Source organism: Oryctolagus cuniculus, chromosome 18, assembly GCF_964237555.1.
Source record: "Oryctolagus cuniculus chromosome 18, mOryCun1.1, whole genome shotgun sequence".
In the NCBI taxonomy this organism is placed as follows: Eukaryota; Metazoa; Chordata; class Mammalia; order Lagomorpha; family Leporidae; genus Oryctolagus; species Oryctolagus cuniculus.
The window spans coordinates 26,476,432-26,544,680 of NC_091449.1; the positions used below are offsets into that span (position 1 = coordinate 26,476,432).

General features: G+C 56.6%; 2 protein-coding genes and 3 long non-coding RNA genes across 13 annotated transcripts in view; 1 reads left to right on the plus strand and 4 right to left on the minus strand.

The window, feature by feature from the left end:
* Positions 1–2,235: 2,235 nt before the first annotated feature.
* LOC138846415 (uncharacterized) lies at positions 2,236–31,908 on the minus strand. Of its 2 annotated transcripts, none has more exons than XR_011383890.1 (3): positions 30,709–31,908; positions 27,373–28,018; positions 2,236–2,512 (listed from the first exon to the last, which is right to left on the minus strand). It is a non-coding gene; the product is annotated as an uncharacterized lncRNA (long non-coding RNA). The 2 variants fall into 2 exon arrangements; XR_011383889.1 differs by having other exon boundaries at positions 2,236–2,802.
* On the plus strand, positions 31,754–43,134 carry C18H19orf12 (chromosome 18 C19orf12 homolog). 6 transcript variants are annotated; one of them, XM_070062023.1, is made up of 4 exons: positions 31,754–32,266; positions 36,217–36,387; positions 42,183–42,435; positions 43,023–43,134. In XM_070062023.1, exons 2-4 carry the CDS (start codon positions 36,228–36,230, stop codon positions 43,039–43,041), a joined length of 432 nt encoding a protein of 143 aa, XP_069918124.1. In that variant the 5' UTR covers positions 31,754–32,266; positions 36,217–36,227; the 3' UTR covers positions 43,042–43,134. The 6 variants fall into 6 exon arrangements, with proteins under 6 accessions (XP_069918124.1, XP_069918127.1, XP_069918128.1 ...); XM_070062026.1 differs by lacking the exon at positions 31,754–32,266 and adding an exon at positions 32,504–32,716; XM_070062022.1 differs by lacking the exon at positions 31,754–32,266 and adding an exon at positions 32,572–32,710.
* Positions 33,551–36,217, minus strand: LOC138846417 (uncharacterized). The gene is made up of 2 exons (XR_011383893.1): positions 35,205–36,217; positions 33,551–34,888 (listed from the first exon to the last, which is right to left on the minus strand). It is a non-coding gene; the product is annotated as an uncharacterized lncRNA (long non-coding RNA).
* Positions 42,515–46,617, minus strand: LOC138846416 (uncharacterized). 2 transcript variants are annotated; one of them, XR_011383892.1, is made up of 3 exons: positions 45,983–46,617; positions 45,663–45,729; positions 42,515–45,558 (listed from the first exon to the last, which is right to left on the minus strand). It is a non-coding gene; the product is annotated as an uncharacterized lncRNA (long non-coding RNA). The 2 variants fall into 2 exon arrangements; XR_011383891.1 differs by having other exon boundaries at positions 42,515–45,729.
* A 15,108-nt stretch (positions 46,618–61,725) lies between these two features.
* The window catches only part of PLEKHF1 (pleckstrin homology and FYVE domain containing 1), a 10,046-nt gene continuing 3,522 nt past the window's right edge, over positions 61,726–68,249 (minus strand). For both annotated transcript variants that reach the window (XM_008274567.4, XM_051833400.2), the window contains exon 2: positions 61,726–63,273. In XM_008274567.4, the coding sequence (XP_008272789.1) occupies positions 62,427–63,266 (840 nt within the window). In that variant the 5' untranslated portion in view covers positions 63,267–63,273 and the 3' untranslated portion in view covers positions 61,726–62,426. The remainder of the gene's footprint in view (positions 63,274–68,249) is intronic.

A 68,249-nucleotide genomic window follows, 5' to 3' on the forward strand; every position in this document is an offset into this window, starting at 1 on the left:
CCGCACAGAGGGGCCAGCTAGCCCCTCGCTTGGGGCCGGGGGGCTTTGGATGTTGTGCAGGAGGCACAGACTGCACGTGCAGCTTTGCGGGGGGGGGGGGGTCCTGGTGTCCCCTCTCCCCCAAATACACACCCTCTCCCCCAGGCTGCAGCTCCCAGCTCAGTGCTCACTCTCTGATGTGACCCAAACCCAAAAGGGACCGATGAGAAGCCCAGGCATAGGGCAGATCAGGGCCAACATGCATAGTGACAGTGTGCAAGATGGAGTGCTGGTGTCCACGCCCGGCAGCCAGCGTGGGGCTACAGTGTAAGCGCCAATGTGATGCCCAGTGCTTAATTCGGTTGCATTAACAGAAGCATAGGACCCGAGACAAGGGAGGTGAAACTTTCTCACAGCCAGGCTCCCCGAGCATGGCGGATGCCCTGATGGTATCTACAGAAGGCCATGTGGCGGGCCTCCGGGGTCTGATGGTGTGACAATGACACAGAGGACGCTGCCTATGGCCCTGCCCCCTGCCCCTTGGGGACAGAGCAGGAGAATGAACTCCTTTACTGCAAGCTGAAACAGAGGCCAGGCGGCTCTCACAGAGCTCCCGCCTTGCTGCCAGGGGGAGGCAGGGGCTGTGCCAGGGACTGCATGCCCAGGGCCTCCTGCGCGGGGCCTCGGAACCCAGGCCGCCGGCTCTGGGTGCAGGACAGATGGGGACAGAAAGGGCTTTGCAGTCGCTTAGAGAAGGAGCCTGCCCTGGGGACTACCCTGCCTTCTGCCCAAGGCTCCTGTAAACCTCAGCCCACCCCACCCAGGTTGGGGTCTCTACCCGTGGGCCGGCTCCTCCACGTCCCCACCAAGACAAGGGATGGCACCTGTCCCCGGGGCAGCATCCCGTCCCCACTCAGCCCCACGGCCCGTCAGTCCCTGCCTTCTGGGTCCCACCAGCGTCCACCCAGGGTGGGGATAGCAGCCTGGCGCCTCCACCTCTCACTCGGAGTGAACTCCAGGACATGCTGCTCCCCGGAACCCTGCGCCCCCTGGGAACCCTAAGCCCGCTGGATGCGGGGGGCAGGGCGATGTCAGGCCCCACCGCTGGAATCCTGGAGCCCTCACGCTGCAGGCCCTGTGGGGTCGGGGCCTGGCTTTGGCGCCCCATTTGCGGGCTTGTTTTGCTCTGCTTCGAGCTGTCAGAGGAGCATGCGTGTGATCTGCTGTTCTTTTGAAGACACCGACGGCAAGTGGAGAGGCCTGTTCTGTGCAGCCGGCGGCGGGCAGCGCGCGGGGGGCGGCGCCAGCTTCCAGGGACGGCTGCCCTGGAGGTGTTCCGGGGGCAAACGCCCCTGGGCTTGGGGACGTCCGTGCCCAGGGCATACCCTCCCTCCACCTGCCCCGGAACCTGCCTTCCCGCTGGCCCTCCCCACCAGGAGGAGGGGCAGGGTGGGGCCGGCCCTGTTCCTTACCAGGATCCGCCAAACCTGCAGGCAAAGCCCGGCGGAGGGACACTGCTGCACTGCCGCCGCTGCTTCTTCCAGGCCGGGCTGCTCGCACCAACCCCCTGCAGAATGTGGCAACGGGGCTTACGAGACACTTTGTGAAGCAGACACCTGCCCATGCCAGGTCTGATAGAATAAAAGAACAAAAACCAGATGCACACTGGTGCAAGGTACGCCTGACTTGGGAATGGTTTCTTTGCACAAGGTCCAGGCAGTAGCCGGGCTGAGAAGGACCCACTGCATCCTGCCCATCCGCCCCACCAACGCCTCTGCACGTGGCCGCGGCACCCTGGCCTCAGGAATGCGTAGGGAGAGAGCAGCCACTGCTGTTAGAAGAGCTGGAGCTGAGGTGGGTATACCGTCACCTCCCCGCTGACCCCAGGAGGGTCCCGGACCCCCGGATCACATCACTTATGTCCCAGTCCCTACATGGGCAGGTTGGTGTACTTCCGGGAAGCCAGCAGCCCCTTGGGGTGGCGACTCCATCCTGGGCTTCCTCCAGGACATTTGCGTGCTGTGGGCACCCCCCGGGGGCCATCAGACTCCTAGCGAGGTCCTCACTGCCCCCTCCACGCTAGGCCGGGTCTGCGCAGGAGGTCATGTGACCAGAGCTCACCAGTGACAGCAGCAGTGGAATGGAAGGCGGGGCCCCTGCAGCTCCTCACCAATGGGGGGCGAGCTTGCGTGTGGGAGGAGTGGGGGGGCTCCTGCCCGAGCGCCCCCATGCACTCTGTTTACATGAGCTAATGCATTGTTATTCCTTCAATACTTTAATTTACATCCCACAAGGATTTTTATTCACATGTAACAGTTGCGACGGCCTATCGATATTTAGGACGCGACTGCCTCGTGCACTGATCCAATGCTGGTGATTAGTATTTTCACCTCTCTTTACCATTTCTTGGGGTTCAGAGGCTGGCTCCCTTCCAGGTACATGTCAGAGGAGATGAAACCAGCACATCCGCGAGACGCCTGCACCCCCGTGTTCAACGCCGCACAATTCACAGCAGGCCAGGTACGGGATTCAGCTAGGTGGACGACAATGCGGAATACTATGCAGCCATAAAGAAGAATGCAGTCCTAACAGTTGGGACTGGGGGGACATTGAGTGAAATAAGCCAGGCACAGGAAGACTCGCATTTTCTCTGACGCGTGGGAGTTGAGCGTTTCTCTTATGTTTGCATCGATGTCCATAGCACTTGGGGTTTCTAACTGGCGTCAGAAAGCATTCTGACAAACCCTCCAATGGGATGCCTTTTTGTCATCCAGAAGTTTCTGCTGGCTCTTCCTGGCGGCCTCTGTGCCTCAGTTTTCTCATCTGGTAAGTGAGGATAACAGTAGTACTGGTACATGAGGTGGCTGGGTGATAAATGAGTGAATGAGGGCGAGTCTGCAAAGAGTGCCCTGGGCAGAGCCATTGCTGCCTCCGTGCCCACGGTAACTGCCATGGCCATGGTCATTCCACACCTAGAGCCCCAGCCCCTCCCGGGATTTCAGCCCCAGCCAAGCCTGAGTCCTCGTTGGGCCACACCTCTGGCTCCCAAAGCAGAGAAAGAACCCCTTGGGCTGCGACTGGTTTGAATTTCCAATAATTTATCAAGAATCGAGAGCCAGATTTCCTCAGGGAAATATTAGTTCTTAGGTTTACAAAGTGCCTCGGTTGTAAATACCCATAAAAACGACTATTTGTTGAGCCGTATTTATTCTTAAGCCGGTCAAAAGATATTAGCATGTCTGACTGTGTAAATCTGCCAGCTCCCAAGCTCCTGTGTGCTCTCGGCGCGCCGTCTGGCTGGGTGTGAGTGAGATGCTCCCGCCAGGGCTGGGGTGCGAGTGCCGACGACCCTGAGCCGTCACGGCGGGGTTTGTCCAGCAGCTGAGACCTGCAGGTGGAAGGCAGAGCAGGCTCTGGCCCCATCAGGGAAAACCTTTGGCCAGAGAGCAGTCCTGGGGCTGGGAGGCCTGACCGCTGGGAAGCAGAACCAGGTGCGCTAGTCAGGCTCTCAGCTTGACCTTCTGAGAGGCGGTCCTCGGACCCCTGACGGGCCCGACGGAGCAACTGACGCTGCCTCCCTTCCTTCAACTCCCGGGCACACTCTCCTGCCCCTCCCCCAGGCACTGTGTCCATGGACACTGCTGCTCCCTGGCTGCGGTCTGCACCCGCCCTCTGTCCCGTGTCCGTCTTGACGCTACCCACAATTAAGTCTCAACTTACAGCCGTCTCTCTGGGCTGCCCTAGCACTTCCAGTTAGGATGCCCCAGTGTGTGGGACACAGGCAATCTGCTTGGGGCCGGTGGAGCCTGTGGTTGGGGTCTCCCAGTGTTCTGAGCTCCGGGATGAGGCTGAGCCTAGAGCCCAGCCCCTATCGACACCCTTTGCTGTTCTCCATAATGACGAGAGGCAACGAAACAGCAATTGTCTGCCTTTTTTTGAAAAGATGTATTGCTTACTTACTTATCTGAAAGGCAGAGAGAGGAGGAGGGACAGAGGAAGGGTGGGGGGAGAGAGAGAGAGAGAGAGAGAGAGAGAGTGCTTCCATCCACTGGCTCACTCTCCAAATGGCTGCAACAGCCAGTTCTGGGCCAGACTGAAGCCAGAAGATAGGAACTCGATCCCAGTCTCCTATGTGAGTGTCAGAGACCCAAATACGTGGGGGCATAGTGTGCTACCTTCCCAGGCATGTTAGCAGGAGCTGGATCGGAAGCAAAGCAGTCGAGACTCAAATCAGCTCTTTTTTTTTTTTTTTTTTACAGGCAGAGTGGACAGTGAGAGAGAGAGACAGAGAGAAAGGTCTTCCTTTTGCCGTTGGTTCACCCTCCAATGGCCGCCGCGGCCGGCGCGCTGCGGCCGGTGCACCGCGTCGATCCGATGGCAGGAGCCAGGAGCCAGGTGCTTTTCCTGGTCTCCCATGGGGTGCAGGGCCCAAGCACCTGGGCCATCCTCCACTGCACTCCCCGGCCACAGCAGAGGGCTGGCCTGGAAGAGGGGCAACCGGGACAGAATCCGGCGCCCCGACCGGGACTAGAACCCGGTGTGCCGGCGCCGCAAGGTGGAGGATTAGCCTAGTGAGCCGCGGCGCCGGCAAAACCAGCTCTTTGATATGGGATGCTGACGACACAGCGGCAGCTTAACCCACTGTGCCACAACGCCTACTCCAACTGTCCCTCTTGACGGACAGCCCAACGTGGCTTGTTCCTCCCGTGGACCCTCGCTGGGGCTTAGAGATGACTACCCCGATTTGGAGATGTGGAGGCTCAGAGGGCAGTGACCCAGCTCTTTACTGGAAGGGCTGGGGTTAGGGGCTAGAATCTGGGCAGTGGTCCTCTCTGCCCGAAGCTGACTGCACTCTGAGGCTGTGTTGGAAAAGGGTAAACCAAACAGGAAACCACTGCTCAGGTGATCAGGCCATTGCGGGGTGTGGGGAGGCTGCTTGTTTCGGAGAACCGCAGCTCATTCCTCCGAGTGCATGCACAGCTCCCGAGCGCCGGGCCAATGTGTTCTGGAGGCCGATTTGTGCGGTGGGCGCTGTGAGTGGCAGGAAGGGAGGCAATGTGGAGGAGGCTCTGAGAGGCAGGTGGCGTTCTGTAGAGACCTGTGCCCAGTGCAGGCAGGTGAGTGAGGCCCAAAGCCTTGTATGGCCTGGGTGACAGCAGTGTCCCACTACCACCCCGGGGGCATCATGCTTTTTTTTTTTTTTTAAATAGATTTATTTAATTTATTTGAAAGTCAGTTATAGAGAAAGAGAGAGAGAGAGAGATCTTCCATCTGCTGATTTGCTCCCCAAATGGCAGCAATGATTAGGGATGGACAAGACAGAAGACAGGAGGCAGGAGCTTGTTCCGGGTCTCCCACCCTTGGGCTTCTTCCACTGCTTTCTCAGGCGCATTAGCAGGGAGGTGGATTGGAAGCAGAGCAGCGGGCACTTGAACCGGCACCCACATGGGATGCAGCACTGCAGGCAGTGGTTTTACCTGCTCTGCCACAGCACCGGCCCCGATCCACGGTTCCTTGTGATGGACGCTGGCTGGTTGTCTCGGTCAGCTTTTCACCAGCACAGCAAATAACGCGACAGGAGCCAGTTAAGAAGGTTTGTTTTGTCTCGCGGTTTTGGAGGTTCACAGTCCGAGAAGGGGTGGGCCCAGGATGGTGGTGGGGGAACAGGTTGTGGAGGAAGGAGACCACAGCGAGCCAGGAGGCAGAGCGAGAGCAGCTGGGCCCACGCGGGCTTACAGAACTACCTTGCGAGGGCTCAGCCCCTTGACCTAACCACCTCCTAGCGCCTGGGCGCCACGACCAGGACACGCCTCCACTCTCAGTCCATCAGCCGTTAGCGTGAGGCACTGGGGACACTAAACTGACTGCTGCAGGCAGAGTTTTCACAGGTGGGGAAGAAACCAGAACACGTGGCCAGTGGTGGGGGCATGGCCGGCTGGACAACAGATCCCACACCCAAGGGCATCAGGAATGGTGGGCGGGGCCTGGGGCCCTTCGTGTCTGCAAAGTCCTCACCTTCCCAGGTAAGCACGGCCGGCTTCCATTTGCCAAAGTGCTGATAAATCACAGCTTCTTCCTCCCACACAGACACTCGCCGCGTTTTTATCCCAAACATTCGCCTTGCAGAGTTGACAGAAAGGCTATAGATTTCCCCCCAAATATCCATTTGCCTTGCCATTTATCTACTTTGATCTGAAGTACAGAACATGGCGGGTGCCTGGGTAAATCAAGCGTTTCCTGTCTTCCGGAATGGGTTTGCAAACGCTGATTTCATGCCGTTACCATTTTTCTGTTTCGAGCAGTAAATCAAAAAAGTATCACCCATTCATGCACTTTTCCAAGTGATGCCTTTCTTAGGCGCAATTACACGTGCCCACGGAGAGCCGGCTGTGCACCGTAAATCCACGCCTTCCAAAGCTTCCCCTTAAGTACACTGGTGACATAAATTGGTGCGGGGCAAATTTATTTATTTAATAGGTTTATTCTCTTAACTGGTCTGATAACCATTACTGTTCACCGTTTGGTGTGGGGGAAGGAAGGAGTTCTTATTAATTTATCTGATTTATATCTGTGGCCGATATTTATGTAAAAGTGTTCCTCTGGAAATGAGGATGGATGTAATTTATTGATTAAGCAGGTTGAGTCGTAACTGGCCTTCAGGGATCCCCATGCCAGAGACACTGGGAGAGAGCCCTGCAGTAAAGGAACAGGAGGAGGGGCCAAGGCGAGAGGGAAGGCGGTGTGGGAACCTGCACTGGACGAAACTGGTCCTAAACCTGGAAGAGGGCCCAGGTCATGAACCTGGAGTGAGTGGGAAAGTGAAGGGGGGCAGGGCTGGGGGAGGGGAAGGGAGTAGGAAGGAGGAGGGAGGGAGGGAGGAGAGAGAGAAAGGGAGGAGAGAGAGGAAGGAAGGAAGGAGGAGAGAGAGAGAGAGAGAGGTTGGGGGAGGGAGGGAGGAGGAAGAAAAGAAAGACAACACTAACAGCCCTGATATGTTTTGGCAAAGTGAAGATAAAAGAGAACCTGCTAATCAGGCTCGTATAAACTTGCTCGCTTCTGTGAATCTTGTTGGTGGCTCCTGATGGCGTTGGAGTGAAAGCAGAAAGGCCCAGCTGGCGGAGGCGAGGGAGAGAAATGCAGAATTTTTAGCAGCTCAGGTTTATTTTTAGGCAGTTAAGGAGTATCTTTAGCTCCCCAGTAAATGAGTCCGTCAGAAGGCCATATATGAACTAATTAGAATGTGAAAATACAGAGCGCTCATGAGGACCCCCACGGCTGAGGGGAGCTGCTTGGGCCCCTGCCCCAGACGGCACCCTGCAGCCCAGGTCACGCAGCCGGGAAGGGCGCAGGGGCCAGCTGGGCACTGGGCGTGGAGCTCCCAGCGCTGCCAAGCAGGCGTGCCTGCTCCCTTCTCGCTTGGGGCAAACTGGCAGTGACCTTCAAGTGACCTTTGAGTGACCAGTGGGTGGGGGTGGGCTGAGAACTGGCAGCAGTGGACCTCCAGTCGGGCGGGGGAGATGAGTCCAGGAGAAGCTTTGCACTGAGAAACCTCCCAGGCTGGCCCACCCCATCCGTCCCCGGGTTATGCTGGCACCTCCTGGGCTCCCTAAGGAAGGCCGTACCATGCCGGGCGCTGGCTGTCACACAGCAGACCTGAGACTCACACGTCCAATGTGAGCGTGTGAGTTTTCTTAGGCCCTTGCCGATTTGGAGGGTGACACTTTTTTTTTTTTTTTAAGATTTATTTATTTACTTGAAAGGTGGAGAGTTTACAGAGAGAGAGACAGACAGACAGACAGAGCTATCTTCCATCTGTTGGCTCACTCCCAAAATGGCTGGAATGGCCAGAACTGGGCCAGTCCAAAGCCAGGAGCTTCATCCGGGTCTCCCATGTGGGTGTAGGGGCCCAAGGACTTGGGCCATTTTCTGCTGCTTTGCCAGGAGCATTAGCAGGGATTGGATCGAAAGTGGAGCAGCTGGGACTTGAACTGGCACCCACATGGGATGCTGGCACTGTAGGTGGCTGCTTTACCCGCTAGACCACAGCACCAGCCCCAGATGTGGGTCCTTAAACCATTTATCCATCCTCGTCTCTCATGACCTTGAGGCCTGGCACATAATAGGTGCTCTAAGCGCCCCCGTTGAATGGTGAGTGACAGCCAGAACCAGCAAGACAGGCAGGGTCAGAGTGGCAGCCCCACCTCCCCAAAGGCGAGGCGGCCTCCTGAGGACTGTGCAAGAACACCTGCCAGGCAGTCCACGCCCGCTGCCCACCCCGCTGTCTAGCCCTGTCCTGATGGCCACAGATGCTGCTGGCCGGGGTCAGGCTCCTGGGCAGGAAGCTGCCACTTCTGCTACAGGTGGTGGGGGACCGAGGACGGCTCACTCACCTGCTGCTGTGAGACTCCTCCCTGCACTGCAGCCGTCACTGCCAGGTGTCCAGAGCCTGGGAGCCCTGTGTCTGGTGACTCCTCAGCTGGTGGACAGGCTGGCCCCTAGGAGGGCCCTGAGGACTTGCCCCATGCCCCGATGGCTTAAGTGGGCGTGGCCTTTGGTGTTGTGGATGTCAGAAGTGGGGAAGGGTCCTTGGCTCGCAGGCCCTTCCCTGCCTGCTGATGTCTCAGACCCCACCCCCAGGGTTGCCCCATCATGGACCACCAGGGTGGAGGCCTCTTCCTATGCAGAAGACAGCTTCTAGTTTATACCCACATCTGGATCTATCTATAAGTACACCTAGCATATCTCTATCGCCTCTATCATGTCTTGCTCTAGTTATCTATGGATTTATCAATTGATTGATCCATTGATAGAAACATGAGTGTGTGTGGGGGGGGAAGTGATGTAGCACAGAGGGTTACACCAGCGCTTGCAACACCAACATCCCATATCAGAGCGCCAGTTCAATTCCTGGCTGCCCCACTTCCCATCTAGGTCCCTGCCAATACATCCGGGAAAGTATTAGAAGAGGACCCAAGTGCTCGGGCCCCTGCCACCCATGTGGGAGACCTGAATGAGGTTCCTGGCTCTCAGCTTTGGCCTGGCCCAGCCCTGGCCATTGAGGTCCTTTGGGACCAGTGGAAGGAAATGTCTTTCTCTCTGTGTGTCTCTCCCTATGTCTGTCACTCTGCCTTTCAAACAAGTAAATGTGAAAAACAGACAAAAGAGAGAAGCCGCGAGTAAATACGGCTGTGTTTGAAAGCTTCCCAACAGCGTCTGTTCCGTAAATGGGAGCCCCAAACCCTAGAGAAGGCACAGAGAGAAGACGCCATTACAGTTTCTGTTCCCACTCCAGGTCAGGTTAGGGTTCGGATGGCAGCGTATGAAACTGGGGGGTTGCAAACGCTCAGACCACAGCAGGGAGTTACAGCCCAGGTCTGCCTGCGGGCGTCCCTGTGGACTCTGTCCCTACCCGTGTTTGTCTGGTCAAGTCACCAGGTGGCCCTGGAGAGCCCACAGTCAGGCTGTGAGTCCCCTCTGAGAGTGGAAGCACACCTTTGCACTCTGCGGTGGTGGGAGGAGTGTGTTTGAAGCTGCAGACTCATAGTAGGTTGGCAAATGTTTTCAGACTGAGCTAAGTGCTATACCCTGGAATAATGACCAGGGACGCACCTGCTTCCCTGACCGTTGGTCTTGCCTGGCTATCCATTTGGGAGGGTCCTTCAGGGCTGGGTACTCCCAGCTGCCTCCTTATCTGTGTCCCCCACCATGGAACAATGTCCCCTGACTTTCCCGTTGGGTGTCCCCTAGGGATGGGCTTCTTACTACCTCCCAAGGCAGAACCCCTTCTAGGGCCGGCAGCCCATCTCAGGGGACGGCCATCCTGACTCGCTGGTGCTGACAGCAGGTGCCCGCGTGCTCATCCAGTCACCTGCTGGTGCCAGACCTTCACTGCAGAGGAGGAGGCCCCTCGGTCCCTGTCCGTGCGGACTCACCTTCTGGTTCAAGGCAGAAGAGGGGGACCGAGGAGGCTGGGGCAGCTGCGAGCAGACAGGAGTCAGGGGAGCTGAGGAGGGCCCTGAAGCACTGATCCAGCAGGGAAGTGCAAGCCAGGGGCCGGAGCCAGAGCCGGAGTGGAGCACAGGGTGTTTGAGTGGCGTGGTGGACGAGGGAAAGGCAGGTGGAACAAGCGTGGCAAACAAGCAGGCTCCCTGCCTCTTGGAGATTATCTCCACAGCACCCCTGGCTTCCCCCGGCCCCGAGGGCCCCAGTTTGGCCTGGGCTCTAAGGCCTGGAGTGCACTTTGCCTGCATCTAGACTCTCCATCGGCTGCAGCCTGGAGACCTGGGGTCAGCCCTGGAGGACCTTTCCTTCCATGCACAGCTCCAGGCCATCGTGAGGTGGGTCCGGCCCTGCAGCAAGGGTCTCCCATCCCGCAGCCACCGTGCTCCCATGCCCCTCATCTCTCACAGGCAGGACCCCCAGCCAGCCGCCTCCTGGACTGAGCGGCCCAATACCATAAGCTGGGGGCTGGATTGGCAGGCAGTTATTTCTCATGCTGCTGGAATGCAAGAAGTCTGAGACAATGACATCAGCATGGTCGGCTGCTGCACAGGCCGGATCACTGCTGTGCACTCACAAGGCAGCGAAACGGTGGGGGGAGGGGGGGGGCGCAAGGGAGACTGGGGAGGAGGGGGAGGGGGAAGATCTGCTTTCTTATAAGGGCACTTATTGCATCACGAGGGCTGCACCCTTATGACCTCCCTAACCCGAATCACCCCAATCCCATCGCACCGGGGGTCAGCACGTGAATGAGGGTGCTTAACCAGTGTCCACGGCACCCCCGCAGGCCTACTGCACTCACAGCACAGATGTACCTCCACCTCACCCTAACCCCTCCTCTCCAGTGGCTCCTCAGGGCAGAGTCCTCAGGGCAGAGTCCCCAGGCCTCATGGGCTCGGAAGGCCCCACAGGTGCAGGCCCAGCAACCCATCCCCGCTTCTCCAGCCACTGCAGCTGACCGCTGCCTGGGCTCTGCAGCCGTGGGAGGCCCTTCCCCATTTAGCTGCTTCCACTTGGCCTGGATAATTCCCCACCCCCCTCCACACCATCAAAAGCACCTGTCTCACTTCTGGCTCCCTTACACTCCCAGGAGACAGGCAGCCAATCAGATAAACCTTCTGCAGTACTGGCTGTTCTATGCCAGAGGGTCTGTGCTCTATACCTGGGTTGCAACCTTGCCTTCGGCCTGGGCCTGTGGGCAGCTGGAGTCTTAATGGACAAGGACCTGACAGGTGTGGAGGGGTGGTAGCAGTGGCCAAACAAAAAGGTATTTGCATGATAACTCCTAGTAACTAGAGTTGATCTTGATTATTTTAAACAGGCGTCCTGGTTGCAATGGAATAAGGGCCACTTGGGATGCCCACATCCCCTGTAGGGGTGCCTGACCCAGCTCCTGGGAGGCAGCAGATGATGGCCCAAGTCCTTGGTTCCCTATACCCACATGGGAGACCAAGATGGAGTTCCTGGCTCCTGGCTTCAGCCTGGGCCAGCCCTGGCTGTTGTGGGCATTGGTGGGGAATGAACTAGTGGATGGAAAATCTTTCTCCCTTTCTCTCTCTGTCACTCTGCATTTCAAATAAATAGATCAATGGTAGACAGACAGCTAGATATTTAAAACCAAACAACAAGAGACCTAAATGAAACTATGTGCTAGGCCACAGAGCCTCATGACAGGTGCTGGCCTGTGTCAACACACCTGGGAAGCAGGCCTGGGACCTTGGACCTCTGGGTCTTGGAACAGGTCAGCTGCTACATGGCTGGGCCCAGGCGCATACATCCCTCCCCCTCCTAGCTGGAAATCTTGACATCCGAGTCTGAGGGGTATCAATTGCGTGCAGACAGGCCCCTGTAGTGAAGGAGCCAGAGGGAAGCCAGGGAGCCGGGCAGGCAGCAGTCAGACTGGCTCTAGTTAAAGCCTCACACTGGCAACTTAACAGGCTGTGTGACCCTGCAGAAAGTTCTCACCCTCTCTGAGCCTCTGCACAACAGGAGTTGGGCAGGGGGCTGGGGATGGGGGTTGAGTTTTAGGACATTCCTGTCCGTTCCCAAGGACCACTGAAGAACAGTCTTCAAGGTCTTCTAAATGGGCCAACTAAGCCTGTCCTTGGGAGTGCCTCTGTACTGGGACCCAGTGGGAACAGGGACCGCGTGGTTCCTGGGAAACGAAGCTGCCCATACACCTGCTCGCTGCAGCCAGGAGGGGCCATGCCCAGCCTGGACCGCAGACAAGGCAGCCCCAGGGCAGCCCCAGGGCAGGTGCAGCTTGGTGCCTGCTGGAGTTGCTTTCTCTCCTGCACCAGGGCGGTGCCTGCTCTCCTGGGGGGCCAAGGAGGGGCTGCGAAGCAGCTCAGTAATCAGGAGGGTCCCTGGTCCTCCAGCCAAGGAGGAAGGCTTGCCTCTGAGGCCAGCCTGCGTCCAGGAGCAAGGGCGCCAGTCACATGGGCAAGCGGCCCCTTTCAGTGCTACGGACAATGGCTGGACTGAGCTCCAGGGAGCCGGGGCCTGAGGTGGATACAGCAACAGGGGCACAGTCTTTAGTCTGAAGGTGGGAGATGCTGGAGGCAGACGGGGTATGAGGTGGAGTAGCCTGGGAAGGAAGGCCCGGGCTTTACACCATCCAGGGCCCTGCAGGCTCTGAGAGCGAGCAGAGGACCCTCAGCCAGTGCTGAGCCTCCCGGGCTGCAGGCAGGGTAGGGGGCCCTGGGGTGGGGACCAGCAGATACCGGGAGATGAGGCTCTGACACTTGGAGGGCCCACGGGGATCCCAGGGTCCAGAGGGCCCACGTGTATGGACACACTACCCCCTGGCATGGGAACAGCGAGATTCAGCCCTGAATGACCAAGGACAGGGCTTCATTTCTGCTTCCATGAGATGAGAGCGGTCACGGACACGGGGTTCATGGCCCAGAATGAAGAGATCCACAGCAGCGTGGGGGCCGTGATCATTGGCTCCGGTGTCAAGACTGAGACCACTTCTTCAAAGGCCCCGAAAATTTCAGAGTGGAAGACCTCACCACCCAGGAGGGTTCTGACCACACAGTGAGAGCCATCAGATCAGAGGCGCTGCCGGCTTCTCACATGTTTCTCCCTCTCTCTCTCCTATCAGCCTCCAATCTCTAAACAGAGGCCAGCAGCCCACATGGGGGCCCCTGATCCTAACAAGCCCTCCTACACCAGGTGACTTCTAAGCTTCTGACCGATCCTCAGAGGTACAGCCTCTCCCCAGCCCGGGGCCAGTCCTCCCTCGGTCCCAGGGCTCAGCTCTGCTTAGAGGGAATGCAGCCCAACCCCCACCCCCACTTATTCAGGGAAGCAGAAGTCCTCACGGTGTGTGCAGGTACGCGTACACACACGCACGTCACTCTGAACTCCCCTTCTCAACAGCGCATCACCTCCCTCCCCATCACACACCCAAGTCTCTCCCTCCTCATCGCATCTGCATCTTGGCCAAATGCAAATGGAAAACAAACCACTCATGAAGCCAGGCCAGCAAGCCCTCCAAGGCTGGGGAATTTCATGAAGTCACTAAAAGTGGTGTGGAGCGCGGCTTGGCTCACATGGAGAGCTCCTGAGCCCCCGGCTGAGCTAACCCAGATAGATAACAATCAAAGGGAGATAACCAGCAAGAATGTTGGAGGATAGGCAGACCAGAATTACTTGAATGCAAGATAGCCCAAGCTTTAAAGGTTTTAGGAAAGTGAGCAGTTTGTGATCGACCTGGGGAGGTCATAAGTAAACCATGTCATGTGCTGTCACTGCGTGCTCTTGTCAGAAAAGGGCTGTCTCCCTGAAAATAAAATCCATGTTAACTCAGTCTTTTGAAGGTTTAGAACACAGGGGGCTGGCGCTGTGGCCCTGTGTGGGAAGCTGCCACCAGCAATGCTGGCATTGCATGTCAGAGTGCTGGTTCAAGTCCCCACTGCTCCGCTTCCCATCCAGCTTCCTGCTAACACATCTGGGAAGGCAGGAGAAGATGGCCTATGTACCTGGGTCCCTGCCATTCTTGTTGAAGACCTGGAAGGAGTTCCTGGCTCCTGGGACCAGCCTGGCCCAGACCTGGCTACTGCAACCATCTGGGGAGTGAACCAGATGAAAGATCTCTCCCTCTTTCCCTCTTCTAAGAATTAGAAGGGGCCAGTACTGTGGCACAGCAGATAAAGCCACCGCCTGTAGTGCCATCATCCCATATGGATGCCAATTTGAGTCCTGGCTGCTCCATTTCCGATCCAGCTCTCTGCTATGGCCTGGGAAAGCAGTGGAGAATGGCCCAAGTCCTGGGGCCCCTGTACAAGAGTGGGAGACCTGGAAGAAGCTTCTGGCTCCTGGCTTTGGATAGGATCAGCTCCGGACATTGCAGCCACCTGGGGAATGAACCAGTGGATGGGAGACTTCTCTCCCTCTGCCTCTGCCTCTCTGTAACTCTGCCTTTCAAATAAAAATAAATAAATCTTTAAAAAAAAAGAATTATAGCCAGTGCTGTGGCTCAATAGGCTAATCCTCCGCCTTGTGGCGCCGGCACACTGGGTTCTAGTCCCGGTCGGGGCGCTGGATTCTGTCCCGGTTGCCCCTCTTCCAGGCCAGCTCTCTGCTATGGCCCGGGAGTGCAGTGGAGGATGGCCCAAGTGCTTGGGTGCTACACCCACATGGGAGACCAGGAAAAGCACCTGGCTCCTGCCATCGGATCAGCGCGATGCACCGGCCACAGCACGCAGGCTGTGGTGGCCATTGGAGGGTGAACCGATGGCAAGAGGAAGACCTTTCTCTCTGTCTCTCTCTCTCTCTCACTGTCCACTCTGCCTGTCAAAAAAAAAAAAAAAAAGAATTAGAGGACAGTGCAAGTGTACCTTAAGTTCTAATTTAATTAAATAAAATTATTTTCAGTAGTTTATAGTTTAAATGGATTCCATCTGGGGTTTTTGGAACCATTCTAGCTCTCAGTAAACAAAGGCGCCCCCTATCGCCCTTCAAGGAGTTGACATTTTTCTTTGCTTTTGCTTTTATGAAGTTGATTAATTCATGAGTGATTACACTGTTACTTAAGTTATCAATGTATTTTTTCCTAACTCGTTTTGTAATTTTCTCAAAAAATCACTGAGAAGTTACAAAACACGGCAAGGAACTCGTCTCTTCCTTCACTCAGATTCCCCAAAGTCTCCGCGTCACTGCGTTTGTTTTATTATTCCTGAAACGTTTGAGATATTAGAGGCACAAGTCCCCTGTCCTCCTGGATAGTCCTGGACGTACTTCCTAAAAACAGAAACCCTGTCTTGAGCAATCACAGTGCATTAACAAAATCGGGAAATAACCCCTGCTACACTACTGCCGTAATCCTCGAATGCCACTCGACCACCACTCGACTGCCCCTGCGAGCCGCTGCCATGACACCGCGGGGACCTGCGTTGTCGGCAACGTGACTGACGTCTTGGGAAAAGTCTGCAGAGGGTGGGACTCCACTGGAGTGTCTGGCTATCTGGCCAGTGTGTTATATATTGACCCTTTGCCATGTGCCAGGGACCATGCCGGAGCTGGGACCCGGAAAGGAATCCTACCCACACCTTATCTTCAGAATGACTTAACCAAGATGAGCAGCGAGGTGTCAGGAAGAAAATCACACCTCGGTGACGTCTGATGTCCCGTTCCTTCCCCCATGGTCCTCAGACGGCAGGGTGCAGAGCGAAGTTCACTAGAACTTTCTTTCTTTCTTTTTTTTGAAATTGACACATCATATTTTATACACAAGGGTACTTCAAAAAGTTGGTGGACATGAAATTACAAGATCAGCTTTTGGTGCAAAACATTTTTGAAGTCCATGCATACAGGAGGTCTGCAAAACGTTCACAAAAATGCATCACATGGAGATACTGTGCATGGATTTCGGAATTTTTTTTGCACCAAAATAAGTGCATCTTTTAATTCCATTTGCCACAGGCATTTTGAGGCAGCCTCACACTGAGGCGGTGCAGTGTGATAATCTGATGTAAGTATACAATGGATTATGTCACTAGAGCTTTTTGAATCTTCTCCCTACCTGTGTTTATAACCCAAGGCAACACATGTTCCGCATGGGCATTCCGAGCACGCATGCAGGCACACACAGGCAGAGCCAAACCCAGGAATATTCCGGGGCCGCCACGTCGGCACGGCGTTAGGGGCCTCGGTGGTCTGGCACTGTGTGTCCTGTGACGCTCAGAAGGAAGCACAGTGTTTGGCGCAGGCCTGCTGTTCTAGAAACAGCATCACGGTGACATTTCACCTGTCTATTTTTTTAAAGGTTTATTTATTTATTTGAGAGGTAGAGTTACAGACAGATGGGGGGGAGGCTTCCATCCACTGGTTCACTTCCCAAATGATCACAATGGAAACAGCTGATCTGATCTGAAGCCAAGAGCCAGGAGCTTCCTCCAGGTCACCATGCAGGTGCAGGGGCCCAAGGACCTGGGCCATCTTCTACTGCTTTCCCAGGCCATAGCAGAGGGCTGGATCAGAAGTAGAGCAGCCAGGACATGGGCTGTCAGCCATAGGGGATGCCAGCACTGCGGGTGGAGGCTCAGCCTACTAGGCCACAGCACCGGCACTCACCAATCTAGTTTTCAGATGGCCTGGAAGACTGATACTTTTGAGGGAGTCCAGAGCCGGAGCGGAGTCTGCTGGAGGTTTTGGCTCCGGTACAATCCACCATCCTGCCCAGGAGCCTGTGGTGGTAGACTGTGGGGGCGGCTCTGATGGAGACGGAAGCTGAGGCTGCCCTGGCTGGCTTCTGCCGTGCACACCTTTCTGGAATCGGCTGTGCCTTCTGCTGCACAGGGCTGCTCACCGTCAGAACCCAGCTCTTGATGTGCGGCTGGGTGCTGGCAGATCCCACCCCCAGGACAGCGAGGGACCGTGCTGCTGGAACTGGCTGGCAAGTGCTGGGCATTTGCATAGTCACAGATGGGGAAGGTACAATGGCAGCCCTTCCTACCGTGAAAACGGTGCATTGGGACCAGGCCCAAGGAAGTGCAGTGTGAACGTATACACATAGAGCATAGCTTCGGGGCTGGCGCAGTGGCGTAGCTGGTAAAGCCGCCACCTGCAGTGCCGGCATCCCATATGGGCCCCGGTTCGAGTCCCAGCTGCTCCACTTCCAATCCAGCTCTCTGCTGTGGCCTGGGAAAGCAGTACAGTACAAGATGGGCCAAGTCCTTGGGCCCCTGCACGTGCGTGGGAGACCTGGAAGAAGCTACTGACTCCTGGCTTCAGACTGGCACAGCTCTGGCCATTGCGGCCATCTGGAGAGTGAACCAGTGGATGGAAGACCTCTCTCTCTGTCTCTACTATGTAACTCTGTCTTTCAAATAAATAAAACAAATCTTAAAAAAAAAATGAAAAAACACACGGAGCATTGCTTAACCATGAAGTGGAATGAAATCCCAGTACCTGCCCCAACATGAATGAGCCTTTAAAATACTGTGCTATGTTTAGTAAGCCAGTTATAAGAGGGTGAATATTGCATGATTCTAGTTCTATACAATACCCACAATAGGCAAATTCACGGAGACAGGAAGCAGGTGTGTGGTTACTGGGGGTTTGAGGGGTGGGGATGAGAAGCCGTTGTTCTATGGTTACAGTCTTTGGGGGAGCGAGCAATCCGCACACTGGGACACCCTCATCCCATATCAGAGTGCCTGGGCTCCAGCGCCAGCTCCAGTCCCCTGCAGCTCCTTGCAGACCGTGAGAAGGCAGCAGATGGTGGCCCACCCACACGGGAAACCTGGATTGAATTCCTGGCTCCTGGCTTTGGCCTGGCCCAGCCCTGGCTGTTGCAGGCATTTGGGGAGTGAGCCAGTGGAGAGAAGATTTCTGTCTCTCTCTCATTCACTCCCTCCTTTCAAACAAAAATAAATAAATAAGTAATTTTTAGAAACAGTTTGACAATTTTTGGAAATGGTAGTGGTAGTCGCAATATTGTGGATGTAACATAAACTGGTTAAAATGGCCATTTCGTGCTATGTATGGTTCACCACCAAAAAGGCAGTGATAGTGCTGGTGAGGCACCGGTGCTGGTTACTGCGAGGAGGAGTTGCTGCCTCCGGGGAGGGACGGCCGAGTCCGTTCGGGACTCAGGACTCACTGGGGAGACCTGGTCTGCAGCAGCTCTGGGCCCACAGGGACCAGGCGTAAGGACTCAGAATCCCCGGGGTGAAGGCGGGGCCGCCTCAGCTGGTGCTCAGGGTGGAGAATCCCCGATGCTGGCACAGGGCAAGGGGCATCTGGCAGGGTTGCTGTCGGAGGGGACAGTGACTGTCGCTTAGGGCTTCGTCCACAGCAGGAGTGTGGCCAACTTCCACCCTGTAGACCGGGGATGGACTGGATTAATGCGGCCATGTGTGGACCCGAGGGGCCGGGGGTTGGTGGTGGGGAGACTATCCTGCGTGTGCCTTGTGCACTCCCTGCACCCTCTAGATCTCAGCTGAGTCCAGGAGTGGCTGTGTGGCCAGTTCTGTGTCTGCTCCAGACAGCACGCTGCTTCCAGCACACGGTCTGCTTTGGCCCAGGGATCCCCGAGGGCTGTGGCTGGGAGAGCTGAGCCCATTCCGCGTGCATGTGAGCAGCCTGGAGGATCAAGTGGCTAACGTCCCCCCAGACCCCTCAGCCAACGGGGGTGGGCAGAAAATTCTGGGACAACTTCTGTGTACTTCTCAGACATCCCCACAGGACGGAGCTCTGGAAGCCTACGGAGGTGACCAGCCGTGACAATGCTTCCCGTTATTAGCTACAGTGCCTGAGAGAAGCTAACGCACCTAGGAGGGAGGTTGGCCTCAGCCTCTTATTTCAAAGGGTCATACTCAAAGATCTGGTGGGCCATTCAGCTGGTATCAGACGAGAATGGTGGAACGTGTGAGAGGGGAAGCAGAGAGGGGGCAGGGGCGAACTTGGCTTCTACCAGCTCCCTTTCTGAGAGCACATCCCGCGACCTCATCATTAGATCCAATCTCCATCCTCAAGCCATTTGGGATTTGGCATCAGCTTAAAAAAGATGAGAACAGAAAGCAGGTGAAATGCAAGCACAAGTATCCTTGAAATTCTGCAGCATCACAGGCTACGTAGAATGTTCCAGCTGTGTGCATCCAGAATGCTTTCATCACAGCAGAAACGGCGGAGGCATACGTTGTGTTCAACGTACAGTCCTCATAAAGCGAAATGCTTGGTTTCTTAGAATAAAATCGAGGGGTGGGGGCAGCATCTCCCGCGCTCACCAGCACCAATGGTTCCTGGATTTCCTGATCTACAGCGCCCCCTAGTGCTGTCTTCTACTCATGTCCCTAACTCCGTGGCGCAGCCTCAAATTCCGCCTCAGCCGAAAACAATGGCTAGTGGGAATTTGCTGCAGGAGAGACTTCTTTCTTTGACTTCCCTTGAAAGAGAAGACATCAGGGCTGGCGCCACGCCCCACTAGGCTAATCCTCCACCTAGCGGTGCCGGCACACCGGGTTCTAGTCCCGGTCGGGGCGCCGGATTCTTTCCCGGTTGCCTCTCTTCCAGGCCAGCTCTCTGCTGTGGCCAGGGAAGGCAGTGGAGGATGGCCCAAGTACTTGGGTCCTGCACCCCATGGGAGATCAGGAGAAGCACCTGGCTCCTGCCTTCAGATCAGCGCGGTGCACCAGCCGCAGCGCGCCAGCCGTGGCAGCCATTGGAGGGTGAACCAATGGCAAAAGGAAGACCTTTCTCTCTGTCTCTCTCACTATCCACTCTGCCTGTCAAAAGGAAAAAAAAAAAGACGTCAGGTGTTTGAATCTTTGGAGGATGAATCTGTACCACTCTCCTGTGTTTAACATAAGCTATCATGTTTGATGCTTCGTTCATTCCTCCAGTAAAGAAGCGTTAAGCTAAGCCATGTGGACTGCAGAAGGCACCGTGCTGAGATCTCCAATGAAAACGGCTGATGCTTTCACACGTGATCAGCAGAGGAGGTGTGAGACCAGCATCCTGAGACGTCGTTGCCTGGTGTGTGCAGGGCAGATGGACGCCACTGTTTCCCACATCAGACTTCCTCAGCCTACCTGGCTCAGAAAGAGATGTGGGAAGCATATTCTCTCCCTCTTTAAAGATTTTATTTATTTATTTGAGAGGGAGAGCTACAGAGAGAGAGAGAGAGGGAGGGAGATACAGAGAGAGAGGTCTTCCATCCTCTGGTTCACTCCCCAAATGGCTGCAACAGCCGGAGCTGCGCCAGTTTGAAGCCAGGAGGTTCTTCTGGATCTCCCACACAGGTGCAGGGGCCCAAGGACTTGGGCCATCTTCCACTGCTTTCCCAGGCCATAGCAGAGGGCTGGATCAAAAGTGGAGCAGCCGGGACTTGGACTTCAACTGACGCCCATATGGGATACCTGCATCACAGGCAGAGGCTTAGCCTACTGCACCACAGCACTGGCCCCTAGCATATACTCTCTTTATCAGCCACCCCACAACTGATTCCAGTGCACCTGTGCTGGGGACACAAACGTCCTAGATGTCTTCCAAGCCAAGAAGACAGCCTTGCCCCAGCCAGGGCATAGCAGCTTTCTGTGGAGTTGGTCCCAATCTGACACTCTCCCGTGGGGCTCAGCCTCAGTCACTGGTAATTCATATGCATGAGGAGGCAGCGGCATTTGTGGTGCAGTTCTGAAAGGCAGCATTAAGGGCGAGAATTTGATTTGAAGTGAAGGGAAGAAAAACAAAGTTCCAGACCCTGCAGAGGATGAATAAAGATGCTCTGCTTTGGCTCGAGACGCTGTGGGTCTGTCCCTCAGTGCACCTGTCCACAGGTGGCTGGGATCCACTCCCTCCACACTGCCTTTGCTGTTCTTTGAGAACAGTTTCAGAAATCCCCAAAGTCACTGTGTGGACACCACATGATCCTGTAAAGTGTGGGCACATCGCACGCCAAAACGGCCCGAAAGAAACTCGGCCGGTTTGTTCTCTCGCGATGGCTTTTCTTTGTCTTCGCCGGCAGCCTGTGGGTATGTACATGCATCGGTGTACAGCCAGAATGGAAAAGGCTGGTAAATATTAGGCAATGTTCAAAGAACTGGGAGAGAGGAGCTGATAAACTCTCAACATAAAGGAAAGGTAAGAAAGCAGAGGAGCTAAATGCCTGATTTGATCAGTTTATGCTGTTATGTCGAAATATTGCACCACAACCCGTAGAAATGTACAGTATTACCTGTTAACCAAAATTTTTTTGAAATGTTTAAAAAAGGAAAATAGGGGCTAGTGTTGGGGATAGAGTGGGCTAAGCTGCCACCTGCTATGCCAGCATCCATAGGAGTGCTGATTTGGGGCCCAGATGTTCCACTTCTGATCCAGCTCCCTGCTAATAAAGAGACCCAAGTACTTGGGACCCTGCCATCCATGTGGGAACCGGATGAAGCCCCTGGCTTCTGATTTTGACCTGACCCAGCCCTGGTCATTGCGGCCATTTGGAGAGTGAACAAGCAGATGGAAGATCTTTCTCTGTGTCTGCCTCTCCTTCTTTCTCTCTTTGTCTTGCAGATAAGTAAATTAAATCTTAAGAAAAAAAGGAGACCAGCACCGTGGCTCACTAGGCTAATCCTCCACCTGCAGCAATGGCACCCCAGGTTGAAGTCCTGGTCGGGGTGCCAGATTCTGTCCCGGTTGCTCCTCTTCCAGTCCAGTTCTCTGCTGTGGCCCGGGAGTGCAGTGGAGGATGGCGCAAGTGCTTGGGCCCTGCAGCCGCATGGGAGACCAGGAGGAAGCACCTGGCTCCTGGCTTCGGATCAGCGCAGTGTGCTGGCTGCAACACGCTGGCTGTAGCGGCCACTTGGTGGGGTGAACCAACGGAAAAAGGAAGACCTTTCTCTCTGTCTCTCTCTCTCTCCCATTGTCTAACTCTGTCTGTCTGTCAAAAAAAAAAAAAAAAAAAAAAAAGAAGAAGAAGAAGAAAAGAAAAGAGAAAGTGGACATTTGGCCCAGCAGCTAAGACACTGGTTTGGGGGCGCCTGAGTGGTCCTGGCTCCACTCTCAATCCAACTTCCTACTAATGCACACTCTGGGAGGCCGCAAGTCCTTGGGGCCCTGCTACCCATGTGGGAGGCCAGATGAAGTTCCTGGACCCCAGCTTTGGCCTGGCCCAGCCCTGCAGGCACTTGAGAAGTGAACCAGCACACGGAAACTCTCTCGTTCTGTGCATCTCTCTGCCTTCCAAGTTATATATGTAATTTATGCGTATGCACATATATAGTAACATATGCGTATTGTAAACTAAATATATGGCTAAAGAAAAAACCAGAAAAATTGACCACAGTGCTATGTCTTCCAGGAAGTGTCATGTGACTCATTGTGGGAGCAGAGCCCCTACTGTACCCGCCCCCCTTCAGAAGAGGAGGGCACCAAGCCTAAAAGTTTGGCCGCATTAAAGGCAAGACATCAGTTCAGGGCTTTGGGCCTCCGGCTGCTGAGGCCTGGAGTGGACAAGCAGCCCGCCGACACTGGCCGGGGAAGGGGCGCCCAGGGAGGGCGTGGCAGGGAGTTGGAGGCCGGTCCAGTCCACTGAGGAGAGAGCAGCTGGAGGTCAATACTTGCTGAGAACCTGGCTGGGCCCAGGGAACCTCCGAGAAGCAGGATGGCTGCGAATTCCCTTCCAGGGCACGCGAAGGGCTGTGCTGTCACACCCCAGCCCCTCTGCCGCTGCACGCCCCTCGGGCCGAGTCCACAGCACTGGCCACCTTGTGTCTGAGGTGCTTTAGGGAAGTCCCTGGGAAGACGTGGGGCTCCCCCCTCACTCAGGCCATGCTGTGAGCAGAGGAGAAGTGCAGGGGGTGGGAAGGCGGTTGCGACAGGGACTGGGAAGAGGCAGGCTTCGGGAGCACCCAGTCAGGAGAAAGCAGGAGGAGACCCCCGGCCGACATCCCACTGCAAGCGGGTTGGGGACTTGAGTCACATTTGTTTATTAATGGTAAGGGAGTAAGGTAATGGTAAGTAAAGTAATGGTAAGGTTAGTAACCCCAAAGTCTCGGAGACACCAAAAGGCTGATAAGTATTAAATTCTTTTTTTTAAAGATTTATTTATTTATTTGAAAGAGCTAGACAGAGGGAGAGGGAGAGGGAGAGGGAGAGGCAGAAAGAGAGGGAGAGGCAGAGAGAGAGAGAGAGAGAGAGAGAGAGAGAGAGAGGTCTTCTATCCACTGGTTCACTCCCCAGATGGCCACAACAGCCAGAGCTGCACCGATCCGAAGCCGGGAGCCAGGAGCTTCTTCCAAGTTTCCCACATGGGTGCAGGGGCCCACGCACCTGGGCCATCTTCTACTGCTTTCCCAGGCCACAGCAGAGAGCTGGATCAGAAGTGGAGCAGCCGGGACTCGAACCTGCATCCATTTGGGATGCCAGCACTGCAGGCGGTGGCTTTATCTGCTACGCCACAGCGACAGCCCCAAATTATTATTTTTTAAATATTTATTTATTTATTTGAAATGCAAGGTTACAGAAAGAGAGAGAGAGAGAGAGAAAGAGACACAGCGAGATCTTCCAACAGCTAGTTCACTCCCCAAATGGCTGCAATGACTTGGGCTGGGCCAGGCAGAAGCCAGGAACCAGGAGCTTCTTCCTGGTCTCCCACGTGGGTAGCAGGAGTCCAACGACTTGGGCCATTCTCCGCTGCTCTCCCAGGTGCATTAGCAGAGCTGGATCAGAAGCGGAACAGCCTGGAATCAAACTTGTGTGCATATGGGATGCCGGCACAGCAGGCCGTGGCTTTAACCCCGCTGTGCCATAGCGCTGGTCCCAGTATTAAAATTCTTACTGATATAACTAGTAAGAGAAACTACGTATACCAGTTGCTCTTCTGGACACCAGAGACACCTGGGAGAATAGGGCATCATGAGTCCACTCTCGTGGACCAGACTTCCGGGTGGGGCCCAGTGTCCCTCGAGCATGGGCAAACACCCTCCAGCCTGCTCTCCTGAAAGATGTGGCCTGCAGGCAGCCTGGAATGCTTGGCCAGGGTGTAGGAACCCCAGGCGGGGCACTCGGGGCGCAGTCTTCCTCCCTGAGCTCCCTGTGTGACAGCCCTGTCTGCGGTCACCCTCTGCTCCACGACAGCCCTGATCGCTGTATGTGTGGGAGGGACGCACGAGGGGAACCTTGTTGCTCTCGGCCACGGTTCTATTCCCCGGTGTGGAAGGGGAGCTGGCACCAAACAGGGCCCCGAGGCCCTGGTTATTGGCTTGGGAGACGTGAAAGGTAACTGACCGCTTTAGTTATTTGATTAGAAAAACAAATAGTGCATGAGGGCTTTAGTCCTATGGTCGTCTCCCCCAGCTCTCAGAAAACACATACGCACCAGTACCAAGGATGATCCTTGTGGTGACCTGCAGGGACCCACGCCTGCTAGTTCTCATGCCTGTGGGCTGTCCCCCGCCCCACCAATGAATCCTGGATGTTGAAGACACGGTGGCACGTGTCTTTCAGAGGTAGGCCATAAGGATACCAGGTCTACTGCTTTGCTTTGTGGATCACCGGCCTGAAAGGAGTAAGCCCCTTGGTCCCGAGCTCGCTGGGGCAGCCCTGCGGAGAGGCCCACCTGCAGAAGAACGGAGGCCTCATTGCCCACAGCCGGGGCCAGCTTGCCAGGCCAGGGGATGAGCCGCCTTGGGAGCACCTCCCCCTGCCCAATCATCCCTTTGGACGTCAGCACCTCTGATGCAACCCAAGCAAGGGCCCCCCAGTCATCGCATGTCCAACTTCCCAAGCCACGGGAGCCGGGAGAGCTGGCAGATGTTTCCTAGTTTCCTATCAAGTGTCTGTTAGACGGCCACAACAGCAAATGCACTGAAGTGGGTGCTGCTCCTTACTACTTTTATGGGCATTTTCTCAGCTTCATATGAAGTTTCGGAAAGAAAACTTTGTAACTATTACCTGCTTAAAAGGTTACAGCAGGCCGGCGCCATGGCTCACTAGGCTAATCCTCTGCCTGCGGCGCCGGCATTCCAGGTTCTAGTCTCGGTTGGGGCGCCGGTTCTGTCCCGGCTGCTCCTCTTCCAGGCCAGCTCTCTGCTGTGGCCCAGGAAGGCCGTGGAGGATGCCCCAAGTGCTTGGGCCCTGCACCCGCATGGGAGACCAGGAGGAAGCACCTGGCTCCTGGCTTTGGATCGGCGCAGCGCGCCGGCCATGGCAGCTATTTGGGGGGTGAACCAACGGAGGGAAGACCTTTCTCTCTGTCTCTCTCTCTCACTGTCTAACTCTGCCTGTAAAAAAAAATAAAGGTTGCAGCAAAGGTCCTTAGCTCTGCCAACACAAGGTTGTGAGTGGACCCTACCGCCAGCCCTGGAACTCCCAGGCTTAGGAAACATGGTTCAAGTGCAGGGTATGCCTGTGGCCCAGGTGGCCGGCAGGGGGCGCCTCTGCAGCTCAGCACCAAGGATGCTGAGGTCTCCGTGGCGAGTGCCGACGGACGCCGGTGATTAAGGAAAGACCATATTTCACATAAGACATAAAAGTCGGCCATGATTCATTTATCTTGTTGACATGGCCTGCAGAGGACTTGCAGAAGGCAGCTCAGCGTGCACCAGGGGTGTTGTCTGGGAGGGCTTTGCACACCATGGCGGATCCACATCCGATCTTGCTTGGGACATAAATGACTTCGTCATGTGCAGCTCTGTGTCTTGCTCTCTGTGCACGGGGCAATGAGTGAGTACGGTGCCCTCCCCTGTCCCCAGCCCCATGCATAGACGGGCACCAGGGCCTGGGGACGGGGGTGGAGCTACCCAAAGTGCCTGGGGCCGCCGTCCCCAGCCTTCCCTGTGCCCCACTGTCTACTGCATGATGGCAAGCCACTGTGTGGGTTCTGTATCTTTCAGGTTTCTGCAGATAGTTTGGGGAGCTTACCCAGCTCACTCTGCGAACCTTCGGCACCTGCGGGGCCTCAGATCCCCGGGGCCGGGCGGCGAGTGGTGACAGCCTCCCACCCTGCCCTGCACAGTCCCAGGCAGCCCCAGGCCCTGCGCTGGTCCGCAGGCCACTCCTCTGCTAAAGCCTGGCACCCGTTGGGAACCCAAACCCTGAGAGGAGCCTGGCACCTGCCAGCCCCCATGCTGGGGGAAGGGGCCTCTTGGAAGAAAACTCCCCAGGTAAGTCCAAAGATGACCCGTTGTCCCCGAAGGCACCCTGTTCAAGGCCTGAAGGTTGGGGTGAGGGCCCCTCAAGCCTGGTCGGGGACGCGGGGTGCAGCCGCTGTGCTGCACTGCAGGCAGGCGCCCGGCAGGAGGCGCTGAAGAGCAAGTGCGGGCTAAGCAGCTCCCCTCGCCACCGGTTTCCTCCCTGAAGTCAGACCCGTGCTCCCCCAAAGCTGCTGGAATTCTGCAGTGGACAGCCCCCCTGTAGGGTGGGAGCGGGGATGGGGTAGGGGAGAAGGCGAGACTCCAGAGACCTCACTGTTGCTAAGCATCAAAAGCACGCCCTGCAAATTCCAAGGGGCCTCTCTCCAGGCGCTCCAGGCTGTGGGAAGGTTTTCCACGCTGGAGAATTCCTGAAATCCTCTCCTCCCTGATTTTCTCTGTATTTACTTGTGTGTGTGTGTGTGTGTGTGTGTGTGTGTGTGTGATTTGTTTGGGAGACAGAGGGAGAGAGCACCCATTTGAGTTTAACTCCTAAACGCCCCTAGTGGCTGCAGCCTGGCTGTGAGCTGGGCACCAGGAACTCCATGTACGTTTCCCACATTTGCAGTGGGTGCTGTCACCAGTGCGTCGCCGGGTCTGCACCAGCAGGAAGCTGAAGTCCAGAGCTGGGTATGGAACCCAGGCACTCCGATGTGTGATGCCAGTGCCTTAACCAGCAGCTTTACTGTTAGCCCAAACCCGGCCCCCTGTGTGTGTTTTGTCACCCCCTGCAGCAACACCTCCCTTTCCAAGGGCACACTGCACCCAAGGGCCAGCCCCCCGCAGCTCGCTCCTGTCTCCTCCTCGCTCCTTCCTGCTGCAGAGTTGTGGCTGGGAGGCCAAGAGGCCTGGAGCTTGGTTCTGATTCTGTTGATCTGGGATTGGGGAGCTCTGGGGTTGGGGAGCTCTGGGGTTGGGGAGCTCTGGGACTGGGGAGCCTTCCTTCAGTGGTTGCAGACTCTAAGGCAGAGAGGGCAGGTTCTCACGGTGCTGGACGGCTGTGGGCAGGCATTCTGGGACTTCCCACAGTCCTTAGATGTGCCCTGGGCCTGAAGCTGGACTCGAAGTCCAAGATTTGAGGACCACCCTTTCCCAGAGGGGCTTCTTCTCGGAAGCAAAGACCTTCCCCCTTGGATCAGAAAACAGGCCCGGGAGTCTCAGCTCTGCCCCGCCTGCAGGCAGCTCTCCAGGGCTCAGCATGCAAGCTAGGACATCTCCAGCTCCCACTGTGCCCTGCGCTAGGAAAACACCTGTCCGAACGCACCTGATGTTTCAGCGTCTCTGTCGTCACCGTCACTGACCTTAATTCCTCCTCAAAATGCAGTTTGTCAGCTTCATTGAATGCCAAGTTTGTCGGGATCTCGTCAGTAATAACACAAACCATGCAGTTGACACGATCTAAGTGACTTTCGTAAGGAATTGTGTGTCCCACAGGCCACCAAGCAAACACACGCCAGGGGTGACTTCACAGGATGTATGTTGGAGAAGACGCATCCTGCCTTTGAACAAAGTCTCAAACAGACCCAAGTTTCCCAAATACAGGAAAGAAAGGCTATTACCAAAAAAAAACCCCTAAAAAATAAAATAAAACAAACAAAAACCACACCAAATCTGCAGCAGCATTAAAGTAAAACTACTTGCAAGAAGAAAAAATTTCCATCCTATGTGCAATTTGAAATAAAAACTTCAGAATTGTAATAGTGACTACCATAATTTTCTGTAATAAAACATCTATTATAACAGATATGGCAATACAATAAAAGTCCTATTGTTCCAGAAACTGTATTATAACTGAAACAGGATAATTATAGAAAGACTTGCGTGAGAATTGCATGTTCAACAGAACCATTGAAAGCCATTCTTCTCAGCCTGCAAATAAGTCTTCTGAGTACAGACCTCTTCAGCAGGATCTGAAACGGAGGGAGACAAGGTGCAGTTGGGAGACAAGGTGCAGTTAGGAAAAAACTATGCTAGTAGCACAGCCTTCCCGAGCCCCCTGGGGAGCACATGCAAGGTGATTCCAGGGCCCTGCTGCAGGATTCTGCCCTTACCAGGAATACTCAAATCCGTGCGTAGGGCTTTTTTTTTTTTAAGATTTATTTATTTGAAAGTCAGAGTTACAAAGAGAGAGGAGAGGCAGAGAGAAAGAGAGAGAGAGAGAGAGAGAGAGAGAGAGAGAGAGGAGAATGTCTTCCATCCACTGGTTCACTCCCCAATTGGCTGTTGTTGATCCGAAGCCAGGAGCCAGGAGCCTCCTCCAGGTCTCCCATGCAGGTGCAGGTCCCTAGCACCTGGGCCAACCTCCACTGCCTACCCAGGCCATAGCAGAGAGCTGGATTGGAAGTGGAGCAGCTGGGACCTGAACCTGCATCCACATGGGATGCTGGCACCACAGGCTGTGGCTCCACCTGCTACACCACAGTGCTGGCCCCGTGAGTAGGTTTTGAAGGAGGGCACCTTGGTACATCCTTGCAGGAGACAGATTTTTGGGTGAATCTCAGCTCTGTCAAGTTCATCTGTAAATTCTGCCTTGGAATTTCCAGCGTTTTAGAACCCTTGGCCCCTGGGAATGCTTCGCAGGGATCCAATCAGAGGCTGAAAGCTTTGCTGGTCCTGCCGGCCTCCCTGCCTGCTCTTCAAGGCTCCTGTCTTCATGCAGTCTGCACACTGTCGAGGGTAGGGGCGCTCCCCGCCACGTTCTAACAGAGGAAATTGAGGGCTACCTGCTGGTGAGCAAGGGTTTGTCTGGAGGCTGTGTCTGCACTGGAGACACGCTGTTTTCATGTTTCACTTAGAGTCTCTATCTTTTTTTTTTTTTAATGTGGCTTTGGGGAAATTGATGAGGATTAGAGAGGAGGGAGGGGCCAGAGGACCTGCAAGGCATCCCTTGTCTCTCCACTCCTGATGGACCACGTCCCATCCCAGGGAACTCGGCACCTGAAAGAGACCGGAGGAGATTCGCAGAGTGCTGATGGAGCTGAGGGACTGCGAGTGTACTGGGGGAAGCACTAATAATACGAGACCCTGATGATAACACACAGTCAACACCACGGCGAGTACCGAGAGCGCTGCTAAGTGATGGCTACAGGGACACGATAACCGTCTACAAATATTTGAAGGATGTAAACACCAAGGAAGCAGATGAATTAATTATTTAGGAGAGCAGTGATGAAGCCCCAGACAAGATCATTACCAGTAACAGAGCCACCTTGTTCCTCGTCAACCCTTTCAGAACCAAGCTCTCCCTAAAGGCACATGGCCCTCTTGACACAGGCTTGGCCTATTGTGCCATGGAGGGGACATGTATGTCCCATGCATGGGCTTGGATTCTAATAATCACAGCTGGCATTTGGTGAATACCTGGGGTTATGTGTTAAAATCGTGTTGCCTGGGGGCTGGTGTTGTGGCATAGTGGATAAAGTTGTCACCTGTGATGCCAGCATCCCATATGCTCACTGGTTCATGTCCCGGCTGCTCCACTTCCCATCCAGCTCCCTGCTTATGGCCTGGGAAAGCAGTGGAAGATGGCCCAAGTGCTAGGGCCCCTGACATCCATGTGGGAGATGTGGGTGAAGCTCCTGGCTCCTGGCTTCGGCTTGGCTCAGCCCTGGCCAAGGGGTAGCCACTTGGGGAATAAACCAGTGGATGGAAGATCTCTCGATCTAACTCTTTCAGATAAACAACATAAATCTTTGAATATAAATAAATAAAATTGTGTTGCCCAAAAAGATGTGGAAGTCCTAACCCTGTCGCTGTAAATGTGGCTTCATTTGGATCTAGGGTCTTTGTAGATGAGATCAAGAGAAAGCGAGGTATTAGGTGGTATTTCTGCATCTTTAGAAGCAGATGGAGATTCGCGCACAGATGCAAAGACCCAGAGAGAGTGCTCTGGGGCGGAAGAAGCAGAGAGGCAGCTGCAGCACCAACTGCTGGCGACCAGAAAGAAGCTGAGAAGGGGCTGCCCTTTGAGAAAAATTGTCCTGGAGCAGGTGCTGTGTTAAGCCGCTGCCTGCAGTGCCAGCATCCCATCTGCACAGCTGTTCAAGTCCTGGCTGCTCCACTTCCAATCCAGCTCCCAGCTAACACGCCTGGGAAAGCAGCAGAAGATGGCCCAAATGCCTGGGCCCCTGCACACACACGGGAGACCCACAAGGAGATCTGGGCTTCAGCCTGGCCCAGCCTCAGATGGTGCGGCCACTTGAAGAGTAAACCAGTGGGGTGGAAGACCTCTCTCTCTCTCTCTCTTTCTCGCTCTCCCTCTGCCTTTCAAATAAATAAATAAATCTTTCAAAATACACATAAAGTCGACCCTAGTGGATCAGTCTGCTAGAGCAAAATCCCCCCATGGGGTTATTTATAAACAGCAGAAATTGATTTCTCCCAGTTCTGCAGGCTGAGAGTCCAGGACCTCGGGTGAGGCCAGGTCCTCAGAGGTGGCACCTTCCTGCTGTGGCCTCACTAGCCAGAGTCCCTCAGGCCACTTCTACAAGTGCCACCCACGGCAGGAGCCTCATGACTAATCACTAATGCCACCCATGGCTGGAGCCCTCATGATTAATCACTACTGCCACCCATGGCGGGAGCCTCATGACCTACTCACCTCCCACAGAGCCCACCTCTCCTGCCAGGACACCGGGGATTAGGTTAGAACGTGGGCATTTTGCAGGCACAGTAGCATTCAGCCCAGAGCAGGGGGCACGGTCCTGTCCACACCCCAGTTTCAGATTCCAGCCTCCAGAACAGCGAGCCAACTGTGGTGTCTGCTCCAGGCCACCCAGTCGGAGGTCCTCTGTATGGCAGCCTGAGCAGATGAGTGCGCCTGGTACCTGTCCACGCGGGTGCTCAACACTGCATGTGGAAGGGATGGGGGGTGCAGGGAGACCTCCCTGGCCCACAGACATCGTCCCAGACAAGGAAACCGAGGCACGGAGATGTTGAAGAAACGTCTCGAGTCCCTGTAAGCATTACCAAAGCAAAGTTGCGGGCCGGGCTGGCGCAAAAAAATTCCACTCAGAGATCCTGTGTTTGCGAGGGGTCCAGCTGTATCCTGTGTTGCACTTCCAGGCTCCCACGTGGGAAATCATTTTATGACTTCTCTCGTGGCAGGATGCAGGCCCCTGGCTGCCGTGGGCTGGCCACCCGCGTGGACTTCACACGCTGCCCTTTGCACGGGGCTTCCACTTTGCGGTTTCCTGTATAGCACGTCCCCATCTTTGCCCTACACCCGGTCTCTGGGGCTGGAGTCAGTTCTCTCGTGTACCGCCAGAGGGAGCCCGCGGCAGAGGCAGGGCCGGCCTCCCCCAGGCTGACACAGCAGCAGGCTGGGCTATTAGCTTCAGTTTACTTTCACTTTTGAAAGTCACGCAGAGGCAAAGTTCCCACCCGGCTAGAGAGGGAGTCCTTCCACGCCAGGAGAACCCGGAGTTGGAGAACCTCATAATGGGGATAGAGGACGATACAGTGACAATGGCTGCCAGGGGTCCTCTGGTGTCCAGCAGCCCCCGGGGATAGCCAGGCAGGGTGCTGGGAGCACACACACGCACACGCACACGCACACGCACGAGCCTTGGGCTGGACACGCCCAGGCTGGCGTCTGCACCCCGAGGCTTCCTCACTGGGCAGCCCTGGGCAGACCAACCTCTGTGTGTGTAGCTCCTGCCACGTGTGACTTGGGTACTGGACCGCTTGGAGCCCGGGCTGAGCGGGCAGTGGAAAGCCCCAGAAGTCTCTTTCAGACCTGAGATGGTTCGGGCGGCTCTCAGGGCTCCAGCAGCACCGGAGCTTGGGCGCTGGGCAGAACCAGGCCTTCCCTGGCCCTGCCCCCTCGGGCCCTTTGCTCGCTCCCATGAGGCTCCCCTGCCCCAGCTCTGGCCTGACTTCTGCCCGTGAGGCCCCTGTGCACACACTGTGGCCAGCTGGAAGTCCACTCTGGCCAGCGGTCACCCATGTTGACTTGGCACTTCTGTTTTTTTTTTTTTTTTCTTAAATTTCCATTTATTTATTTATTTTGAGACGCACAGAGATTGCACTTGGCATTTCTGACCGTCTTCCCTGTGCCCTCTCCCTGCCCAGACTGGGGAGGCCAGGAAAGATCGCTCCACCCTAGAGACCCCTTAAGGCACCAGGAAGGCTGGAGGGGACCCCGAGTGGCACCGAGGGTGAGTGCTGGAGGCAGCAGGTGCAAGGCTAAGGGGCACCCCCAGTAGGGTCCCTGGGGGCCGCAGGCACTCGGCTCCTGCCCTAGCCGCGATCCCAGCGTTAGTCTAGGGGCCAGCCAGGGCGGGGGCGGGGGTCCCGGCCCGCGCCCTCGGGTACCTCCCCGGCTTGGGCCCGGCTTCTGGACTCGGATGCCCGCGACCCGACGTCTGTCGACCCGGAAAACCCCGTGAGCCGGCGCCGGAAGGCGGGGAGGCGGGGCCAGCGAGCCAGGGCCGCCGCCGCCGCCGCCGCTGCCGCCGCCGCCGCCCGGGCCTGTGCGACCCTCGGCGGGGCGCGTGGGGAGCAGGAGCCGGGGCCGGGGTGGGCCGTCCCGGGCTCGGAAGGGCCGCGGGCCTCGGTCACCCCGCGAGCGCGGAGCGGGCCTATAACCTGGGCACACCCAGGTAAAGGTGCGGCCGAGGGCGCGGCGCCGGCGTGGGGAGGGGACAACCCAGGCCCATGGGGCCTGCAGGCCTGGGGGCTGCTTGGGGGCGGGGGCTGGGGTCCGGTTCCTGGGTGAGGCCAGGTTCTGTATTTCTGACCTTCGGAGTGTCAGTGCGTGCGTTTTCCATGTGAAGAAACTGAGGCACGAGCGGGCGGTCTGCACTCCAGTAAGCAGCCCCCCCCCCGCAGTCACTGGGTGTGGGGGGGGGCGTGGGTGTCAGAGCAGCGCACCTGCGTGGGGGCAGCACACCTGGCCCTGCCAATGGCAGGTGATCAGGAAGCTTGGTAACGGTTGAGGAGGTGCGATTAGTTTTGGTGAGCACAGGCGAGTGCTTTTGCCTTTTACAAAACCAGTGGGGGTGCAGTGGCTGGCTGGCTGTGTGTGTGTGGGGGGGAGTCCAGCCGCTCCTCCCCCCTGGATTGCAGAAGCAGAGCCCTGTGACCTGGCCCGATATATTTCAGATATCTCCTGCAGCCTACAGGGCATTCGTACAAGAAACGGGGCCGAGGAGTTGGCATTGGCTTCCCTCGTGCCTTACAGCTGGGCTTCCCATGACCCGGGTCAGCCTTGTGCACACATCTGAGTCTGAACTGGGTGTGACCCTGGGGGGTGGAGGCGACACTGCCCCTGAGGCTGTGCCCCTCTGAGTGCTCTCCTGCCTCCTCCCTCCTCACCCCTCTGGCCATGCGCAGACAAGCACCTCGGGGTTGGAGGACACGCTGGCTTCCCTCTCTGGAGACTTTTTTTTTTAAAGAGCTCCAGAGATGGGTTTACAAAGCTGCCTTCCACAAGAATCTGCTTTTTTTTTTAAAAGATTTATTTATTTATTTGAAAGTCAGAATTACAAAGGGGGGTGGGGAGGTCTTCTATCTGCTGCTTCACTCTCCAATTGACCACAACAGTCGGAGATGCGCCGATCCAAAGCCAGGAACTTCCTCCAGGTCTCCCACGCAGGTGCAGAGGCCCAAAGACTTGGGCCATCTTCTGCTGCTTTCCCAGGACATAGCAGAGAGCTGGATCAGAAAAAGAGCAGCCGGGACTCGAACTGGCGCCCATATGGGATGGCAGCACTGCAGGTGGCGGCTTTACCCACTAAGCCACAGTGCCAGCCCCCACAAGAGTCTTTTGGTGCTCCAACTTCTGAAATGATTCTTGCAAGGACATGAAGGGGCAGCCACAATGCTCTCATCGACCCCTCACTACCCCTGTCTGCAGAGGTCGAGGCTTGTGCCTGGGGCTGGCCTGCTTGGGCTCGGTGGAGGTTGGGGGTAGTAGCACCGTAAGGCTCTATCAGCCCGGGTGGGTTTGAGATTACAGGGAGTGAAGTGTGCGTATTTCTTGCTGTGGAATCCCAGAGTATAGAAAACCCATGTCAGAAGTGGCGTCCGGGCACCTGCAGGCCAAGAGTGGCAGGGCCTGGGCTGTGCCTCCTCTTTTCCTAGATAGTTGACAGATGAAAAGCTCGGGTATGAACCAGAGCTAAGCTGGCGGATGGTTCCGTATCTTACAGTGGGATGTGCAGTTTTCTGACTGGTGTTTTGGCCGGCACATGCGCTGATCCGAAGGCAGGAGCCAGGTGCTTCTCCTGGTCTCCCATGGGGTGCAGGGCCCAAGCACTTGGGCCATCCTCCACTGCCTTCCCGTGCCACAGCAGAGAGCTGGCCTGGAAGAGGGGCAACCGGAAACAAATCTGGCACCCCGACCAGGACTAGAACCCAGTGTGCTGGCGCCGCTAGGTGGAGGATTAGCCTAGTGAGCCGCGGCGCCGGCCCCTCTGGGTGTCTTGATCCGTGTTTGCAGCAAGGCTCATTTTGTTTGCTTTTCAGGGCTGTGGCCACCTGGCAAGCCAGACTGTGCCCTCCGGCTCCCTGTTTCTGGGTGGCTTCTGCTAGGTCCAGCGCCTTCCCTGTGATTAGCGATGCTGTTGTCATGACGTCCATGTGTGGACAACCTTGCCCACTGGAGGAGTGGAAGGCAGCTGCCTTCCAGGGAGGAGGAAGAGCCGGTGGAGCCGTCTGGACAGGGCAGCTGGAGCAGGGACCCGCTGGCCCGAGTCTTCGAGGCCTTGGGCAACCCCGTGAGGCCTCCCTGTCCATTGCCTTTCGCCCCTCACTTGGCTGGAGAGGCCTGGAGAAGCCTGTTTGCAGTGTGGGAAAGGAGGAGGACTCAGCAAAGGCCCAGACACCCCGGCCACGCTCTCCTAGGGTCTTGCCTCGCACAGTGGGGTCAGAAGTACAGAACCTCGCCTCCCCAGGCCCTCTGTAGTTAGCACAGCCCCACGTGGCTCCTGGGCACTTGTGGGAGTCATGGATGCCAAGGATATCAGAGGGAAGGAGGAGGGGAGATGGAGAGCGCCCTGCCCCGCCCTTTCTGGGACCAGGGTGTGGACGGACACATGGTGGCTGTGAACACTCGGTGCCCTCTCCCAGGGCCGGGAGATCCGGGTTATGTACCTAAGAGACTTCTGGTTCTGGGTTCTCCTCGGCTCCAAAGCAGGTCGCATAACCCAGTTACTGAGCAGTAGACTCTACCAGTCCCTTGCGGATTCTTGGTGTGTTCAGTCTCTGATTGCTTCATGGGTTCCTGAATGTTTCTTAATGTTTATTTGCAGCTACTTGAAGGGCAGAGAGAGAAAGAAAGAGAAAGAGGGGGATCAGTCTCCCATCTGCTGGTTCACTCCCCAAATGCTCACAACAGCTAAAGCTGGGCTGGGTGAAAGCCAGGGACCTGTAACTTCATCCGGGTCTCCCACATGGCGGCAGGCGTGCAAACACTTGGGCCATCGTCCGCTGACTCCCAGGGTGCACTGGCAGGGAGCGGGGTGGGGAGCACCTGTCCCGGCCGGGCTGTCAGTGTCCTGTGTGTGGAGCTGTCCCCTCTGAAGAGCAGCAGGGCGGGGACGCTGGGGGTGCACGTCCGTACCAGGGAGGTCATTTAGAGCCGCTCTGAGTCTGCCGCACGCCAGCCCCAGACGCTTTGCCTCCGCCCTGCTCACACCTCACGAGTGTGCAGCCCATGGGAGGCCCACCTCCAGCCAGGCAAATGCCCGAGTGGGCCTGGATCCCGTCCTCTGCCCTTCCCCGGCTTGGTGTCAGCGCAGACGCCCCGTCACGTAGAAGAGGCCACAAGGATCCTGAGACATCCTGGGCTCCGCCAGGCTTTGTGTGTCAAGGGCGGCCTGAGCCAATGGAGGGGCCGCTGCAGGAGAGGGCAGAGCCCATGGCCGGGGTGGCGCCTTCATCTGTCCCGAGTCAGCAGCTAATCGGAGGGCAAAGGAGCCCTTGTGTCCCCTCTGCTGCTTCTGTTTGCTCATAGCTGGCTGCTGTCCCGAGTGCTCTGTGATGGGGGCGTCTAACTGACGCCTGCACACAGTGGGGCTGCCGCCTGCACACAGTGGGGCTGCGGCTCCCTCCAGAACTTCGGGGCTCTCCTGCTCATGAGCGCTCTCCCCTCGGCTTTCCCCAGGGCCTGCCAGGATGCCCGTCATGGTAGAGGACATCATGAAGCTGCTATGCACCCTCTCCGAGGACAGGAAGATGAAGGCGGCCGTCAAGCACTCAGGGAGGGGCGCCCTGGTCACGGGCACCGTGGCCTTCGTCGGTGGCTTGGTGGGCGGCCCGCCAGGACTAGCCGTGGGTAAGCGCAGGCCAGGCAGCTTGGGCAGGGGCGGGGGGTTCTTGAGGTTCATGCGAAAGGTGCCTGGCCCCCGCCTTGCCCCAGGGATGCCTCCGGGTGTCTGGGCCCCTGCCTCCTGAGCACCAGGTCATTTCAGAAAGGAACCAGGGAGGAAGCTGAGCACCTTACGATGAGTTTTGCAGCGGCTGGTGTCCTCCTTTTGAAAACAGAAAGTGCAGAAAAACCACAGATGGGGAGAAAGCTGGCCGCTACCCCTGGAGCTGTCACCTGCCCCTCCTGGGCTGCCCGTTCCACCTGGGAATGAAGCTCTGGCTGATTCCCTGTCCTTCCTCGGAGCTGGGATGAAGTTGTGTCCTTTGGGCAGGGGCAGGAGGGATTGCTGTGCCCTGGCTGTGGGGTGTGGCCTGACCCCTGGGCTAGGGTGCAGCTGAGGAGGGGCTGGGGGAGGCCTCCCTGGAGGTGGCCCCAGGCGCATCCTGCAGCACAGGTTCGCTCGTGTCCTGGGGCTGCCTTGGGCGGTGCAGGGGTTTCCCCAGTGCCTCCTCCGTGTGGGGCCGCGGGGAGAGCTCCCCACCTGGTGGAAGCCTATCCAACGGCTGCCGGTCTTCCTACGGATGTGGGCTGAAGAGAGGCCGCTTTTCTGCCGAGGCTGGCGTCTGTTTCCAGCTCGCTGGCCAGGCTTCCTGGGCTGTTCTCTCCTTGGGTAGCAGGATTGACATTCAAGGACATTGGGGCGAAGCCACAGGACAGGAAGAGTAAGTGTGCGGGCGGCCCCAGACCTCCCCTCGAGAGAAACTCCTGGAGCGAACGAGCAAGGGAAGAGAGGAGGCCGTTTCCTCCTTCCTCAGTGGCACGCTGGGTTCTTAGCCCCTTGGGAGCGCGCAGGGGAGGGCTTCCTGGGGTGGTTTGATCCCGTAGCCTCACCCAGAGGCCACTCTGGGAGTATGCATTGCATTGGGACTGAGTAAAAGCTGGCAGAGACCTGGGCAGTTGCTGCTTCCAGCTCTTGACCGTGGGAGGAGGGGGTGGGGGGAGCATCATTTTACCGAGAAAACAAAGGAATTCTCTTCTCCAAAGAGCTAGTAAGTTGCCGGTGGATGTCCCGGAGACGCCGCGCACTGAGTGCTGCTCTGAGTCACATACTGCTGTTCTCGGGGAGGTGCGGTGCACACGGTGTGACTCTCGTGGGCTCCGAGCGTTCCACTGGGGTCCTGGGGCACAGTCGCAGAGAACTTGTAAATCTGCCTTCCCCAAATGCTCCTCCCCTCAGGAGACTTGGTGCACCCTGTCCAGGAGCAGCGTCCAGCCTCCGACTTGAGGCTGGGGCAGCGTGGCGGGGCAGCGGGTTAAGCCGCCACCTGAGATGTTCAGCACCTGCTCCGCTGCTGAGCCAGCTCCTGCTAACGTGCCTGGGAAAGCAGCAGAAGGTGGCACAAGTGCTTGTGAAGGGGGAGAGTGAATTACTAATTTTTCCATGCTCTAGCCATACACCTGGGGAGGTAATCTAAGCACATGCATGTGTAAGATGCACAAAGTGATCAAGTTTTATTGAAAAGGAGAAAGCGAACACACACACTCACATACTCATGAGCACGAGTTGCCCCACACAGAGAAATGCCCATTGTGAGTAGGCAGTGGGCCCAAAGGGAGACAAGGGGGGCTGGTGCCCTGGTGTAGTGGGTAAAGCTGCCACCTGCCATGCCTGCAACCCATATGGCTGCCAGTTCCAGTCCTGGCTGGTCTGCTTCCCATCCAGCTCGCTGCTAATGTGCCTGGGAAAGCAGTGGAAAATGGCCCACCCTTGGGCCCCTGTACCCATGTGGGAGGCCTGGAAGAAGCTCCTGGCTCCTGCTGGCATAGCCCCAGAAACCATTGCATCCACTCGGGAGTGAACCAGCAGATGGAAGATCTCTCTCTTTCTTTCTTTCTTTCTTTCTTTCTTTCTTTCTTTCTTTCTTTCTTTCTTTCTTTCTTTCTTTCTTTCTTTCTTTCTTCTTCTTTTTTTTTTTTTTTTTAAGACAGAGTTACAGAGAGAGGTAGAGAGGTAGAGACAGAGAGAGAGAGAGAGGTTTTCCATCTGCTGGTTCACTCCCCAACTGGTCTGAATGGCCAGAGCTGTGCTGATCCAAAGCCAGGAGCCAGGAGCTTCTTCCGGGTGCAGGGGCCCAAGGGCATGGGCCATCTTCTATTGCTTTCCCAGACCATAGCAGACAGCTGGATCAGAAGAGGAGCAGCTGGGACTAGACCCGGCACCCATAAGGGATGCCGGCGCTTCAGGCCAGGGCTTTAACCCACTGCACCACAGCACCAGCCCCAACAGAGCAGTTTCATCATCCAAAACATCCTCTCTGCTGTCCAGTTAATCCCTCCCTAGGTCCCATCCCATAGTAATCACTAATCTTTCTGTTTTCTCCCTTCCTCTCTCTCTGTGTAACTCTTTCAAATATATTTTTTTAAAAAAGACTTTAAAAAGGAGGAAAGGGTAGGGGACAGGAAACAGCACCCCAGTTTCTCCTCTGCTTGTCTCCTGTGGCAGAGAGAGCTTCCCCAAGTTGTTGGCCTCTTTTCTGAGGGGTGGGGGTGTGTGCCTCTGCAGGCATAAAGCCACCTGGGAGTTTTATGATGCCTCCATAAAATTCCCTGTGTTCTTTACTGTGCATATCTTCATGGCACCTTCCTCCCAAGTTCTGGATGAAAGGGGCACTTTGACAAGGAGGAGGATAGCTTTACACGTGGGGTGGGGGCTCGTGGCTTACTGGTGCTCTCAGCTCAGCAGGTCCTAGACTAGCTGCCTGCCTATCCCCTGCCACCCACAGGGGAGACCCAGATGGAGTTCTTGGCTCCTGAATTTGGCTGGCCCAGCCCGGCCAGTATGGCCATTTGGGGAGTGAACCAGTGGATGAAAGATCTCGCTCTTCCACCTGCCCCCTCTCTGTAACTCTGCCTTCCAAGTAAAAAGGAGACTTGAGGCGGACCCGGCAAGTGTCTGCCTCAGGCCAGAGCAGGTGCCCCCTGCAGCGGCTTCCGCGTGGCTTTCTGCAGGGGTGTGGACTTTGCTGCCTGCTGTCTGAGTCAGCCCTCGGTGGGTTCTCTCTGGCCCATGCTGCACTTTTTAAAATAAGGTTTTCCGGCCGGCACCGTGGCTCACTAGGCTAATCCTCCGCCTGTGGCGCCGGCACACCAGGTTCTAGTCCTGGTCGGGGCGCCAGCTTCTATCCCGGTTGCTCCTCTTCCAGTCCAGCTCTCCGCTGTGGCCCAGGGGTGCAGTGGAGGATGCCTAACTCCTTGGGCCCTGCACCTGTATGGGAGACCAGGAGAAGCACCTGGCTCCTGGCTTCGGATCAATGTGGTGCACCGGCCGCAGCCCGCCGGCCGCAGTGGCCACTGAGGGGTGAACCAACAGAAAAAGGAAGACCTTTCTCTCTGTCTCTCTCTCTCTCTCACTGTCCACTCTGCCTGTCAAAAAAAAAAAAAATAAGGTTTTCATTTTGGAAGAATAGTAGATCGACAGGAAGCTGCAATACATTCCCACGTATCTCTCACTTAGGTTTAATTACCCTAATGTTAACAAGGATCATGGTACATTTATCAAAACATTACTGTTAACCACTGAGATTTGGATTTCACTGGTTTGTTTGTTTAAGATTTATTTATTTATTGAATGGCAGAGCAGCTGGGAGGTGGGGGGACAAAAGAAAGAGATCTTCATGTGCTGGTTCACTCCCCAGATGGCTGCAGTGGTCAGGGCTGGGCCAGGATGAAGCCGGGAGCCCAAACCTCCATCCTGGTCTCTCCTGGATGCCAGGGACCATCTGCTGCTGCTTTTCTGGCACAGTAACACGGAGCTGGGAAGTGGGGCAGCCAGGACTTGAGCCAGTGCTACAGTATGGGATGTTGGTATCGCAAGTGGCAGTTTCTTCTCTTTTTTAAAAAAAAGATTGATTTATTGGGGCCGGTGCTGTGGCACAGTGGGTTAATGCCCTGGCCTGAAGCATCAGCATCCCATATGAGCACCGTTTCAAGATCCGGCTGCTCCGCTTCCGATCCAGCTCTCTGCTATGGCCTGGGAAAGCAGTAGAAGATGACCCAAGTCCTTGGGCCCTGCACCCATGTGGGAGACCTGGAAGAAGCTCCTGGCTCCTGGCTTCAGCTCAGTGCAGCCCCAGCTGTTGCAGCCAATTGGGGAGTGAACCATCAGATGGAAGACCTCTCTCTCTCTACCTCTACCTCTACGTCTACGTCTACCTCTACCTCTACCTCTCCTCTCTCTGTGTAACTCTGACTTTGAAATCAGTAATAAAAAAAGAATTGAACCTCAACCCTTTAAAAACAGATTGATTTATTTATTTGAAAGGCAGAGTTAGAACAGGGGAGAGAGAGCGAGAGAGAGAAAAAGATCTTCCATGTACTGGTTCACTCCTCAGATGGCCACAATGGCCAGGGTTGGGCCAGGCCAAACTCTGGAGCTAGGAGCTTCATCCGGGTCTCCCATGTGGGTGTAGGGGCACTTGGCCCATCTTCTGCTGCTTTCCCAGGCACATTATCATGGAGCTGGATCAGAAGAGGAGCAGCTGGGACTTGAACTGGCGCCTGTATGGGATGCTGGTGCTGCAGGTGGTGGCTTAACCCACTCCGCCCCAGTGCCAGCCCCAGATTTCACCAGGTTTTGCTTAGTAATCCTTTCTTTTTTGGTTCTAGGTTCCAGTCCACCATCCCACAGTGCTTGTAATCTGTTTCCTAGTCTCCCCTGGTCTGTGCCAGCTGGTCAGACTCTCCTGCTTTCGTGACCTTGGCGGTTAGGGGAGGAACCGGGCAGGTGTTTGATTTGTCCTGTGTGTGTCTCATGGTTAGACTGGAGTCGTGGGCCTCGGGAAAGAAGTCTGCTCAGAGGTGACGGTCCTCCCTTGCATCACCCCAGGGCACACGGCATCCACTTGGCACCCCGGCGATGCCGGCCTGGCTCCCTTGGGGAAGGTCATGCACGCCGGGTTTTTCCACTGTGAAGTCTGTTTCCCTTTTCACACACTGTTCTCCAGGGTGACTCACAAAGGCCAGATGGCTGCAACATTAAATATATCTGATTGCTGATATTTTAAAATTGAGGCATTCTAAAGATACAAACCCGGTATTGTGTGTGGCAGGAATTGGCTGGCCTGGGGGAGCAGCTGCCCCCTCAGGCAGGGGCCCAGCTCTCGAGGTCGGCACAGGCCCCCAGTGCCCGCCTCACGCCTGTTGGGCACCGGCCCGGCCCCTGAAGCTACTTGGGTTTGGACTCCAGCCTCAGGGCCCTTCCCCCAGCACACAGCATTGCACGGATGCTCCAGCCCCTGCAAAGCAGGCCCACACTGGGGAGTAGGTTTGCATCCTGTCCAGCGGCAGGCAAATAGTAGACCGCATTGAGCGTGTTCCTCTTCATGGAACCTGGAGGGGTTTTAGGAAGAGTGTCGCTTTAAGAAAACAGCATCTCCTTATCTGTCCCCAGGGTCCTGTCACCTCCTGAGCGCACTGGAAATTTCCTAGGCTCAAGGGCGTGCATCAGCCACCCCCACGGAGGGAACTTGGCCTCCCCACTGCATGAAGGGAGATGGCGCGGGAAGTGGGGCCGCCCTCCGCTGTGGGAGAGGACTTCAGCCCGCACTTCATTTTGCATCTGTCAGTGTGGCGCCTAAGGCTTGGGTGGCAATTGCTGGAGCCAGGTGGAGCCAAGATGGCCTAAACCTCGGGCCTCCCTGCTGCCCGCGGAGCAAGCACGCGGCTGAGCCCCGCTGCGCTCACCGCCCGTCCTTGCTTTCCAGGGGGTGCCGTCGGGGGCCTTCTGGGCGCCTGGATGACGAGTGGACAGTTTAAGCCGATCCCGCAGATCCTGCTGGAGCTGCCCCCGGCCGAGCAGCAGAAGCTGTTCAACGAGGCCAGCGCCATCATCCGGCACCTGGACTGGGCCGACGCCGTGCAGCTGACCACGCTGGTCATGGGCAGCGAGGCCCTGCAGCAGCAGCTGCTGGCGATGCTCGTGGGCTACATCACCAAGGAGCTACGGGCGGAGATTCGGTACGAGGACTAGGCCGCCCCTGCCGGCGACTCTGGCTGTGCCTTGAGATAACCCTGGGGCTTGCGGGGTGCCACAGGGTGCCGGGGGAGCCTCCACCCGGAGTGGGGTCTCCTGCTGGAGAGGCTACCGCTGTACTGTGACGTGTTCTAGAAATTACTTACCAGCGTGCCCTGGCGGCCCTTTGACCCAGAAGCCGTTGGGAAGCAAGGGCGCGTCCATCTCAGGCCTCAGAGGCAGTTTTCTGGGTTCCCTATCAGGTGCTTGGGCGTCTGGAGGAAGTCCCCGTGCTCCCAGTACGCTTCCTTCGCCCTCCCTTCTTCCAAGCACCTGTGCAGGAACCGGCCCCTCCGGCCAGGGTCTCAGGACCCCGAGCGACCTGTGCCAGAATCGTGTTTACCTCCCGGGCGTGCTGCGCCCTGCCCACTGACTCCTGAGCGGCTTCCCAGAGGAGGGGGCCAGCTGTTGAGCCAAGCTGCAAGCATGAGGCGCGGTGGGCCCTGCTCCCGCTCGCTGCACACCCAGCTCTCCCCCCTGAGAAACCCTGGTCACGCTTGAGTTCGCGTTTCAGATGAAACCGTTTCCTTAGGAGGCGCTGCTCTTTCTGAAGCGGTGGGTTCAGAAGCCGTCTCTAAGAAATGTCCGTAGCCCGAGGACTGCCCTGACCCGTGCTCCAGTGACAATAAATTCTCCTCTGAAAAGACACTTGCCCACGCGTTTTGTGTACAGCATCTCTAACATTCAAACGCCTTCGTGGGAGACAACAGGGAAAGTTCCAGAATGAAGACAGCTCCCCTCCTCCACCCAGAGTCCCATGCCTGTCTCCCGCCTGCCTCCCCAGCTGGCCGGGGGCCCCTGTGCTGCCACCACTGTGCACACAGCCCCCAGCCCCTTCTGGCAACCAGAGAGTATCCTGTGGGGGCCCAGGCCCTGGGGCAGGGCAGGGCCTTGGGCGCTCTCCCGGGTCCTGTAGGCCTGGAGGCCGTCTTCCAAGCGGACTCTAACCCATGGTGATCCAGGCAGGACCGAGCCTTTGGTTCTGTGGGAGAAACTGCTCTTCAGTGGCCTCACCTGGCCTGGGTCAGGAGCCCTAGCACCTAACTCCTGGAGTGGACGGGGCTGGGGGCAGGGGCTGCACAGCTGAGCACGGCTGTGCGTCCTGCCTAGCGAGCCCCTCACAGCCCCTCCCGTGGGACCCACAGTGGGGCTGCGCTGCACGCGGCCGTGTGTTAGCTTCTGAGGACATGAGGTTGACCTCTCGGTAGCGTAGGCACAATAAAGTCTTCAGGTTCAGGATGAAGACCTTTTTCTCATTTTGAATGAGACACCGCGTTCCGCAGTGGCTTGCAAGCCCTCCTCCATGGACGCTCAGGGCTGCACGGCGCTCCCTTCCTGTAGCTGGCCACTGCTCTCACGGCCAGGGCCAGGCCGCACAGGGCAGACGCAGTCCCGCGGTCCTGTGTCCAGGGAGCCCCTCTCCCCGGGAAGAACACCCCAGAGGAGTGGGCCGGGCCCCGACCGTGGACAGGCAGGACTGGGGGTGGCCCGGTGACTGTGTGCCCCCACCCTGCTCTTGTGCTCTCCTGGATGCGCCCCAGGCGCTCTGCCCGCTCTGCAAGCCCCCCTGCCGGCCCTGGAGGGTTACATTTCTGTGTCTTTGCAAAGATGGATTTATTTGTTTTTGGATAGCGAACATTGGCCTGGCACAACTGTTACAAGGTGCCAGAGGGTTCAAACTGAGGAAGGCGCCTCCCTCCCCAGCAGACCCTGGAGGCAGCCACTACTGCCGTTACTTACGCATTCTCTTCACGGTTTTACAGTAGCCTTGCACGTTTCCTTTGTCAACGTTTATTGCTGAAAACCTGGAAAAATCTGGTCAAATAAAACTCAGTACAAATTCCAGCACCCCAAGAACCCCTGCTAATGAAGTTGGCATCTTTCCTGTGTGTGTGTGTAACACATCTGCATCCCTACTGTACTCGCCTTTTGGGGCACACATCTCCATCACCGTTACACAGCACCATCCACGTAGTTTCAGATCCCCGGAAACCTTGGCAAGGGCTGCGCAGTGTTCCGCGGGGTCTGCCCTCATCCCCGGCGGTGTTTCCCATTGCGAGTGTTTACTGTCACAATGCTGAGTGAACCCCTTTGTGTGACTTCTCTGCATGGCTTAGATCAGCACAGTTGGGCGTCATCAGAATGAAATTACTGGATTAAAAAGCGGGCAGTTAAAAAGAAGTGTCTTGGGGCTGGCTCTGTGGTGCAGTGAGCTAAGCCTCTGCCTGTGGCACTGGCCTTCCATGTGGGCGCCGGTTCATGTCCCAGCAGCTCTACTTCCAGTCCAGCTCTCTGCTGTGGCCTGGGAAAGCAGTAGAAGATGGTCGAAGTGCCTGGGCCCCTGCACCCATGTGGGAGACCTGGAGGAGGTTTCTGGCTCCTGATTTCTGGCTTAGGATCGGCTCAGTTCCAGCTGTTGCAACCAACTGGGGAGTGAACCAGCAGATGGAAGACCTTTCACTCTGTCTCTCCCTCTCACTGTCTATAACTCTACCTCTCAAAGTGTTTTTAGTCTGTTTTTTTTTTTTAAGATTGATTTATTTATTTGAAAGTCAGAGTTACAGAGAGAGAAGGAGGGGCAGAGAGAGAGAGGTCTTCTATCTACTGGTTCACTCCCCAGATGGCTGCAACAGCCAGAGCTGGGCTTATCTGAAGTCAAGAGCCAGGAGTTTCCTCCGGGTCTCCCACATGGGCTCAGGGGCCCAAGGACTTGGGCCATCTTCTACTGCTTTCCCAGGCCATAGCAGAGAGCTGGATCAGAAGTGGAGCAGCCGAGACTGGAACCGGCCTCCATATGGGAGATTGACACTTAAGGCAGTGGCCTTACCCGCTGCACCACAGCACCATTCCCTGTTTTATTTGTTTATTGGAGAGGGCAGAGAGAGAGAGAGAACTTGCTCTCATCCACTGGGTCACTCCCTAAATACCTGCAATGGCCAGGGCTGGGCCAGGGCTGATCCAGGAGCCAGGAACTGAATCTTGCTCTCCGTGTGGGGAATGGAACCCAATTACTTGAGCCATCACCGCTGCCTCGCAGCCTGTACGCTAGTGGGCCGTGGGGTCAGGAGCTGTGAAAGGGGCCTGGTGTCTTAAATGGCATCCTCCTTGTGACATCCCTCCCCTCGGGCAACACTCCTCCCCCAACAACAGGGTTTGCGGGCGCCCTACTCACTGCACCCTTGCGCCGAAAGAGCCTCGTTCCGTGGGTGATCGCCGCCGTCCAGGTTTGCTTCCTTTGTCTTTGGGTTATAAATGGGGTCGACAGGCCTGTGGCAGGGCTGCTGCCCTCCCGGGACCTGCAGAGCCCCTCACCCCCCGCAGCAGGCTGCCCAGTGGTGCTGCGCGCCCCAGCGTCCCCGTGCGGCGGGCCTGGCCCTCACAGCGGGCACCATCGCCCAGGGCCGGCCACAGGGTGCCAGGGTGACCAGGCCACCTCGGTGCAGGCCGCCCGTGCCCTCGAGCAAAGCCGTCCACCGGCTGTCGGCTGTTCACCTGCTTCGGGGGTTCACAGGACAGCGCCGAGTGAGGTGCTCTCTGGCAGCTGCTGTAGTTCCTGCCGGCATCCGGCCGGGGGTGTGGCGGGGGGAGGGGGCGGCGGCCGGCCCGCCCGTCCTCCGGTCCGTGGTTGAGATGCGCCCCCTCGTGGGCGAGCCGGGCACTGCCTGGCCGCCCTTCCCCCTTGGTCACCGCTGGCCCGGGAGGTCTGGCCTCCTGAGGGAGGGGCCTGAGCTCCCGCATCAGCCCTATGTCAGGCAGCCTTTTTACATTTAGAGCAGAACGCCGCTGGATGCTGAGCCACCAAAGAATGGCAATTAAGAAACCCCAGGCTTCCTCTGGAGGTGTAGGGGAGCCCCTGCTGGGGTCAACATGCTGGGAGGAGGCTTGGGGGTCCCAGCCTCCAGGTCAGCCACAGGGACCCCCCAAATTCTGGTGAGTAGAGGAGATTGAGAGGTATTTCCAAACGACTGACATAGCCATGGGTTGTAAGAGGACTTTCCTTATTCTCAGTATCAATTAAGTACAAGTGTGATATCTAGCAGGTATCTGTGCCAGTTTATGAGAAAAAAATTAAATACAAGTGATCAAGCCCAGAGCTGGCAGGGTGGTGTGTACACACACACACACACACACACACGCACGCATGTGTATGCAGGGATACGTGAGGGCATGGTGTTTGGGGAGTGATTTGTGGGGAATTTACAGGGACCATCAAATTGTGTATACGTTTCAGCCAATCAATGTCACGTCTGGAAAAGCATCCCAAGAAAATAACTGCAGTGGACAAGAAGCAAAGTTACCAAGAGCGCTGCTGTTTGCAATAGCAGGAAGAAAGGGAGCCAGTGCCAGAGCTGGCCGGCAGGGGCGCTGTTACTGCGACTGTGGGCAGTGGTGGGACACGGGAGCCACGGCAAAAACGGGGAGTGGGCAGGTGCCTGGAGTGGCGCGGCCGGCCACACAGTCACACCTGTGTGCCTGGGAGCAACAGGAGGAACACAGTGGTGCTGGTGGCCCTGGGCACTGCCAGCCTGGGACACTGTGGCTCGCAGGGGGCAGAGTGCAAAGCGTGGACATCTCGTGCTGAGGGGGCTCTGAGGTCTAAAATGCGAGTCATGGGGTTGGCGTTGTGGCACAGCAGGTTAGGCCACTGCCTGCCCCTCTGGCATCCCATATGAGCGCTGGTTAAGTCCCGGCTGCTCTGCTTCGGATCCAGCTCCCTGCTAACACACCTCGGAGAGCAGTGGAGGATGGCTCAGGTACTTGGGCCCCTGCCACCCACATGGGAGACCCAGATGGAGTTCTAGGCTCTTGGCTTTGGCCCATCCCAGCCCCAGCCACTGGGGCTACTTGGAGAGTGAACCGGCAGATGGAAGATTTTCTCTGTCTCTTCCTCTCTGAAACTCTACCTTTCGAATAAATGAATTAAAAATATTTTAAAAAATGTAACTTGTTTATGCGTTCCTAAACCACACAGAAACCAGCTTTGCCAGACTTTTGGAGAGCTGGACACACACTTCCAACTTCTGGGTCTGCCTCCCAGGGACATTCAAGGCCACCATGACTTGAGAGCAGCCACAGCCTGGTGCTGCCCACATCCCATTAAGTCCCAAAGCACAGCCCGGGTTCCTTGTGCCTGTGCGCATTGGAGGTGCAAGGGCGTGGGGCCCTCTCTCACGGCGGCACTACCCAATGGAAATGCAATAGAAGTGCACACAGGAGCCCCATCTGCCATTTGAATGTTCTGATAACCACCTTTCTCAGAAGTGAGAGCCAACAGGTGGAATTAGCTGAACAATATACTTTATTTAACCCCATATGCTATCATCTGTGCATGCAATCAACGTGAGATTACTAATGAGACATTTTCACAGGAAGCCTTTGAATATGCTGCATATTTAACGAGAACAGCACGTTTCAGTTCTGACGAGCTAGGTGTCAAGCCACATGTGGCCTGCAGCTGCCATATTTCCCACCTGGGCGGTCAAGGAGACAGCGGCTTCCTGTAAGGGGCAGGAACTTCCTCTGTCTCTGTTGTCTGTTGGGAGGTGCTAGGGGCTGGGTTGTGGCTCCCGGCTTGACACTGTAACCTCTCACGTGACTGCGGCTGGAGATGGGACTGAGGGAGAGCGTTAGGTCTCATGGGGCCCTCCTCATGGGACTGGGGTCCTTACGATAGGAGGTGCTGGGCAGCTTGCTTGCTCCCTCCTGGACATGAGGACTCCATGAGGAGCAGGAGGTGGCTGCTGCTCAAACCTCACCATGCTGACACCTCAATTGTGGGCACTCAGTCTCTTGAATGGTGAGAAAATCAATTTTCTGCAGCTTAAGACACACAGTGCGTGGTATTCCGTTATGGCAGCCTGAGCTAATCAGATTTAGGGGCAAGGGCATTTTCCTCTGCCTGGAGGGGTCAAGTCGAGCTGGGAAGTGAAGCCCTCCTTCCTGGGTGGGCCTGCACATCTCCAGGGAGAGAGTGTCTTGCTGCAGCCTCTGAGATCCAGCCTTGCCCCTGCCAGAGTCCCCTCCCTCCCACTGCACCTGCCAAGCTGGGGGTCACTAAGGAAAGACACCTGCTTGCATCACCTGGCCTCTCTCCCTGCTTCTTCCTTTCGTCCTTCTGTTTAAGAGACAGGGGGAGGGGGGAGGCAGACAGACAGACAGACAGAGAGACACCATCCACTGGTTTACTTCGGAGATGCGTGCAATAGCCAGGGCTTGGCCAAGTTGGGGGCTGAGAACTGAATCCTGGTCTCCAAACATGGGCGGTAGGAAATCAAGTACTTGAACCATCACCTGCCATCTCCCAGGGTCACATTAACCGGAAGCTGGAATCGGGAGTGGAGCCAGGGCTCAAACCCAGACCTTCCAGTGTGAGATACAGGAATCCCGACCGCTAGGCCAAATGCCCACGGCTGGCCTCACTTTCAGTCTGCCATCAGTGCACTCAAACTGTTAACTGCAGGTTCTTGTCTTCATGCAGGAAGGAATCCAGACCTGAGACAGAGAGCAGTGGGCTAATGAAGGGAAGCAATGGAGAGAGTTCTCCTGCTAGTCCAGGCGGGCGTCTCTGGAGAGAACTGAGCCCAGTCTGCACTCACACTTTGGTTTTTATGGACCTGGGCGGGGGTTCCTGTTCTCCCCTCCTCCCTCTTCTGGGAAACTGGGTGAGCAATTTTTCTGGATGCGGAGTTTCCAAAAATCCTCCCAGGACCTTCTCAGCACAGCGTTATTGGACCTCACGGCCCCTCGGTGCAGGGCAGGGGGATTCCCCTGAGCTGCCCCCGGGAGTGGGCTGAACCCACCTGCCAGGCTGCTGAGCAAGCACAGGGACTTCAGGTGTGATGGCCGCTCTGCTTTTGGGGTTATGTCCTCACCCCAGTGTAAGAAAGTCCATTTTCTTTAACAATCCTCGTTTCTTCCTGTTTTCATTGGTACTTCTCCCCACGTAGCCTGCTTGGCTACCTTAAGAAAGCAGGGCTACAAGAGCTGCCCAGTCCAGTGCCTCTCCCTCTAACCTCGTCTCTCCTGGGGCTCCACACCTTCCTCTTTGTCCCCTCTCAGGTGGTGGCCTGTTTCCTGCTTCACAGGTCAGAAGAGAATACCCACTGCCCACTTCTGCACCCACAGAGCCCGTCTCTCCTCCCGTTTCTATAAACTGACCTTGCTCTTTAAAAAAAACACAAGTGACAAAGGATGAAGTAAGCATATGGGACTTCATCAAAATTAAAAACGTTTGTGTTCTGGCACTAGTAAGAAAGTGAAAGACAAGCCATGGCTAGAATACAGTAACTGCAGAGGATGCATCTGACAAGGGCCTAGAACCCAGAACAGGTGCGTGGATTCCAAACGCTTACCGGGAATGTGTGCTGGGAAAAATCTGTGCACGGACCTCAGAATCGTTTGCACTAAAATAAACTTACCTTTTCACTCCACTTTTGCACAAAATCTTTCAAGTACCTTTGTCTAAAAAACTTGCATAAGGGCCGGTGCTGTTGCTGCAGTGCCCAAATCCTATATGGGCACTGGTTCCAGTCTCGGCTGCTCCACTTCTGATCCAGCTCTCTGCTATGGCCTGGGAAAGCAGTAGAAGATGGCCCAAGTCCTTGGGCCCCTGCACCTGGGTGGGAGACCCAAAAGAAGCTCCTGGCTCCTGGCTCCTGGCTTCAGATCGGCGCAGCTCTGACCAATGCAGCCAACTGGAGAGTGAACCAGCGGATAGAAGACCTCTCTCTCTCTCTCTCTCTCTCTCTCTCTCTGCCTCTGCCTCTCCTCTCTCTGTGTAACTCTGACTTTCAAATAAACAAATACAAGAGAAACAAATGCCTTTGCCCTCCAGCTGCTCCCTCACAGTGGGTTTCTCCAGTGAGTTTTCCAGTCTCGCTCTGGTCAGCTTGCCTTCTGTTTCCCAACCCCTCCAGCCCTGCTCCTACCACCCGTGGACCTCTTACCAAGGCCACCCCTGTCCTCCCTGCGGCCACACCCAGGGTCAGCTCTACTTGACCATGGACAGATTGGGCACAGCCGGTGGCTCCCCCTTTGCTGGGCCTCCCCTTGCCTCATTGGCTGCACCTGCTCCCTCCTCTGTTGCTTCTTCCCCCAGATGGAGCTCCACACTCCTGGTTTCGGCCTGGCCCAACTGTTGTGGCCTTTTAGGAAGTGAACCAATGGATGGGAGATCTCTCTCTCTCTCCCTCTCTTTCTCCCTGTAACTCTGCCTTCCAAATAAAAAAATCTTAAAAAATAGACGGAACTGTCCAATCGTGACATTGTCCAGCTGTGCTGACATCTGCTGTCCTCCCTGCAGACAGGTGTCCAGTTAATCAAAACTCAGGAGAGGGGTAATTGCTGTCTTCTCTGGTGGGTCTTCAGGCAGCTAAGAGGCTGTCACCGTGAGGGCCCCTCCAGGATCGGCTGCTCTCCAAGTGCGTTTAATTAAAAAAATCAGCAAACCAGAGTGCCATGTTGTGGGGTGAAATTGCCTGGACTTTTTCTGTTTTTAAAGATTTATTTATTTAAATGCAGAAATACAGAGAGAGAAGGAGAGAGAGACATCTTTGATCCACTGGTTCACTCCCCGAGCGGCTGCGACAACGGTGAGGCCTGGGCCAGGCCAAAGCCAGGAGCCAGGAGTTCCTGCTGGGTCTCCCACATGGGTGCAGGGGCCCAAGCACTTGGGCCGCCCTCTGCTGCTTTCCCAGATGCATCAATAGGGAGCAGGATCGGAAGAGGGGCAGGCGGGACAGGAACCGGGGCCCACATGGGATGCTGGCACCGCAGGTGGAGGCTTAGCCTATTATGCCACAACACTGGCCCTGTGGGCTTCTTTAATAGCATACTTTTATATTTATTGTCTGCCTCCTTAATTCTTCCAGAAGGGGAGTGTTTTTTGTCTGTTTTGTTCATGGTGTTCTCCCCAGTGCATGCCAAATGGATAATGTAAATAATGTAATATTTGCTGGATGAATAAATAAATAAAATATAATGAAAAATATATTATATTATATATTATAAAAATTATTATATATGCAATATATTTTAATATATTTATATAATATAAAATTTATTCTATAGAATATAAGATAAATATAAAGTCAGCAGTTTTTTCATTCTGCATCAGTGCTAACCCATGCGTCCCACAGAGCTGTCTCTTTGGAACCAGGCCTGGCCTGGGAACCATCTCAGGCCCAGGCACCCTCCTGCCCGTGAGCTGCAGGAACAGCTCTGGTTACAGGACAGCACCTGAGAGCCGCATTCCCTAACCGGCTGGGTGATCACGGTGAAAAGGACCGATGAAGCCAAGTGTCAGTGAGGAAGTGGAGCAACTGGAACTCCACACTGCCGGGTAGTGTGCACTCGCACAAGCTCTGCACCCACCGAAGCCCAACGTCGATATGCTCCACGTCCAGTGATTCCACTTCTGGTTAGCAGAGATGAGTGTTTAGGTCCAGTAGAGACGTCTGCAGGAATGTGTGCAAAATAAACTCAAAGTGGGAACGACCCAAATGTCCCTCCATGGTGGAATGGATGAGAACTTGCAGAGGGTTCCTATCACAGAATAGCGCAGTGCAAGCTGGTAAAGAACCCGTGCCCACAAGAGCGGGGAGGAGTCTCGCAGACGCAACGTCCAGCAAAGGAGGGCAGAGCAAAACAATAGCTACAGTGGGACGTCATTTATACCAGGGGTCTTCAAAAAGTTCATGGAAAATGCATATTATGAAAAAAAAAAAACTATGCATTGATTTCAAAGTTCTTTTGTGGCAAAGCAGACATTTTCAATATTTATTTTCATTTGAAAGGTAGAATGACAGATAGAGGGAGACAGAGCGAGATCTTCCATCCATCTCCAGATGACTGCAGTGTCCAGGGCTGAGCCAGGCTGAAGCCAGGAACTGGGAACTCCTTCAGGGTCTCACAAGTGGGTGGCAGGGTCCTAAGGGTTTGGGCCCTCATCCACTGCCTCCCCGTGTGTGTGAACAGGAAGCTGGGTAGGGAGTGTAGCAGCCAGGACTCGAATCAGCATTTTGATATGGAATGCTAGCACTGCAAGCAGCGGCTTAGCCCACTGTGCCACAGTGCTGGCCCCTCAACTTCTTCTAAATCCATTTTCCCATGAACTGTATAAATACCTGCATACAAAGGTTTTAAAAAGAAAACCAGAAAAAATCTCAGGATAGAGATCAGAACAACAAGTAGTTGTTCCTTGAAGGCAGATAGCTCTGGGCGGGGTAGAGGGAGCCTTCCAGAGCACTGCGGCTGTGGGTGGCACTCACTTGTCGCTGTGTCAGTCTCACCAAGCTGCACGCTAGATTTGCGCACTGCACTGGAGGCAGGCTGCACCTCAATCCAAAGGAGAGAGAAAAAGAAAACAAGGAGTCCCATGGGAGGATGGCCCAGGTGGTGGCTGCCTCCCCAGCCATGTGTCTTGGAAGACTTATTGATTTCCTAACTGCTTACTCCTTGACCTTTGGAAAGCTGATCAATACGCACAAGGGCTTGGCCCTGATGGGGAGGACGCGGATGCTTGTACGCAAAGCGAATCCTGGAAGCCCTCGGTCCTTCTGAGCCCCTGTGCTCCCTCCTGCAGAAGGGCCTGCAGCCTTTGTCCAGTCAGCTTTGCACCTACCCCATGTGCCTCCCAAGGCACCCTGAGCACCAGGTTTCTGACTTGTGCCACAGGCCACAGTTTTTGACTTGAATAAAGGGAATAAGAGCTATATCCTCTGTGCCTCCCAATGTTCTGCTTTCATTTTTGTTAAAGATTTATTTATGTTTTTGAAAGGCTGATTTACAGAGAAAGAGAGAGAGATGTCTTCCATCCACTGGTTCACTCCCCAAATGCCTACAAAGGCTGGAGCTGGGCCAATCCGAAGCCAGGAGCCAGGAGCTTCCTCTGGGTCTCCCATGCAGGTGCAGGGGCCCAAGGACATAGGCCATCTTCTACTGCTCTCCCAGGCCATAGCAGAGAGCTGGATTGGAAGCGGAGCAGCCGGGACCTGAACCAGCGCCCATATGGGATGCAGCACTGCAGGTGACAGCTTCACCCTCTACACCACAGCGCTGGCCCCACGGCTTTCAGGTTTTGGAGCTGTTCATTTCTGGGTGGATTTCTCTCCAGCCCCAGCTGAACAGAAATGCATACCGTTCCCCAGATTGCGTCTGCTTGCCAGCCATCAGGCTTGTGCAGGGGTAAATCAGGACCCCAAAGCACGTGCACCGGATTCCTTTCCCTAGAATCTTCTGAGAGAGAGCTGGACGGTGACTCACCGGGGACCACAGGGACCGCTCTTCCTCCTGCACAGCTGGGAGAGGCTATTAACCACGGTCAGGGGACAGATGTGTGCTTGTCCAGATCTGCACCCCATGCCCATTGCTAGAACTGAGCTGTACGAAATCGCGTGGCTGAGAGGAGGCTGCGCAGGGGGAGCCACAGGCACAGCCCACCTGTGGATGCTCTCCCGCAGCAGCGGGGCAGGAGCTGTGAGCGCACCAGTGTGTGAAGGTGAGGGAACAGCCGGGGTGCTAATGGAGAGGGCATGGGGAGCCTGAGCCTGTCCTGGGGCTCAGCTGAGCTGCGCCGCTCAGCCCCCAGAATGGGTCTGGTCAGAAGCCCAGGGTCCCTGCCTTTGCCAAACCTCCCTCGCTACGAGCAAGCCTGCTTCGTCCCTTGCTCTCTCTGGACCAACGCCAGCGCTGGCCCTGGGGAAGGAGATTCTCAGGAATCGGGTGGTGCCAGGCAGGCTCACAGGCCTCTATTTCCCGAGGTGGGGCTGAAGGTCCTCCCGGGCTTGCTCGCTGTGTGGGGTCCAAGGGAAGGAGGATTTGGGATGGTGGTGATTTGTACACTGCATGGTTTCCAAATTCCTGTTGCAGAATCCTGGACCCCTGGGACTGCTGAGGGCAATCGAGGAGTCACGTGGAACCCAGCTGCGCTGTGAACAGTGGTGCCCCTGGGGCAGGGGGTGGGGGGCAGCCTCAGGCTCCAGTCCCTCCCGGCTGGGGAGCTGCAGTGGGCAGGAGCCGTTCTCCAGAAAGCCTGTTCTTTGGGGTCGGAGCGACTGGCAGGACCCCCAAGCTGATGCTCCAAGGACGGAAATTTCCCCTTGTCTTTGCCCAGAAATGCCTGGCTCTTCTCCCCTCCACCCACAGGCCTGTTTTGAGCGCTGGAACATTCTGGTCACAGCTGGACTCCAGGAGGTCAAGGGGAGCCAGCAGGCGATCAGAGGCGGGGAGGGGCTCGGGAGGCCTCTGGTGTGGTCACGGTTACTCATCCTGCCCTGACCCTGACCAAGTGTCAGGGGCGTGTCCACTCTCTGGGGCCTCGGCTCCCCAGCCTTAACAAGGAAGGGAACGGGGAGGAGGCCTGAAGAGCCTCCCCTGGGGCCTCGCGCCCAGCCTGGGGTGAGCTCTCTGCACGCACTCTGTGCCTCCCTTCTGTTTCTATTCTGATCCGAGGCAGTGGAGGCCTTGAGAAGGGAGGTAGCCTGGTGTGCCTCGCACTCCCACTCCGCTGCAGTAGGAACCTGCACGGCGGCGACCTGCACAGCGGGCCCTTGCCCACCTCCGCGGCCTTCCATGAACCACTCCCCACGGCGTGCCTCAGCTGTGGGCCTGGGGCACCTGCAGGGGCGTGGGAGAGGGCAGAGAGCAAGGGAAAGGTCTCGGGAAGGCCCAGCAGCATGTGTCACAGAGGCAGGACCAGCAGGACGGGCAAGGCCAGCGGCACGGTTTGGTCCTTTTGTTTTGTCAAAGATTTATTTTGAAAGTCAGAGTTACAGAGAGAGAGAGAGAGAATCTCCCATCTGCTGGTTCACTTTCCAGCTGGCCCATGTGCCCAGCGCTGGGTCAGGCTGAAGCCAGGAGCCAGGAGCTTCATCTGGGTCTCCCATGAGGGTGGCAGGAGTCCAAGCACTTGGGCCATTTTCCACTGCTCTTCCCAGGCCACTAGCAGGGAGCTGGCTCCCAAGTGGAGCGGCCAGGCACCAACCTGCACCCACATGGGATTCCAGCTTCGCAGGCAGGAGTTTAACCCATTGTGCCACAATGCTGGCCCCGGATGGCGTGGTTTCGGATGTGGACTTTCCGTGTTTGTGACATCTTCCCCATGTGCCCCAGGAGCTGAGAAGGTCACGGTGCCACCTCCCAGGACAGGTCTGAGGGCGCACACTGAGGAATGAGAAACGCGCCTGCTCCTGGACAGCTCAGGCCGCGAGGCCAGGCCACAGGGGACAGAGGGCAGGAAAGCCAAGCCGGGGCTGCGGGAGCTGTGGAGCACAGTTGGGTTGGCCACACCGCCCTGGGCAGTCCAAGAAGGCTGCAGAGTGGAGGTGGCACATGTGCTGGGTCCACGGGCAGGGGTGCAGATTGGCAAGCAGAAGTGGGATCTGTCGGATCTGTCTGTCCCCTGGTTCTTCTCTTAGGCACAGGTTTCACTAGGTCTGCTTTGGCAGAGCACACGTGTGGAGGGTGTGGAGGGGCCCGGATGCAGCAGGCAGGCTTTGCTGGCTGCGGGTGTGAAAGTCCCACACTTGGAGACAACCTCTCCCACGCCCCGTCCACAGCCCACAGGAGGGTCACTTCCTGCTGGCCGGGGTCAGCGGAAGTGGCTGCCTTGGTTTGCGCAGGTAGCCTGAGAGACTTGGGATCCTGACTGAGAATGGGGTCAGCCCCCCCATCTCCCCAGGCCATCGCACCCTGCCCGTCCCCTGTGGGTCCCTGTGTCGCTGAGTCATTGGCCTCCCGCAGCAGTTGCTCAGGGGAAAGCTGTGTTTACTGGTTTCAAGTAGAGAGGGGGAAGGTTGAGTTCCGGGAAGACACCACTGCCTGAGAAACAGGGGTTAGGGGAGCGTCCAGGATACTCACGCCGCAGGCGTCTTCCCACACCGCAAGTTCCAGACTCCTGACTCAGGCTGGTTCTTGTTTGTGGCCCGCTCTGAGCACAAGGTGACCAGATAAGCCTTCTCTGAAACACCAGCTCTGAGAAGCGACCTCTGCCCTGTTCCCGTGCCTAAATCCTACCCTGATGGATATGTCTGCCTGCTGTGGCCCCTGCTGGCTACGTTCAAAGATCACGCTGGGGCAAGACAGAGGCCAGATCCAGCAAAAATCACCTGCTGTGGGGCTGGCACTGTGGCGTAGCAGGTAAAGCCGCTGCCTGCAGTGCTGGCATCCCATACCGGTGCCGGTGCGGGTCTCGGCTGTTCCGCTTCCGATCCAGCCCTCTGCTATGGCCTGGGAAAGCAGTAGAAGATGGCCCAAGTCCTTGGGCCCCTGCACCTGCATGGTGACCCAGAGGAAGCTCCTGGCTCCTGGCTTCCAATCAGCTCAGCTGTGGCTCTTGTGATCATTTGGGGAGTGAACCAGTGGATGGAAGACTTCTCTCTCTCTCTCTCTGTGACTCTGCCTTTTATATATATATATATATATATATATATATATATATATATATATAAATCAGCTGCTGCTAACCTGGCTAGTATCCCTGGGGTAGCCCTTGGGCCTTGGCCTACAAACAGATCAGATGCCATTTCTCCAGAGAGCTGTGCCTAGGCCGGGTTACAGGGGTACTTCCTGCCTGTGCCTAGGAGGGCAACTCACACTCAGTGTTCTGGGGCGAGGCTGGTCCCCAAACCCAGGTTCAAGCCCTCCCATTGGCCTCATTTCTGTAGAAAGTGCTGCAGCTCACTGAGCTAATCCTCCGCCGGTACCGTCCGTTCTAGTCCTGGTTGGGGCGCCGGATTCTGTCCTGGCTGCTCCTCTTCCGGTCCAGCTCTCTGCTGTGGCCCAGGAAGGCAGTGGAGGATGGCCCAGGACCTTGGGCCCTGCACCTGCATGGAGGAGGCACCTGGCTCCTGGCTTTGGATTGGCGCAGCACGCTGGCTGTAGCAGCCATTTGGGGGGTGAACCAACGGAAGGAAGACCTTTCTATCTGTCTCTCTCACTGTCTAACTCTGCAAGTCAAAAAAAAAATAAATAAAACAAAACTCACCTCAGCTCCAGAGGTGAAGCTCATGTGCTGTTTCATCATCCCCCTGCCCCATTTCCTACACAAACACTTGGTGCCAAGAACAGGGCCGGACAGTTAACACAAATACAGAGTCCCTAGTCCTTGTGGAGACCATGATCCTCTGAGGTGCAGGCAAACAGGAAGCCCTCCTAGCTCTTCTTCTTTTTTTCTTTTCTTTCTTTTTTTTTTTTTTTTTTTTTTTTTTTTGACAGGCAGAGTGGACAGTGAGAGAGAGAGAGAGAAAGGTCTTCCTTTTGCCATTGGTTCACCCTCCAATGGCCGCCGCGGCCGGCGCGCTGCGGCCGGCGCACCGCGCTGATCCGATGGCAGGAGCCAGGAGCCAGGTGCTTTTCCTGGTCTCCCATGGGGTGCAGGGCCCAAGCACTTGGGCCATCCTCCACTGCACTCCCTGGCCACAGCAGAGGGCTGGCCTGGAAGAGGGGCAACCGGGACAGAATCCGGCGCCCCGACCGGGACTAGAACCCGGTGTGCCGGCGCCGCTAGGCGGAGGATTAGCCTAGTGAGCCGCGGCGCCGGTACCTAGCTCTTCTTCTGAAAGCTCCTTCCTCTCTCGGGCTCCGGCCACACCTCCTATAGTCTTAGGACGGCTTCATGTGACCTGGTGCTGTCTCCCTGGGGCCAGCACACCAACCGCCTCAGTAAGGGACGGTCACGGCAACCAGCGGCACCTGCACCCCACCCACTCCCAATTATCAAGGAGGATCAAGAATCCTGGGGTCCCCAGGAGCCGTGCTGGCTCCCTGGCCTCTGGCAGACCCGAACGATACCAGCACTCAGGCTGGGGGGCCTTTAAGAAAATCTGGCATCTGAGATTCTGCAGGAGGGGCCCCTCGATCAACCCCCTTGCAAAGGCCTTTCACTGGCCAGAGTCAGCACACCCCTGCTGACTCCTGAATACAGCGGCCTGACCTCCGTTCCAGAATGCGCCGTCTATGCTGGATGCTCCCGGCTGACCGCACTTCCCGGCACTGCAGGGCGTGCTGAGGTGAGGGCAGGGGGTGCTCCAGTGCCCCTCAAATGCGTGGGCCTGGCCCTGAGGGCCTTTCCCTGTCCTGGAGTCCTCCAGGGACCCGAGGCTGCTTCCAGGAAAGCTCAGCTCCGGACAGGGACACGGAGTCCATGCACAGCCAGGAGGAGATTCAAGGAGGGGTGGGTGGGGACACTTGGCTTGCAGGACTGTTGGTTCCCGCGTCCTTGCCAGGCCTGGCAAACCAAGGCCCGTGCAGGAGTGTGAGGGCCTGGACCCAGCCCTGCAGCGCCCCTCCAGGCCCCAAGCTCCGGGAAGAGGGGACCTCTGCAGTGAGCAGGGCCTGGCCTGACCTGCCCAAGTGTGTCAGAGCCACGGTCAGCTGCGTGACCCCGAGGAAGAGCAGCTGTCTGAGGCCCGATGACCTTCCCCACCACAGCGGGCTGACACGGCGCCCAGCAGGGAGCTGCGTGAGATAGCTGCAGGTCCCTGGGCGGCCTGGCTGTGGCCGCCGTCTGTCCCTGCTGTGGGAGGGATGATCTAACAGCCTGGGGGGGGGGCGGCCCTCGCCCACCAGGCTGATGACAGGGTCTCAGGAGGGCAACAAAGCTGTTGACGTTGGAGATGGCACCCCGGGCGGCCCCTTCCCCTCCCACTCATGCTTCCCTTCCTTAGGTCCCGATCCCCAGCAATCCCGTGGTTCAGTGCTCATGGCTGAGCCTCCCACGGTGGCCAGGGGCAAGCACTCAGCCTGTGGTGGTCATCCTGCTCCCTGGCACCCTCTGCTGTCATCTGAGAGGCTGAGAGGAGGCAGGTGCCTGCTTAACACAGCAGCACAGCACGACAGGAAGGAGGGCAGCTAAGCAGCTTCCGGTCCACACCGCAGGTGCATGTGACCCTGAGGAAGCCTCAGTCCACCCTCGGGGACGCCAGGAGCAGACAGCACAGCCCCTGTGCAAGTCCAACTCCGCTCTCCCCGATGGCCCCAGCCATCGGCACAGTGGCAAGCTCTTTCTTGAAAAGACTGATTTATTTATTTATTTGAAAGGCAGAGTGACAGAGACAGCCAGACAGATCTTCCATTAACTGGTTCACTCCCCAAATGCCTGCAACAGCTAGGCTGAAGCCAGGAAACAGGAACTCCCTGTGGGTTTCCCATATGGGTGGCAGGGGCCCAAGCACTTGGGCCATCTTCTGCTTTCTTCCCAGGCGCATTAACAGGGAGCTGGGTGGTAAGCAGAGTAGCTGGGACTCAAACCAGCACTCGGATATGGGATGCTAGTGTCACGAATACCAGCTTAACCCTGTGCATCGCAACACCAGGCCCCAGGGCAAGCTCCCGAGAGCAGAGAGCAGACTTGCTGCCCGGCTGCTGAGGCCTGCAGTGGCCCCAGCCACCCCTGAGCTCCAGGCCACGTGGGCTCCTTTCTTGCTGAGTCTTGGCGTGCACTGTCCCCTCTGCCTGGGCCGCCACCTCCCCAGGTGGCATGGCTCTCGTGCTCACCTTTCAGTGCGCGCTGCCCCAGGCTCCGGGGCTGCAGGAGCCTTGAGTCAGAGCTCACCTCTTCTTCTCGGCTGTGTCTGCAGCACCGGGGAGGGGATACCGCGAGCATCAAGGAGCGAGTCTGAACAGAGGCTCTGCAGAGGTTGCTGGCCAGGCTCACACACCCATTGTTCAGGGAAGCAGTGGCCCTGTCCCACCCTGCGGGGTGGCAGCAAGCCTGGGTGCTGGGATGAGGGCAGAGCACCCCTTGCCCGCCAGCCTGTGCTGCCTGCGGCCTGGGGTCCTGGGCCCGCCCCGTCCTAGGCAGCTGTAGAGGTGAGCTCACTGCACGCTCTGGGCCTCCCTCCTGCTTCTATTCTGATCTCTCTCGGCAGCAGGCAGTCCAGTCCCATCTCCCATCCAAATGAACACTGCCCATCCGTCCCTGAAGCTTTCCAGCAGGGCGGTTCTGGGGGAATGGGGTTGGGACAAGAGACCAGTGGCAGGACTGGCACTCCCTGCCCGCCATTGCCTGGGTGAGGGGGAAGGGCTGGCTGGCCGGGGTTTCGGAGAGGGCACCAGGTCAGTCTTCGGGAAGCGGCCACTCACCCCTGGACCTGTCCAGCCCTGTGCCCTCTGCCCAGGCAGAACCAGCCTGGACCAGTCTAGGAGGCTCTGAGAGGCCAACAGAGTAAACAAGTGGTTCTTGGAAGCACCTGACCCCCCTCCCCTCCAAGCTCCTGCCTGCCCCCAAGGGTGACTTCGAGCTCACAGCTGGCCTTGTTGCCCCAAGCGCTGGTGGCAGCAGCTCCCAGGACTCTGCACTCTGACACACTCCCCCAGGGTCCACACGTGCACATTTAGAGCTGGCAGAGGGGAGGCCAAGCTGATCAGAGAATGAAGCCCTGATGCTGGGGTTTCAGACACCGTGCCGTGGCTGGGGGAGGCTTTTCCAGCTCCCAGGTCACTTCTTCTGGCCAGCAGTGACCCCACTCTGTCACGGTGGGGCTCTGGCCAAGGACAGTGGGGCACCAGGGAGCCTGGTGTGGCAGGTGGCAGGTGGCGGACACTCAAGCTCAGGCCCAGCGCACGCTGGCTGGGCAAGGCCGGCCAGTCGCTGCACCCTGGCACTGCACCCCTCGGCACCATCCTGGGGCCAGGCCCGGCCCAGCCAATGGCTCCCTGCTTCCTCTACTCTATCACTTAGCTAATCCACGCCAGAGTGAACAGGGCTGTGGTATGGGGCGTGGTCACAGCAGCCAGGCGGGGCCGTGTCCTTGGGGAGCCCAGACAAGGTGCCGTGTGAATGCTGGTCTCAGCGGGGCTGTGTGGACACTTGTTGATTCTTGGCCTGCAGCACAGGCTGAGTCACGTTTCAAGCAAGGACACCCCCAGGCTTGCAGCCTCATGAGTCAATCAACTCTCTTATTGTCAGTCTGGGTGCGGTTTCTGTCCTTGCAACTAAGAGCCCCTAAGAGAAGCCTGCTTTCTCTGCCATGGGGAGAACTGAGGACGGGACAAAGAGCTCTGTACACCTGGCACCTGGAGAGAGAAGAGACAGGGCAGAGTCCTTGCCAGGCTGCCACACCCTGGGCCTGCTGGGGACCCATAGTGCAAGGGGAGCCCTCCTGCCTCGCCTGGCAGGGCCCAGCCCCTGGTGGTGGGCACCAGCACAGGAGCTGGACAGGCCTTGGTTCCTGGAGGTCCCCCAGACCCATGCTCTTCCACGGAGGGTGTGCTTGTCCATGGTGGGAGCGGGGTTCTTTTTTTTTTTTTTTTTTAAGATTTTTATTTATTTATTTGACAGATAGAGTTACAGACAGTGAGAGAGACAGAGAGAAAGGTCTTCCTTCCATTGGCTCACTCCCTAAATGGCCGCAATGGCCGGAGCTACACCTCTCTGAAGCCAGGAGCCAGGTGCTTCTTCCTGGTCTCCCATGGGTTGCAGGGCCCAAGCACTTGGGACATCCTCCACTGCCCTCCCAGGCCATAGCAGAGAGCTGGACTGGAAGAGGAGCAACCAGGACTAGAACCAGCGCCCATATGGGATGCTGGCACCGCAGGTGGAGGATTAACCTACTGTGCCATGGCACCGGCCCCAGAAGTGGGGTTCTAAGGCTCTGCACCTCCAGAAAAGAGAGGACCCTGACTCCTGTCCTGCTTTCTCTGCACTCTGAACATCCCTGGGGTCCCTACATCCCAGGGTACCTGGGTCATCTAATTCAAGGGCTTGTCTGGCGCCTGGAGGGCTGAGAAATGGCACTTGTTCCCCAGACGCCTCCGTGTCTGGGTACTGAATGGAGAGGTGAGTCCCTTAGTGCACAGAGAAGATGTTGGCTCTGGGAATCCCGAGGGAAGGAACCAGCCCCATCCTGCACCTCCTACTACAGGGCAGGGTCCTGGGGCTGCTCCTAGGGCTTGGGCAGTGGAGCCGGCTTGCACCCAGGAGCTTCACAGGCCTGCGTCAGCTGTGAAAGGCCGACCAGGAGACGCCCGAGGCATAGAACTCCACGTGGCTGGGCCAGTCGCCGTCCCCGCTGCCCTCCTTGTCCTCCTCCGAGTCATCGTCATCGCCACTGGATGCCCCGTAAAGGGCTCCGGCCCGCTGGGCCAGCTGTCCTGGGGATCCCTGGCCCTGCTCCTCTGCCTCCTCCTTCAGCTTCTGGGCGGCCAGCTCCCGGTAGCAGAGGCTGCACACGCGCAGGGGCTTGGGCGAGAGGCGCGGCAGCAGGAAGCGCTCGCGGGAGCACTCGGCGCAGACCACGAAGCCACACTTGCGGCAGTGGTGGCGCCGGGTGAGAGCCGAGAAGCGCGTGTGCGTGCAGCGCATGCAGATGTCCGTGGCCTTGTCGGGGATCCAGGGCGCCGCGTGCTCCGTGGTGGGCTGGCGGCCCGTGGCCAGCAGCTGCCGCCGCACACACTCCTCAATGTGGCTGATCCACTCCTGGCGCTCCGTGGTGGAGGCGGCCGACACCACGAAGGACTTCTTGGCCGTCTTGATCATCCAGCGGTTCTTGGCCTGCACGGTCTCGGGCAGCGGCTCCAGCGTGACCTCCTCCAGAGGGATGATGTGCTGGCTGCGGTACTTGCGCTTGTTGAGCACAATGCTGCCATACACCAGGATGTCGTTGAAGAGGAAGAAGATGCGGGGTTTGGCCTTCTTGCGGCACTCCTTGGTCAGCACGCCCTCGCCCAGCAGCACTCGGCCCGGCAGGGCCAGCGGCTGCCCGGACGCCCCGAAGCAGCTCTCCACCGCCGCGATCCGCTGGCTGTTGATCTCTGTGTTCGCCAAGTGGTCCACCATGGCTGGGCTGCAGGAGGAGCAGACGAGGGGGCATCAGCTTGTCCAGGCACGGCCAGGGGTCAGAGCCACACGGCTCACCCCAACCCCACAGCCCACTTACTACCCCATCAAGCGCCAGCAAGCCCACCCAGCCGCCAACACCCACTACACCAGAAGCCGACCCTATATATGGAGTAAAGGAGTTCCTGGGAGGTGAAGGGAGGTGCCCCTGACCCAAGGAAGGGGAATGTGGAAGGCAGGAAGAGAGGGTGCCACTGAGCAGGCCACACTGGGCGGCAGAGACCCAATCCCCCAGGGGGCCAGGGAGAACACGCCTCAGTGCTGTCCAGCCAAGCAGCAGAGAAGCTGGGACACTCCACCTCCGACCCCCGTCAGCTGCTCCCTGGGGCACTGTGGGCCCACCTGTCGGCTGGAAGGATGCAGGTGCAGGTGCAGTGCAGGTGCAGGGCAGTGTGTGCCGGGCAATGCAGGTGTCTGCAACCCCGACACCCCAACTCTCCCATCCACCACACCGAGCTGTCCCTTGCCGGCGCACTAACCACTCCATGTTGGTGGCTCAGACTGCACCCCAGGCTGCCCTCTGCTCTGTGCACACACTCCCTTTGAGCCCACCAGACTCACGGCTCTGAAGACCACCTGAACGCTGTCAGCTACCCAGCCCCGGCCCCTCCCCTGAGCCAGATGTTCGCTGCCCACCTGCTCATCCAGTACATTCCACAAACTCAACACTGAACCCAGCTTTCTCCCAAACCTGCTCCTCTCAGCTTCTCTTCTCCATCCCTTGTTCAAGGCCAAAACCTAGGGGCACTCAACCACCCATGCGCCATCACCTTCAACTCCCAACTCCCGCCGAGCCACCTGCTCTCAGCACACAACTCCACTGCCATCTCATGAGCCAAAGGGCCTCTGTGTCTCGCCTGAAACAGACCACCCCATGCCACCCGTGCCTGTGACCGTCTCTCAGTCCCTGTCCCTTTCAGAAAGCCCAGCTCAGCGAGCTACTCACCCCACCCAGGAGAAGGGTCGGCAAACTATGGTCTGATGGTCCCATCTGGCCCACAGTCTGCTTTTTTTTTTATTTTTATTTTTTGACAGGCAGAGTGGACAGTGAGAGAGACAGAGAGAAAGGTCTTCCTCTTTGTCGTTGGTTCACCCTCCAATGGCCGCCACGGCTGGTGCGCTGCGGCCGGCGCACCACGCTGATCCGAAGGCAGGAGCCAGGAGCTTATCCTGGTCTCCCATGGGGTGCAGGGCCCAAGCACTTGGGCCATCCTCCACTGCACTCCCTGGCCACAGCAGAGAGCTGGCCTGGAAGAGGGGCAACCGGAACAGAATCCGGCGCCCTGACCGGGACTAGAACCCGGTGTGCCGGCGCCGCAAGGTGGAGGATTAGCCTAGTGAGCCGCGGTTTTGGCCCACAGTCTGCTTTTATAAATAAAGTTTTATTGGAACATAGCCACATTCATTCACTTATCATTGTCTATGGCTGCTTTCACCCTACAATGCAGAACTGAGTGGTGGGGACAGCAAACCACATGGTACTTGTCAGGACCAGCTATTCTTTTTTTTTTTTTTTTAAAGATTTATTTATCTGAAAGACAGTTAAACACACACACACACACACAGAGAGAGAGAGAGAGAGAGAGAGAGAGAGATCTTCTATCAGCTGCTTCACGCCCCAAATGGCCCCAATGGCCAGGGCTGGGCAAGGCTGAAGCCAGGAGCCTAGAATTCCATCCCTGTCTCCCATGTGCGTGCAAGGGACACAAGCACTTGAGCCATCTTCCACTGCTTTCCCTGGCACATTAGCAGGGAACTGGATCAGAAGTGGAGAAGCCAGGGCTGGAACTGATGCATGTATGGGAGGCTGGAATCACAGGTTGTGGCTTAATCCGTTGTGTCACGTGCCAGTCCTGGGGCCAAGCATTCCCTTGTCTATTAATATGCTGGTTGCCTTTTATTTCCCCACTTAACTCTGAGCTCCTTGAGCACAGAAGGCTCTGCTTATTTATTCTCTATCACCAATTAATTTTTTAAGATTTATTTATTTATTTGAAAGGCAAAGTTACAGAAAGGGAGAGATGGAAAGAGAGATCTTCATCTGCTGGTTCACTTCCCAAATGGCCACAACAGCCAGGGTTAGACCAGGCTGAAGCCCGGAGCTAGAACTCTATCTGGGTCTCTTATGTGGGTGGCAGGGACCCACTCGGGCCATCTTCTGCTGCCTTTTCAGGCGCATTAGCAGGAAGCTGGATGGGAGGTGGAGTGGCCAGTACTCCAACCTAGCTGGCATTCTGATACGGGATGCCAGCACTGCATACTGTGGCTGGACATGCTGTGCCTGCTCTGAGTGCCAGGCACACAACACAAGCTCCCAAGGGCCTGCCATGCACGCATGACTCAGCTTTTACCTGCACAAAGGAAGTGTGCAAGAGCTAACCTCTCCACCCGCACATGCGCACACGTGTTCAGGCACACACAGCACGCCTCTGACCGAGCTGGTCACACGCGCAGTCTCTGGGTCACCACGCCACCGTCTGTACACTCTGTAAATCACACTGTCAGCTGGCAGCCACAGCGGGGCCTCACTGGAGGGGCTGAGTGCGTTGCACAACAGAGACACTGAGCCCCTCGAGGCACGCAGCAATGCTTCATCAGGTCACAAGGAGCCCTGAGAAGGGCAGCCTTGGGCACCTTCTGTAAGAACCACTGCTTCGGGGCTGCTGGGAGAGGCGGTACTGCAGACTTCTGGATTATCAGTGACAGCCCCGGGCTGCTGCCGCCACTACTGATCTCCAGGCCCCAGGCTGATGCACAGTCTGACAAAACCAGAACTGTGTCCCCTACAGTCCATCCCTCCCAGTCCCACTGGGCCATGCCGGGGCCCTGGGATGGTTTGGGGGACTCCACCATGGAGAAGCTCAGTGTGTGGCAGACACAACTGAAGCACCTGGGAGTAGGGGGAAAGGGGACATAACCAGGGTCACTTGCTAGTGGAAGAACAGGGGTCAGAATGGAGTAGCCACAAATGCTGAGCAGAAAAAAACACCTGCAGATCCTTGTGCTGCCATTTATGCAGAAATAACACAACACTGGCACAGCACTGTGACGCAGAGGGTAAAGCTGCCGCCTGCAGTGCTGGCTTCTCATTTGGGTGCCGGTTCAAGTCCTGGCTGCTCCACTTCTGATCCAGCTCCCTGCTATGCACCTGGGAGAGCAGCGGAGGATGGCCCAAGTCCTTGAGTCCCTGCCACCCCTGTGAGTCCTGGGCTCCCAGCTTCAGCTCGGCCCAGCCTCGGATGCTGTGGGCATTTTGGCAATGAACCAGCAGACAGAAGATCATGCTTTCTGCCTTTCAAATAAAAATGAAACAAACAAACAAACAAACAAACAAAAACAGAAAAAGGAGGCAGCAAATGTATGAAGCCTAAAACTGAATTCTGGGAAGTGTGACCACAAGCTTCTTTCTTTCTAATTCTAAAGTTCTCAAAAGAACAAAGTCGCAGGACTGAGTCTGGGTTCGGTTGTGGGTTCTATCACTGTGGATGTGGAACAGTTCTCACTATGGGACACCTGGCTGGGCCTGGCGAGGAGACTGCACAGCATGGCGCCTGGGCACCCCCAGCAGACACAGGCGCTCTGAGGAGGGCAGGCCACGTGTCCCTCCAGCACACCTGTGTGCGGAAGACGGATCTGGCTGCTGCCAGAGCTGGACGCAAACCCCACCCTGCAGGAGCACAGTGAAGCTGAGGGGCTCTGTGCCCAGAGAGCAGGCGGCTGGCTCCAGGCCTGGGGGGCTGGGGGAGCTCTGAGGCCAGCTTGTCCAGGTCCACCTCCGATAGGTGCCCCCAGATAGACAGAAGTACTGAGCAGTGTCCAGGAAGGGAGAGCTGTGGGCAGGGGCACTGCACCCACAGGGGGCCCAGCCAGCAGAAGGGAGAGCCCCCAACACGGTCTCCAGGCCCTCAGAGGGGGCCACGCTGCTCTGCCCCCGCCGACACTGATACCCCTGCTTTAGGCCCTCAGGGTCACTGTCCAGCTGCTGATGGCAAAACGTGGGTCAGGAAGGCAGAGGGCTTCCAGTGGAAAGGGGAGGGGTCTGGGCTGGGAGCTGGTCTTGCATACTGAGGGCTCCTGGGCCCTTTGCTCTGGAGCCTTCATAGGATCCCCGACTGGGCAGGGGCCCTGACAGACAACATCCACTTACTGTCCAGCCCTTTACACAAAAGGTTTGCTGACCTCTGAGCTGCATCCCTGGGTGCTGTAAAATGCTTACTGGCCGGGGCCAACACTGTGGCACAGTGGGTGAACCCACGGCCTACAGTGCTGGCATCCCACATGGGCGTGCCCATTGGAGACTCAGCTCCTCCACTTCTGATACAGCTCTCTGCTAATGCACTTGGAAAAAGAAGTGGAGGATGGCCCAAGTGCCCATGTGGGAGACCTGGAAGAAGCTCCTGGCTCCTGCCATAGGCCTGGCACAGCCGTGGCTGTTGAAGCCATTTGGGGAGTGAACCAGTGGATGGAAGATCTCTCTCTGTCTCTCCCTCTCTATAACTCTGCCTTTCAAATAAATAAATAAATCTTTTAAAAAAAAGATTTACGCCATTCTCTTTTGAAGGACCTACATGCCACTAACCTAGTTGATTTTCTCCAGCTATTAACTAGATTGTTATATTTTAAAAATGCACTGTTTACATATTCAAAATGAAGCATACTCTTAAATGCATTTTAGTTTGGACTCCATTTTAAATGTTAGTATCATTACATCTTCCCCTCCCCCCAGTACCTTGCATTGTATTTTTTCTACTCTAAAAAAAGATACAGTGAATTTCTCACCTAAAAGCCACCTGTTTATTTCATTCTTCACTTGCAGTACCACAGAGCACAGTGCCAAGGAGAGAAAATTCTCTCTGCGTTCATCTGTTTTCAGAGGAGAGTCCGACTCTGAGGTCACACAGGCATGGCCTCAGGCCGGCAGGG

Bases quoted from the DNA above. Each gene is read 5' to 3' on its own strand.
- C18H19orf12 (XM_070062023.1), top strand. From the start codon at position 36,228: ATGCCCGTCATGGTAGAGGACATCATGAAGCTGCTATGCACCCTCTCC. The intron at 36,388-42,182 runs GTAAGCGCAGGC...CTTGCTTTCCAG, and splicing joins CCCGCCAGGACTAGCCGTGG to GGGGTGCCGTCGGGGGCCTT.